This window comes from Saccopteryx leptura, chromosome 3, assembly GCF_036850995.1.
Source record: "Saccopteryx leptura isolate mSacLep1 chromosome 3, mSacLep1_pri_phased_curated, whole genome shotgun sequence".
NCBI lineage: Eukaryota > Metazoa > Chordata > Mammalia > Chiroptera > Emballonuridae > Saccopteryx > Saccopteryx leptura.
This window is the reverse complement of record NC_089505.1, coordinates 170089897-170161985: the sequence shown is the minus strand read 5'-3', so window position 1 is coordinate 170161985 and position 72089 is coordinate 170089897. Positions and strand designations below refer to the sequence as shown.

The 72089-nt window shown below is 37.7% G+C and overlaps 1 protein-coding gene across 6 annotated transcripts; it reads left to right on the top strand.

The window, feature by feature from the left end:
- Positions 1 to 17781: 17781 nt before the first annotated feature.
- Positions 17782 to 59891, top strand: ZNF326 (zinc finger protein 326). Of its 6 annotated transcripts, none has more exons than XM_066376825.1 (12): positions 17783 to 17949; positions 20166 to 20210; positions 28463 to 28498; positions 28594 to 28705; positions 31075 to 31216; positions 33551 to 33749; positions 41894 to 42005; positions 47422 to 47569; positions 48707 to 48803; positions 51851 to 51981; positions 53280 to 53375; positions 58980 to 59891. In XM_066376825.1, the coding sequence occupies exons 1-12, from the start codon at positions 17934 to 17936 to the stop codon at positions 59367 to 59369; spliced, it is 1524 nt and encodes a 507-aa protein (XP_066232922.1). In that variant the 5' UTR covers positions 17783 to 17933; the 3' UTR covers positions 59370 to 59891. The 6 variants fall into 6 exon arrangements, with proteins under 6 accessions (XP_066232921.1, XP_066232922.1, XP_066232920.1 ...); XM_066376823.1 differs by having other exon boundaries at positions 30811 to 31216; XM_066376824.1 differs by lacking the exon at positions 20166 to 20210 and having other exon boundaries at positions 17782 to 17949; positions 30811 to 31216.
- The last annotated feature ends 12198 nt before the right edge of the window (positions 59892 to 72089 follow it).

The following is a 72089-nucleotide window of genomic DNA, read 5'->3' as shown; positions in this document are numbered from 1 at the left end:
AAGGCTTTTGATAAAATACAACACAATTTTATGTTTAAGACTCTCAACAAAATGGGTATAGAAGGAAAATATCTCAACATGATAAAGGCCATATATGATAAGCCATCAGCTAACATCATATTAAATGGCACTAAACTGAAGGCTTTCCCCCTTAAATCAGGAACAAGACAGGGTTGTCCACTCTCTCCACTCTTATTTAATGTGGTACTAGAGGTTCTAGCCAGAGCAATCAGACAAGACAAAGAAATAAAAGGTATCCACATCGGAAAAGAAGAAGTAAAGGTATCACTTTTTACAGATGATATAATCCTATACATCGAAAACCCCAAAGAATCCACAAAAAGACTACTAAAAACAATAAGCCAATACAGTGAGGTCGCAGGATACAAAATTAACATACAGAAGTCAATAGCCTTTCTATATGCCAACAATGAAACAACTGAGAACGAACTCAAAAGAATAATCCCCTTCACGATTGCAACAAAAAAAATAAAATACTTAGGAATAAACATAACAAAGAATGTAAAGGACTTATATAATGAAAACTATAAACCATTGTTAAGGGAAATCGAAAAGGATATAATGAGATGGAGGAATATTCCTTGTTCTTGGTTAGGAAGAATAAATATAATCAAGATGGCCATATTACCCAAAGCAATATACAAATTTAATGCAATTCCCATCAAAATTCCAATGACATTTTTTAAAGAAATAGAGCAAAAAATCATCAGATTTATATGGAAGTATAAAAAAACCCTGAATAGCCAAAGCAATCCTAAAGAAAAAGAATGAAGCTGGGGGCATTACAATACCTGACTTCAAACTCTATTATAGGGCCACGACAATCAAAACAGCATGGTATTGGCAGAAAAATAGACACTCTGACCAATGGAACAGAATAGAAAACCCAGAAATAAAACCACATATATATAGTCAAATAATTTTTGATAAAGGGGCCAACAACACACAATGGAGAAAAGAAAGCCTCTTCAATAAATGGTGCTGGGAAAACTGGAAAGCCACATGCAAAAGAATGAAACTTGACTACAGTTTGTCCCCCTGTACTAAAATTAACTCAAAATGGATCAAAGATCTAAACATAAGACCTGAAACAATAAAGTACATAGAAGAAGACATAGGTACTCAACTCATGGACCTGGGTTTTAAAGAGCATTTTATGAATTTGACTCCAATGGCAAGAGAAGTGAAGGTAAAAATTAATGAATGGGACTACATCAGACTAAGAAGTTTTTGCTCAGCAAGAGAAACTGATAACAAAATAAACAGAAAGCCAACCAAATGGGAAATGATATTTTCAAACAACAGCTCAGATAAGGGCCTAATATCGAAAATATACAAAGAACTCATAAAACTCAACAACAAACAAACAAACAATCCAATAAAAAAATGGGAAGAGGACATGAACAGACACTTCTCCCAGGAAGAAATACAAATGGCCAACAGATATATGGAAAGATGCTCATCTTCTTTAGTTATTAGAGAAATGCAAATCAAAACTGCAATGAGATACCACCTCACACCTGTTAGATTAGCTATTATTAGCAAGACAGGTAATAGCAAATGTTGGAGAGGCTGTGGAGAAAAAGGAACCCTCATCCACTGTTGGTGGGAATGTAAAGTAGTACAACCATTATGGAAGAAAGTATGGTGGTTCCTCAAAAAACTGAAAATAGAACTACCTTATGACCCAGCAATCCCTCTACTGGGTATATACCCCCAAAACTCAGAAACATTGATACGTAAAGACACATGCAGCCCCATGTTCATTGCAGCATTGTTCACAGTGGCCAGGACATGGAAACAACCAAAAAGCCCATCAATAGAAGACTGGATAAAGAAGATGTGGCACATATACACTATGGGATACTACTCAGCCATAAGAAATAATAACATCAGATCATTTACAGCAAAATGGTAGGATCTTGATAACATTATACGAAGTGAAATAAGTAAATCAGAAAAAAACAGGAACTGCATTCTTCTATACATAGGTGGGACATAAAAGTGAGATTAAGAGACATTGATAAGAGTGTGGTAGTTATGGGGGGAGGGGGAGAGGGAGAAGAAAAGGGGAGGGGGAGGGGCACAAAGAAAACTAGATAGAAGGTGACAGAGGACAATCTGACTTTGGGTGATGGGTATGCAACAAATTGAAAGACAAGATAACCTGGACTTGTTATCTTTGAATATATGTATTCTGATTTATTGATGTCGCCCCATTAAAAAAATAAAATTAAAAAAAAAAAAGTGAAAGGGTAAGATTAATAGTTGAATTGGGCAGAAAAAGCCCCAGGTTAAAATACACAAAATAAACTGATGATTAGGAAGTTAATAAAAACCAAATTCTGAACAATAAGGTCACAGACCACACAGGAAACAAACTATAACAAGGGATGAATATCAGCAGTTAACAGAGTATAAGAAAATGCAATCCATTTGACCTGATGCTAGAAACAGCCTCATCGGAGAGACCCAGAGGTTATATATAACATTGGGTGTAGTGGAAAATGTCATCCTCACATATTAACATTGGACAATGTTTATATGTATTATTATAAAGTACAAGTGATATATTGGCTTGTTTCCATATTTTCTATTTTAATAAACTTAATTTTTAGAATAGTTTTCAGGTTTACAGTTGCCCTATTATTATTTTTAAAAAAAATAAAAGTAAAGGCCCTGGCCGATTGGCTCAGTGGTAGAGTGTCGGCCTGGCATGCGGGGGTCAGGGGTTCGATTCCCGGCCAGGGCACACAGGAGAAGCGCCCATTTGCTTCTCCACCCCTCCCCCTCTCCTTCCTCTCTCTCTCTTCCCCTCCCACAGCCAAGGCTCCACTGGAGAAAAGTTGGCCAGGGCGCTGAGGATGGCTCTGTGGCCTCTGCCTCAGGCACTAGAATGGCTCTGGTTGCAGCAGAGCGATGCCCCAGATGGGTAGAGCATTGCCCCTGGTGGGCATGCTGGGTGGATCCCGGTTGGGCGCATGCGGGAGTCTGTCTGACTGCCTCCCCATTTCCAGCTTCGGAAAAATACAAAAAAAAAAAAAAAAAGTAACATTTTTATTTGTTGATTTTAGGGGGGCCAGAGAGAGACAAACATCAGTTTGTTGTTCCACTTATTTATGCATTTACTAGCTGTACCCGGCCAAGCGTTGCTGTGGCTCAGTCTGGTTAAATGGAAAAGAAAGAAAAGAGAAAGCGCATGTTTCTAATATGTTTAATTTCACAATGCTTGTGGGTATACAATAGTTTGTGCCCTGACTGAGAATTGAATCCACAACCTTGGCATACCAGGATGACACTAACTGATTGAACTACTGTGTGGCCGGTATCCACGGCCACCATCACAGCCGCCTGGCCCATGCAGGTTCCAATTGGATTTGGGCAGGTGGTAATGAAACAATGAAGCCAAAAACTGGTGGGCTATTAGCTTTAATTCTAGCTTGCACCCAGCGGGCAAGTACAACATACACTGGGCTCCAAAACCCACTCATTCAGCGCTCACAAAGCTACTGACTTACCTGAGTTTTCCTAGAATCAAAGATTTCTAGCTCACCAGTCTTATCCACCTCTGTTCCCCATCTCCTTTCTTCTCCCTGCACAAACTCTGCACAAACTGGCTTTCCCTTCAGCACTCCGCCATCTTGGCTGTTTCTCCTGGCCTCCTCCATGTGGCTTTTCTCTGCTCTCCTCTCTAATATTAATCTCAGGAACAAAGAGCGCAAACTCCTGGTCTGCCCCACTTTATAGCTCAGAAACCAAAACCTTTAATCCAATATACAAAATAGGGAAGTCTCTAATACAAAGTCACTTATTTGAGGTATGATGGGATCGCACCACCCCACATCAAAGAGGGTGGGAAAGGTTTAGTTCTAAAACCATTCCCCAGGTTACAGGGATCCTGCCTGCCCACAGCCTGCCTCCAACACACATTAATATAATCAAGCCCATCCCAAGCAATCACCTGGGCAACGGGCTTCCATTTGGGCAGCATCATTTTTAACAAAGTGAGCATAATATATTTTATCTGCCCAACAATCCACCCCTATGCTCACTTTACTACCCATAATCTACACCACCGGCATCCCTGTGCAAAGAAATTAGGCACATTACACAAATTACAACAACATGGCAAATCATACAATTTCAACAATTACAAAGGTACATTTCATCAGTCTCTGAGCACTTTGCCAAAAGCGCAAAATGTCCTTGGCCTTCTTTCTAGCCAAGGGAAAAGCTTCCCGGGACAGGGGAGTGCTTCCAGCAAAGCTGCCCCCCACCCCCATCACTGTATTTCATATTGTTCACAACCCGTAAGTCCATCCAACAAAGGAGCCAGTGCCCATAGTCCAGGAATCAGTCCACGCACATGGGGCCTCAGCCTCCTCCCTCCTCCCTGCCGTCCTGGCAGGTCTTACACTGTCCCAAAGAGGAGCACGTGGCAATGGCAGTTAGCATTTCCACCTCTGCTCCGGAGAGCATGATGGCATCCACCCCTATATCCCAAAATCGCAGACCTACCAGGAGCATAGTAGGAACTCCTTCCAGCTGGGCTCTCATCTTCTGCAGACTGCAGATTGCAACTCCAGCCTGATTCTCCTCATCCTCCAAAGAGGAACTGAAAACACCAGCTCCCACTGCCGGGCTCAAGTCCCGGGCTGCTGCCGCCTTCTGCTTCACAGAACTTGCAGCCCCAGCTCTGGCCTCAGCCTCGGCCTCCCTCCGCTGTTGGTTCTCCACAACGTCCAGGGCAATCTGCAACTCACAAACCTCTGATTCCTCCTCCAGCAGTTGCTGTATTTCCAAGCGAATCTCACGAACCTGGTTGGCCTCCTTCTCCGGTGCTTGCTCCAGCTCCAGGGTCGGCATCTCTTTTTATCACGTTTGCTCCAGCTCCTTCCACTGCTCGGTTTGCAAGTCCCTAGCAGCCTCTTCCACAGAGCTCTCAGTTTCCTCACACATGGCTGTAAGTCAGCCAGCCTACAGTCCCCAAAAGGACAGCCATGGGGAACCATAACAGCAGCCAGTCCTCTACTCCACCGTTCAAAGGTGGTGGTGGCTCCTTGTCAATCTGTATCGAATCCTGCCACAGACTACGCCAAATGTAAGGCCAGTATCCAATATACAAAATAGGGAAGTCTCTAATACAAAGTCACTTATTTGAGGCATGATGGGATTGTACCATTCTACATCAAAAAGGGTGGGAAAGGCTTAGTCCTAAAATGAAGCCCCAGGCTACAAGGATCCTGCCTGCCGACAGCCCGCTCCCAACACACATTAATATAATCAAGCCCACCCCAAGCAATCACCTGGGCGACGGGCTTCCATGTGGGCAGTGTCATCTTTAACAAAGTGAGTATAATATATTTTATCTGCCCAACAGCTACCCAGCCCAAGCCAGAGTTCCCCTATTATTAACATTTTGCATGAGTATTTTTCATTTGTTATGATTAATCAATGAGTATTGATACATTATAATTAACTTAATTCCGTACTTTCTGAAGATTTTAGTTTTTACCTAATGTTTTCTAATCCAAGATCTTATCCAGAATGCCACATTACATTTAATCATTCTACTTAAGCTCTTCTTGACTGCAACAGTTTCTCAGACTTTCCTTGTTTTTGATGACCTTGACAATTTTGAGGAGTACCAGTAAGGTATTCTGTAGAATGTCCCTTGTTTGGGATTTGTCTAATGTTTTTCTAATGATTAGACTGTGGTTGTGGGTTTTCTAGGGAAGACCATAAAGGTAAAATGCCATTTTTGTTACATCAAGTCAAGGCTTCATACTGTCACCATGACTTACATGTTGACCTTGATAACCGAACTGAAGTAGTATTTGCCAGGTTTCTCCAATGTAAAGTTTCTACTCCCAACCCTCATCTTTGCACACCCTGATGTTTGGAAGGGAGTATACAGGCTTCTAACTTCTAAAGATAGCCTATAGCTAAGTAAGAAAGCATTTATTTGTGGTTGCAGTATAGAATGTAAATAATAACAATTTTGCTGGTGGTAAAATGTTGCTGACAAAAATAAAAAGGAGAGGAAAAGTGGAGGAATGGGAAAGAAGGCCAATACCTTCATTTTATACTGCATTAAAAGATAGAAATTTGATTCTTCAGTAAAAAAATATAAAAGTTTAACCCCAATAGAGGAAATAGACCATCATTATTGCTGTTCAACTGGGAAGAGAAGGGTAGTATGAAATGATGTGCTAATTTTCATCCAGTGGAATCAATTGATATTGACCCAGGATGAGAGGTACAGAGTGAGGTTGAAGTCAATACCAGATAACTTCACCCAGATGAAACCAGAGTTATCCTCTGCAGAAGGAGCAGAGCTGAGTGAGGAGAAGGGGAAAGTTTGATGCTTTCTACCGGATGTTCTTTTCTACTACTTGATTTATTACCAGGTGCACAAATCATTTGCTGTAAAACCAGAGGATGTGTAGGGTAGTTCCAGGACCCATATTGGACCATCCATTTTATATAGCAACTGCCTTCGATGACCCGGGCAAACCAGCCAACTGCCTAAAACGCATTAGCGCAAACCACAATACTATGTGGTGTTCTGTTGAGACAGGAACCTCACTTCTGAAAAAGGAATACTTTTCTTAGGTTTTTGATTTGTAGGAAACACGTTTAAGAAAATGAACTCTTTGTTCCCTTAGAATAAAGATTAGGAAGATTTCAGTTGCAAAAGAGAAATTATCTGAAAGATGCATCCACTGTCTCTGGCTGAAAAGTATTCTCAGTGGGTGAAAATCCTCTGTGTGCTTTCCTGTGTTTAGCATTTATACAACATGTTTTAGTTTAAAAGGCTTTTACTGGCATTAGCTAATTACCTCCCAAGGGCTGCAGGGTAGTTAGAGGGAGTGTTGGAACCAAGCCAGCTTTTAAAACAGTGAGATGAACACGTGTCTGGATCAGCCCTGACTTAGAATGTAGCTGTTACCTCATTTCCCTACACACGAATTGATCAGTTAATGCATGGTTATTCTCTCTAAAGTTTTTTTCCTTAGATTCCAAATCTTCTCAAGATGCATAAGTTACTGAGACAGTAGAGAACTTATTCTAATAGAATATTTTTTAAGTGTCTTGAAAATAGTTATATACTGGCAAAAGTTTTAGGTTCATCATTAAATCAGAATTCCCAAAGTGAGACCTGAGTATTGGTACTTCCTGAAGGGAAGGGGGGGAGGGTTAGGATGAAGATGGTGAACAGGGTCAAATGTATGGTGACTAGACTTTGGGTGGTAAGCACACAATGTAATATACAGATGATACATTGTAAAATTGTTTACTTGACACCATATAATGTTACTAACCAATGTGACCCCAATAAATTAAATTTAAAAAGTGCCCTAGATGATTCTAGAATAGATCCAGGCTTGAGAACCTTTGACTTAAATGACCAGTAAAGGGCCCTTCCCCTTGCCTCAACAAAAACAATATCTTTAAAGAGAATGAAATTCAGTATTTGGCTAAAAAGAACATTTTATAAACACTGATTGTTAATAAATATTATATCTTGTTTTATATCAAATAAATATATTTACATTGTAAAAGTACTCAACAAATTTTGGGAATATAGAAGAATATGTATGCATATGTGTATATAAGATGTCATCACAAATAGAATCATTGTTCATGTTTTGGAATGTTTCTTTCCATTTTATTTTTATGCTTTTCTTTTTAAAAAATATTTTCAATTAGAGTTGACAAACAATATTATATTAATTTCAGGTATATAAAATAATGATTAATCATTTATATAGTTAATATATAATTAAAGTTAAAAAGTTAATACTCTAATACATCCACTATCCATCTGACACCATACATAGTTATTACAATATTATTGACTGTATTCTCTATGCCAGGGGTCAGGAACCTATGGCTCGTGAGCCAGATGTGGCTCTTTTGATGGCTGCATCTGGCTTGCAGACAAATCTTTAATAAAAAAAATAATAACGTTAAAAATATAAAACATTCTCATGTATTACAATCCATTCATTTCCTACCGCTCATCTTCATGGTTGCAGGTGGCTGGAGCCAATCACAGCTGTCTTCCGGGACAACACCAAATTTTTGTTGGATAATGTGTAACGAACATACATGGGTCATTGTATGGCTATCATGGAATTACATTTTAAAATATGTGGCGTTCATGGCTCTCTCAGCCAAAAAGTTTCCCAACCCCTGCTCTATGCTATACTGTGACTTATTTTTTTTTAATTTATTGATTTTAGAGGAAGGGGGAAGGGAAGAGAGAGAGAAAGATCATTTTGTTGTCCCACTTACTTATGTATTCATTGGTTGATTCTTGTATGTGCCCTGACAAGGGGGTGGGGGGCAGGGATTAAACATGCAACCTTGGTGTTTGGGAAGGACACTCTTTAACTAACTGAGCAACCTGGCTAGGGAACTCTTGTCTATTTTTTTTTTTTTAACAGTCAGAGAGAGGGATAGATAGGGACAGACAGACAGGAACGGAGAGAGATGAGAAGCATCAATCATTAGTTTTTTGTTGCAACATCTTAGTTCATTGATTGCTTCCTCATATGTGCCTTCACCATGGGGCTGCAGCAGACCAGCAGACTGAGTAACTCCTTGCTTGAGCCAGCGACCTGGGTCCAAGCTGGTGAGCTTTGTTCAAAACAGATGAGCCCACGCTCAAGCTGATGACCTCGGGGTCTCAAACTGGAGTCCTCCACATCCTAGTCTGACGCTTTACCCACTGCGCCACCGCCCAGTCAGGCTGTGACTCATTTTCTAAATGGCAATTTCCACATCTTAATTCTTCCCTCCCCCCCCCCTTTTTTTACCTCTCCCTTTAACCTCTCTCTCATCTGGCAACCATCTGGCAACTCATCTGTATCTATGAGTTTGTTTCTATGTTGGTTGTTTTTGTTTCTTTTGTTCCACCTATACGTGAAATCATATGGTATTTTTCTTTGTCTCATTTATTTCACCTAGCTTAATTCCTTCTAGGTCCATCCACTTATTGCAAATGGTAAGATTTCATTTCTTTTATGGCTAAGGAATATCCTATTATATATATGCACTACTTCTTTATCTATTCTTCTATTGATGGGCACATTGGTTGTTCCCATACCTTGTCTATTGTAAATAATACTGCAGTGAACATATGGATATATATGGCTTTTCAATTTAGTGTTTTGGGTTTCTTGGGATAAATACCTAGAAGTGGAATTACTGAGCCCTTTTTTGTCCAGTGGTGTAGCCTTTGTTTTAAAGTCTGTTTTGTCTGATATAAGTATTGATACCCCAACTTTTTTTTTTTTTTTTTACAGGGACAGAGATAGTCAGAGAGAGGGATAGAAAGACAGGAACGGAGAGATATGAGAAGCATCAATTACCAGTTTTTTGTTGAGACACCTTAGTTGTTCATTGATTGCTTTCTCAGGTGTCTACGGCCATACCACCCTGAACGCGCCCGATCTCGTCTCGTCTGATTGCTTTCTCATATGTGCCTTGACCGCGGGCCTTCAGCAGACCAAGTGACCCCTTGCTCAAGCCAGTGACCTTGGGTCCAAGCTGGTGAGCCTTGCTCAAACCAGATGAGCCCGCGCTCAAGCTGGCAACCTCGGGGTCTCGAACCTGGGTCTTTCCGCATCCCAGTCTGATGCTCTATCCACTGCGCCACCGCCTGGTCAAGCGATACCCCAACTTTTATTTTTTGTTTTGATTTGCATAAAATATCTTTTTTTATCCCTTTACTTTCAGTCTGTGTGTGTCTTTTGATCTGAAGTGCGTCTCTTGTAGACAGCTTATGTAAGGTTCTTGTTTTCTTATCCATTCAACCATGCTATGTATTTTGATTGGAATATTTAACCTATTTACATTTAAAGTAATTATTGATGCAATTATTGCCTTTATTTATTTATTTATTTTTTACAGAGACAGAGAGAGTCAGAGAGAGGGATAGACAGGGACAGACAGACAGGAACGGAGAGATGAGAAGCATCAATTATTAGTTTTTTGTTGTGCATTGCGACACCTTAGTTGTTCATTGATTGCTTTCTCATATGTTCCTTGACTGTGGGCCTTTAGCAGACTGAGTAACCCCTCTTTCGAGCCAGCGACCTTGGGTCCAAGCTTGTGAGCTTTTGCTCAAACCAGATGAACCCGCGCTCAAGCTGGCAACCTCCAGGTCTCGAACCTGGGTCCTCGGCATCCCAATCCGGCGCTCTATCCATTGTGCCACCACCTGGTCAGGCTATTGCCATTTTATTATTCATTTTTTTTTAATAATTGAACTTTTAATTAATTTATTTTTTTTACAGAGACAGAGAGAGAGTCAGAGTGAGGGATAGACAAGGACAGACAGACAGGAATGGAGAGATGAGAAGCATCAATCATTAGTTTTTCGTTGCACATTGCGACACCTTAGTTGTTCATTGATTGCTTTCTCATATGTGCCTTGACTGTGGGCCTTCAGCAGACCAAATAACCCCTTGCTTGAGCCAGTGACCTTGGGTCCAAGCTGGCGAGCTTTTTGCTCAAGCCAGATGAGCCCGTGCTCAAACTGGCAACCTCGGGGTCTCGAACCTGGGTCTTCCGCATCCCAGTCTGATGCTCTCCACTGCGCCACCACCTGGTCAGGCTTATTATTCATATTTTTAACCCTCCACCCCTTCTTCTTAAAGAGGTCCCTTTACTTTCTTGTAATACTACCTTGGTGTTGATGACCTCCTTTAGCTTTTTCTTTTCTGAGATATGCTTTATTTACTAATTTATTTTATTTTATTTTAAAGAGAGAGCATGTGAGAGAGGGACAGTCAGGGGCAGAGATGAGAGCCATCAACTCATAGTTGTGGCACATCAGTTGTTCTCTGATTGCTTTCTCTATATGCCTTGACTGGGGATTCCAGCTTAGCCAGTGACCCCTTGCTCAAGCCAGAAACTTTGGCCTCAAGCAAGTGACCTTTGGGTTCAAGCCAGTGACTATGGGGTCATGTCTATTAAGCCATGCTCAAGCCAGCAACCCCATGCTCAAGCCAGGAACTCCACGCACAAGTTGGATGAACTGACACTCAAGCCAGTGACCTTGGGGTTTCAAACCTGGGATCTCAGTGTCCCAGGTCAATGCTCTATCCACTGTACTACTGCCTGGTCAGGCTGAGATATACTTTAAAAAAAATTTATTGAAATGGCTGTTATCAGTATCCACATACAATTTTGTATCTTGCTTTTTAAATTTAATATGCAATTTTTTCATGCTTTAAAAGTCATCGCTAAAAATGTAGTCTAGTAAAATGAAGCAAACAGGAAAATTTATGCTCATAATAGAACCAAAATAGAAATTTGGGTACTCGCAGAGCACAGGCCCACAGGAGTATCCTCTACTCAGTGTCCATTTAAAACAATATGCAGACCTGCAGGAGCTCACTTTCTGTAGCTAAATATTATCTATATTTGGTGTATGGTGCCCTCTACAGGCTATCCTGGGACTATTCTTTCTTTTCTCTTCGTAAATTGAGTGTTATGTGGTGGGTAAGGACTCTAAAGAAGGGGATTAGAATAATTGTATGTGTGCACGTTTGAATTTTGTACATCTGTGTTTTTATTTATATGTGTTGCCTTATGTATATTGAAGCTATCTGAATACAGGAGATAACTCTGAGTCTGTTTCCTTTTTATCCATTCAACGAACACTTTACAGAGTCTCCCGTGCATAAGGTATGCAGCTAGGGGGCTGGAGACAAAAATGAATTCTCCACCAAGAGACACAGCTGAGTGGGATGACCTACTAAACAAGTCTTGTATATTCCAGCAGAAGAACTTGATTCACTGTAGATCCTTGTCCTCCTCTATCTAGGAAAATCATCCTCTTCAGTGAGTGTGCAGCTCAGGGAAAGACATATGTGACAGAGCCAGGAAGAAAAAGGACACCTTCCCAGCAGAGCAGATCCACCAAATTGATTCTGGCAATTGGGCTTGACATCTGTCTGTGGGCTTGACAGATGTCACAGACAGCTTGCTCTCAATTTACTTAGTAAATTAAAATACATGATGGACTATAACACATTGGTAAAATGAGTTGCCATAACTCAGAGGTTTAACTGAACCCTTTTAAGGGAATAAGTCTAACTTTCTAGAAATGTGTAGTTCTTTATATAATGTGTACCCAAGGAAGGAAGGTAGCTGTTACTTTTTTTTTTTTAACAGAGACAGAGTCAGAGAGAGGGATAGACAGGGACAGACAGACAGGAACGGAGAAATGAGAAGCATCAATCATTAGTTTTTTGTTGCACATTGCGACACCTTACTTGTTCATTGATTGCTTTCTCATATGTGCCTTGACCGCGGGCCTTCAGCAGACCAAGTAACCCCTTGCTGGAACCAGCGACCTTGGGTCCAAGCTAGTGAGCTTTTGCTCAAACCAGATGGGCCCGTGCTCAAGCTGGTGACCTCAAAGTCTCGAACCTGGGTCCTCAGCATCCCAGTCCGACGCTCTATGCACTGCGCCACCGCCTGGTCAGGCGCTGTTACTTTTTTTTTTTTAAGATTTTATTTATTGATTTTAGAGAGAGGAGAGAGAAAAAGGATGGGGAGAAGGAGGGCAGGAAGCATCAACTTGCTTCTAATATGTGCCTTGACTGGGCAAGCCCAGGGTTTCAAACCAGCGACCTCAGCATTTCAGGTTGACACTTTATTCACTGCACCACCACAGGTCGGGCAGTAACTGTTACATTTTGAAAGCACATTTACATTGGAATTTTACCTTGCTTTTTTGGAAAGGAAATGCATATGACACTAATTGAGTTTTTCTAATTTTACGAAGACCTAAAGCACAGGGCAAAATGGGAATCTCTAAAGCATTCATGACCACTTCTTTTGGTATATCGTGTCTTTGACTACATTATGTACAATATCCTTTAACCCGAGAACCTGATAATAATATTATTGGGTTTACAAGGTTGGTTCCGTACACCAAAATCCTAAGCATGACTATATGTATATATCATGCATAAGGAACCAGCAATCACTGATTGTGGGGTCTTGTATGAGTAGCTTAACTTTGTCTTTAATGTACATGATTTGGAAAAACCTGTAACCTACCCTTTTATGTATTTATTTATTGGAGAGAGAGACAGACAGGAAGGGAGAGAAATTAGAAGCATCAACTTGTAGTTGTGGTACTTTAGTTGTTCATTGATTGCTTCGCATATGTGCCTTGACAAGGGGGTCTAGCTGAGCCAGTGACCCTTAGATCGAGTCAGTGACCTTGGGCTCAAGCCAGAGACGATGGGGTCATGTCTATGATCCTATAGTCAAACTGGCAACCTTAGGGTTTTGAACCTGGGTCCTCAGTGCCCCAGGCTGATGCTTTATCCACTGTACCACCACATGGTCAGGCAAACCTACCCTTTTATAAGAATTAGAAACAAGTCGGGTAAAATGCCTATCAGAATTTCTGGCACACAATAGCAGCTCAGCAGAGTACAGTAGGCACTTAGGATTGATAGAAGCTTGGGCTCTGGAATCTGGCTGCGTGGGTTTGAATCTTGGCTCTACTTTTTCTTTTGCTATGTGACCTTAAGCAAGTAACTTTACCTCTCTAGATCTCAGTTTTCTTATCATTCAAGTGGGGATGATAGCAGTTTCTACATCATAGGTTTATTGGGCATGAAAAAAAATGAGTTAATACACATAAAGAGCTCTTGAACATTTATTAATATATAGGACTTAATGAAGGTTAGTTATTATTTTAATTGCTATTCCTTTTAGTTTTTAGAGGCAACTACATCTTTTTGAAGTTGTATATTAAAATCAGAGTGAGACATCTTCCCATATGTATAAAACGCACCCATCAGCACTGTCACACCAGATGTTTCCAGCAGCTTTCCATTGTTGTGGCTCCATAACCTGTTCTTCTTTGAAAGAAGATGGGAGACCTCAGTAGGAGTTCCTTTATGTTCACTTTGCCTGCTTTGCTATAAATTAGTATTTCTACATTCTTGACTTCCTTCTCTAAGTATTTATGAATTCCCTAAAGAATGTGGAGAAGAAAAATTATTAGGAGCAAGTCAAGAAAGCATCGTGAAATTCGAACTCCTCTTTGTAACCTCACTGTCACGTATATACAAAATAATTGCAGGATGCTGTGGTTTTCTGCAGATGAAGCTCTGGTTACCCAATTTGAGTCTCATTAAATCTTTTCTTTATTGACGATGTGGCTAATGCTTTTCCCCCTTAATACATAGTGACCGTGCTACCTATCAGTCAGATAAAAGGGTAAATAAAAAGAAGGATCTCTACATGCAAGGAGTACATCAAGGAGCTAGACAAAGATAACTAACCCGCTCGCTAACTATAACAAGAATCCAACTGTGATAACCACTATTAGGGTAGCACAGAGGGAAGAGGAGTCTGACATAGAGCTTAGGGAGAGGGAGGCAACACCGACCATAAGCCCTGAAGAATGGCAGAGGAGGAGAGGAAACAATAGAAGCAGAGAGAACAAGATAGTAAAGATACAGAAATGTGAAAATACACAGCTTACGCAGAGAACAGCAGATGATCCTGTGTAGATGGAGCAGAAGGTATGTAGGCTGAGGGTTAGAAGCTGAGGAATAAGGGTCTTTGGGTCCTCAGGGAGTCTGCTTATTTTAAATTGTCTCAGGTTCTGAGAAACGGGATGTGAGACTTCTCTGACAATTTTCTCAGGGCCGGGTCCTGGGTGTAAGCCCTCATTTCCTCCTCTTCCCTTCAGTCTTCTCTTGGTTTCAGGCCACACATCCTTGTTACCTCTGCACTTTAGAAGCCTTATTCTCCTTTTTCTCCCAAAGGACTTTGCTTGTCTGGCATTTACTAACTTGTCACCTATTACAAAGTATATGGAAGATGAAGTGGCATAAGAATTTGTACAAAGCATTGGCCGCTTATGGTAAAAACTGAGCCTAATAATGAGGCAACAGGCTGGCTAGACTGGGTGACATAGATGGAGAGTAGGAAAAAGATAATAATGAAGTAAAAAAACCATATGTTTCACATAGTTGGTGCTCTATCAGTATTTGTTCAATAAGTGAACTAGGTGACTCAGGCATTGCGAGATATCTCTGAGGGATGGCTGCTTGCTTCTGTAACAAACATTTTCTATATGGAAAACAGGAAGAAAAAGAAAGTGACCTGCATACGCTAGCTCTGGTGCATTGGCGCCAAGCCCAGGTTTCTTCTGTAGTTAGCAATTCTTTGGTAGGTTTTTCTTTCAGGGAAGAAAGGGGTATGTGTGTGTCTGTGTGTATGTGTATGTCACACACACGATACACAAATATAAAGTAATCTGATGTTTATTCTCTTCCAGTCAGCCAACACTAAAAGATTTCAGGTTATACATTCATTCCTTTGCCAGAAGATAAATTTTGAGGGGAGTGGGGATAACAAGAAAAAAAAATGTCAGAAAGAGTTCTGTTTGACTTGGTAAATATGTGTACTTGGCACATAGGATAAAAAGAAGACTTGGTTCTAATCTCAAAGAGCTTTTAGTGTGGAGAGAAATGAAGCCAAGCAGAGTATTTAATGCAGGGAAGACAGTGTTATAACAGCAGTTACCCTGGGAACTCAGAGGAGGGGCTTTAAACAGAGCCCAGGGCCTTGCTACTCCAAGTACTTCTTCAAGAAACTTGTGCAAAATGCAGACTCTCTGGCTCCAACCCAGATTGGCTGAGTATGAATCTGAGTTTTTACAAGATCCCTAGCTGAATATTTGAAAAATACTGGCCTAGGGGGCGGGAATGGGATCTAGAAATATTTCTTAGAGGAAGTACCCATATTTCCCCATGTATAAGATGCACCTTAATTTTGGGACCCGAAATCTGAAAAAAAAAAAGTATTACATAAAGTTATTGAACTCTTTTTATTTATCAGAAAATTCATACAACTCCTCATCACTGTCAAAACTCCCATCCATTAGCTTGTCCTCATCTGTGTCTGATGACAAATCACTGTCTTCAACAATGAGCACAAAAACAAACACGAAAAAGCAGGAAATGCAAGTAAAAGAATTTACAACCACTATATAAGACACACCCAGTGTTTAGACCCCAAATTTTTTGGAAAAGGGTACATCTTATACATGGGGAAATACGTTAAATCCTGAGTCATGTTTTGAAGATGAGTGCAGTTATCCAGGTAGTGCTCCAAGAAAGGGAGCAACATAAGCAAAAGTTCAGTGGCTTAAAAAAGCATAGAGGTGTTTTGAGATTGCAAGTAGTTTAAATTGCTGATCAAAACGGAGAGTATGGGAGAGAGAATAAGAGGAAGAAATGTAGAAAGATGACAGGTAAGGCAGTGCCAGATCCTGCTGGGCGTACTCTAGAGTCTAGGTTAAGGAGCTTTGCCTCTACCTAATCCATGATAGAGATACGTGATGACATGCTCAGATTTGTGTTTAGATCACTGAGAATGTCAAGGTCAAAGGACAGAGAAAGAAATTAGGCAGCTGGGCAAATAGTTCTGGAGGGAAATGAGAGTCTATCTCAGGTAGTGGCAGTGGGATGGAGAGGAGTGGGCAAGTTTAAGAAAGTTTATGAGGTAATAATCAGATGAAAGACTTCAGTGTGGATCAGGCATGGGAGGGTGTGGGAGGGCTGAGTCTTGCCTGGATGAAGTGTAGGCTTCAGGCAGGGATTAGTAGGTGGTTGCTCCTGACGCCACTAACAGAGATGAAAGCGTAAAGGAAGATGAACAGGTTTGAGGAGGGAAATTATGAGTTCAGTTTTCAACATGTTCAGTTTAGGTAAATAAAAAATGGGAATAGGACAGGAAAAAATAAAGAAAACAAGAAAAGGGTGGAGTACTCAGCGAATCATCAGGTTGCAGAAGGAAAGTGAAAAAGCAACAATGGCCTGCCCATATTTGGGGCTATAATGCATATAGTTATGTGAGTTTTCCCTCCAGTTTTATTTTCAGAGGTTGCCTTCTTGGAATGGAATGTAGTCCCAACAACTGGTTGGAAACTGAATAACGAATGGTTTGATTCATGGTTTCCTATTCTGTGATCAATTCATTGTTGACATCATTTGCTCTATATATAAAAAAATTAAGTTGGAGTTCAAGCTGCTCATGCTCAGAATGACCAAAAATCTGTTTTTCCATAGTGCTCTATGGGTGAGTAACTTGGCCCACTGCCCATAACATTGTTTCCAAAGTGGCAGTATAGTACAATGCTAATAATTGTGTGTTTGCATGTGCTTGTCCTTGAAGTTCTGGACTACTGCCACAAATTGTTTTTGTCTGTGAACATTTATACTTTCATTTTGCACCTCAAAATTCAAAACTCGATAATAGCCCATCTCGAATCGTTTCCATAATTGTTTATTTAGCAACCTGTTCTCCGCTGCCTACAGAGCTCTCTGAACGTCTCAGACTTTTGTGTCTGCCCGGCTGAAACTCCAAGTACTGTACTTGAACGTTTTCCGATCAGCCAATAAAAAGCTAAAGGTCGGCACGTGGTTTATTAGTTTGGGCAGAAAGAAGGTAGATCCTTTAGCTCTTGCCAGGATCAAACATGGCGTCCCGCAGCCTTACCTTCCAGAATATCTAGCTCGTTTTCCCGCGACCCCAATCAGGCTTCCGCGCACCTTTTACCCACCTTCCCCCTTGCGGCGCCTAGAGGGTCAGCACCTGTGAGCTTGATAGCGGACCTGCTTCCCGTCCCCACTCGGTCCCGCCCACTAATCCGAGTCAACCAATCGTAGGCAGGGATACAGCGACTGGCAGCGCCAGCCGGCCCCACCCCCAACCTCTCTGTGGCCTGTGCCTCTGGGCCGGTAGCGTCGCTCTTGGTCGCGCGGACGGTAGTTTGGAAACGCGGTTCACGGACGCTTGCTGCCGGCCACAGCTCAGCCCAGCACCGCCGAGGCCGTTGGCCCGGAGCCTCCGCCATGGACTTCGAGGACGGTAAGCGCCGCCCTGGGCTTGTGGCCGCGTTGGGAGGGAGGTAGGGTGGCCTGTGCTGGGGGTCTGTTTATCGTCTCAAAATGGCCGTGTGGGCTTTGTTCTGCGGGCCTGGAGGCCGCCGCCCGCCGCTGCCACGGGCCCGGAGCCGGCCTCTGTGGGGCCCCGCGCACCCGGTCTCTCGTCCCCGGTGCCAGCTGTGCCCGGAGACCTGGGAGTTCCGCGCCGGCCTGGGCGGGGAAGGACGCGCCCGGAGCGCAGCGGCCTCCAGACTCGGGCCCTGGGCTCGCCCGGCGTGGCGCGTGCACTCTGCCGACGCCTCCAACTTCCTGGTCTGGGGCCAACGGGCGATGGGGCCTCCGCGGCCTCGGCTCGCGTTCGCCCGCAGGGCGGTGGCTCAGATCGTCCATTTAGTAAATCCTCAGCTCCAGGTTCAATTTTCAGAGGCTTGTTCCCAGGGGTAGTTGTCGTTGTCTTACTTTAAGATGAGTTTAAAGGGCGTCTCCAAGTGATCAGAATAGGTAGATAACTATACAGAACTGAGAGCAAGACATTTATTTCTCTGGTTAGCAAACTGGGATATTTACCCACCACAATGACCTGGTCGTTCCTCCCTAATTTGAAATAGCTCTGAATCGAGGCGTTTTCTCTGGTTGTGTATGGAAGAGACTAAAGTTCGAGTTCCGGCGCAGCATCACATGCCCTTCAAATTCAGACCTGGCCATCGCCCCCTGGGTTGGATTTACTGATTAAATAAACTGTATGTTAGCAATACCTTCAAGTCGTCTCTCAACACCAGTTTTTTAAACCATTTTCACACATTCACAAAGTAAAATAATGCCCAACTTTTATTTTATAGGAATTGGTGTCAAGATCAAATGAGTGTGTAATAGCAGCATTTAGGGAGATGAGAAAGGGGCTTGAGTGATTAAACTGTATTTAGTCCTGAATCATCAGGTATTTCTAAATGGAACCCAGTTCACTAACAACTAATTGTAAGTCTTGAACCCCCCCCCCCAAAAAAAAGAAACCCCCAACAGTATCTTTAACATTGAATGTGGTGTGATCTCAGCATGTGAGTCTTAAATGATCTTTTGATCTTTGATTCAATGCCACAGAATTCTGCCAGATTTAAGTATAAAAAAGTGGACTGGTATAACCCTTTTGTGGATACTTTTAACTTACTTTGTAATGGAAAGGTCAGCTATTAACAGCATATGTTGTTGTTTCTGTTTTAGTTGGACTTTGACTCATTTCAGTATACATACTTTTAAATTATGTATGAGTAATTGAAGTGACAGAGTTGGGAATTAAATTTAAAAACATGTTACTGTGTTTTCATGTTAGAGTTGATGAATACCAACACCCAAGGTACAGCAGAAGCTACTAAAGTGGGGGTTTGGGGGACAATGAGAGTGGCCCCTCCCCGCATAAAGGAATCTATTTTCTGCAGAGAATTGAAAAACAATAATAAAACTAAATGTATTTGCTTTTTATTATCACTGTGTATCTACAGTTCTAGACAGTGTCCGTGATATAAGATAAGATAGTCCCTCTCTCATGCCCCCTCCTCCATCTAATCACTGTATTTGAGAGATAGTATTTGACTAACAATATAATTGAATCTAATCCTGGGTAGTCTGGCTGGATTCTGTTGTATCCAAATACTATTGTATTAAATTACTTCCTTTCGGTATTGCTAACAGGTTTTGACAGGGAAATTGCCAATGTCACAGTCCTGGATAGAGATAGCAAACATACATATGCATATTTGCATATATATATTTCTCAGATAAAATTCTGAAATCTTTACAGAGCAAATTAAGTAATATCAAAAAAATTACATTATTACATAGAATCAATTCTCAGATGTCCTTGTATTTGCATTATTTAATACATAATTTAATCTATCTGCCTTCCCTTTTATTACTCTGTATTAGTCAGTACGGGATCCTCTTATTTGGCAGTTTTTATATATTATGTATTATAAACTAATTATATTACCATAATTTGGATGATAAACCTGCCGTTTGGGGAGATAGTGAAGAGAAGGATAGATGTTTTTCCATATGAAACATTTGTAATTATTTACAACCCATTTTTGTAGATAATTGAGTTAATGACACTTAAAAATGTGTTTCACTTAAATAAATAGGTATATAATTTCAGACTTCTGCAAATATTGCACTAATTCCTTTCTGTTAATCATGTCTTCATAGATTACGCACACTCTGCTTGCAGGAATACTTATCAGGGTTTTAATGGTGAGTATCCTCTTTCATTTGCAATAAAATATGTTAGGGAATACATTTCAGCTTTTCTCTTCATAACACATAAAGTACTAGTGTAAAAAGTCAGTTCTACTGTGTTTCAGTCAGTGTTTTTTGTCTCTTGATGTATCACTTCTTAGGATTAATGTCGTCATACTATATTTAGTATTTGAATTAGAGAATTTGGCATCAGAAATAGTTGGGGCTATTCATATTTGCTTGAATTTTTGTTTTATTTGAATTATGATTCCTTTAGTTTATTCCAAAAGGTTCTGACTGCATTCTGAGTGATGAATTACAAGAAACTGGCTGAAATATTTTTGTTTAATTAGAAGCTTTGGTATTGAGTAATGTAGATTAAACAGATTATTGGCTTGGTTCTATATTGCTTCTGTTTTGTTATTTTGACCTTGATTTCAAGGTTATTTGGTTTAATGTGTTCAAATGTGTTAGTATTTAAAGAGCTGTCTAGAGGAGCACATGAAGAACCTGATTGTTTATTAACATATGCATGATGGAGTTGTGATTACAGAGTTAGATAACATCATGTGAGATATGCAGAATACAATTGGAGTCATTTTGATAGTTATTCAAGTTAAGACTTTTCAAGACAGGATGATAACACAAAAAACAAACACGGGACAAATTAAAGCGATTTTAAAAAGCATTGCGTAGAGGACCCCAGGGAGTAGAATTTACATTCTGATTTTCATGGAAATACAAAATTCAGTTGTTGTACAGAATGTAATATATTCACAAAATCAAACTAAAGCAAATGTGTTACTAAATAAAGAAGACTATACTACTTTATGGGAATAATCACCATCCAGTTAATTTCTATTTACCATCTCTAAGAAGTTAGAGAAACTTTGGGCTTGGTGTGTGCTAAAAAGGCTCACTATATAGAAGTATTCAATATACAGGGTGGGTAAAAGTTGATTTACAGTTGTGAGTATGTGAAAGTTTATTCTTACATTATTATTGTATTATTTTCCATATGAACAACTCTAAACCTACTTTTGCCTAGTTCTGTATATTGAATGCTGAAGAGCATATTTTCGAGTAGGAGAGTGACATAATAAAATTACCAAAGAAAGTTTAATTTGGCCTGACCTGTGGTGGCGTGATGGATAAAGCGTCGACCTGGAAATGCTGAGGTCACCAGTTCGAAACCCTGGGCTTGCCTGGTCAAGGCACATATGGGAGTTGATGCTTCCAGCTCCTCCCCCGTCTCTCTCTCCTCTCTCTCTCTCTCTCTCTCTCCTTCTCTCTCTCCTCTCTAAAATGAATAAAAAAAAAAAAATTAAAAAAAAAAGAAAGTTTAATTTGCACCCACATATAGGTTAGATTGAAAATTGAAAATTATCTAGGAAGCCATTTTATAAATTTAGGAATAAGAATTTAAAAAAATTAATTTTTCCATTGATGAGAGAGAGAGAGAGAGAGAGAGAGAGAGAGAGAAAGCATCAACTGGCTGTTTCACTTAGTTCCATTTAGTTGTGCACTCATTGATTACTTCTAGTAAGTGCCCACCAGGGATCGAATCCAGGACCTTGGTGTCCTGGGATGATGCTTTATACACTGAGCCACCCAGTCAGGACTGAGCTATAAGGATTTTAAGTTCCTGAACTTGGGAGATAAAAATAGTAATTTAAAAAAAATTAAGATATTTCTAGAGAAAATTAGCAGAGTTTGCAAGCTGACTAGTAGTGAGTAGAAAATTGGGAGATATAAATAAAAATGAATCTAGGATTTTTAACTGGAATGAGTAGGACTAGTGCTTTTACTGAAGAGTGATTTAGAAGGATAGAAAGCCATGACCTCCAGTAGGATTTACTAGAGAGTTGGATTTCGTGTCTAAATATAGGGCTTCAGAATGTAGGGCCAGAAACTTAACTTTCTTAATGTATAGTGTTGCAAAAAGCTCTGTCACTATTGTTAGTACTTTTATTTTTTCTTTTACCTTTAGCTCCAACAGTGGTTGTCATGAGGAGGTGATTGTTAGACTTCTCTGGGGAAATATTTCAAAGTATATCTGTTCAGGTCATGCTCTAGTCCTCTTGAATCTTAATTATAGGGCAAGTGGTCCCTGGCTGTATATGTTATTTATGGAAAAGTACTGAGTGATTTTGGAATGCACCTCTGGTTAAAGACCACTGCTTGAGGTCTGGGTTATCTACATTTTTTCCCCTACATTTTTAAAATCAGAAACCTAATTTCAGGGATATAATTTGACTTCATTCAACAGTTATTTTTGGAGTGACTGTTGTGTATCAGATATTGTTCTAGGAGTTGGCAGTATAGCACTGAGAAAAAAGGGACAAATATTCTTGCTCTTCTAGAGTGTACAGTCTAATGGGATGAAATGAACAATAAACATAGTAATGAAATAACATGTAAAATGGTAATTCCTAGGAGAAAAATAATCCAGGGAAGGGTGCTGTGTGTTGTGTGTGTGTGTGTAAGAGAGAGAGAATGAATTTTAGAGTAGCTGGTGAAGGTGAGTAGCTTTAGAGAAGGTGACATTTGAGGATAGATTTAAGGGAGGTGAGGGTGCAAGTCATAAGGCTATCTAGAAGAATGCTATAGGCCAGGGGTCCCCAAACTTTTTACACAGGGGGCCAGTTCACTGTCCCTCAGATCGTTGGAGGGCCGGACTATAAAAAAAACTATGAACAAATCCCTATGCACACTGCACATATCTTATTTTAAAGTAAAAAAACAAAATGGGAACAAATACAATATTTAAAATAAAGAACAAGTAAATTTAAATCAACAAACTGACCAGTATTTCAATGGGAACTATGCTCCTCTCACTGACCACCAATGAAAGAGGTGCCCCTTCCGGAAGTGCGGCGGGGCCGGATAAATGGCCTTAGGGGGCCGCACGCAGGCCATAGTTTGGGGACCCCTGCTATAGGCTTTAGGTAATAAAAGGTATGTAATTAGCAAGTGAAGCTAACAATGCACTTCCACCATTAGCACTGTTTTTTTTTGTTTGTTTGTTTGTTTTTTTTAAGGTGAGAGGAAAGAAGATAATGAGGCAGACTCCTGCATGCACCCTGACTGGGATCCACTGGGTAACCCTGTCTGGGGCTGATGCTCAAGTACCAAGCTAATTTTAGTGCCTTAGGCTGATGCTTTTGGACCAACTGAACTATCCTCAGCACTAGGGGCCATGCCGGAACCAATTGAGCTGCTGGCTGTGGGAGGGGAAGCCGTAGATGGGGTAGGGAGATGGTTGCTTCTCCTGTGTTCCCTGACTGGAACTGAACTTGGGTTGTCCATACACCACCAGGCCGACACTCGATCCACTGAGTATTTAAAAAACAAAACAAAACAGGGCCAGCACTGTATTTTCCAGTGGCTGAAATGAACTGGATGACATTGGAGAACATGTCAAGATACAAATTTCCTCCCCACCATTTCTTGGGAGAAAGTTGTATTTTACGTGTTTCCATGTTTCTTTCTTCATAATATGTCTTCTTATATCAGCAGACAAAAAAACGGAGGGCATTCAACATAGAGGGAAAGCAGGAACAAAGGTAGGGCTGAGAGAATTGTGTTTCAGAGAGATGTAAGAAGACTGACTTGACTAGAGCAGAACATTTTTGCCTAGCAGGCTTAACACAAATTTAGAGTGGTGAGCTGTAGCCGAAAGGCATTGAAAATGAAAGGTAATGTGCTCATATCTAAGAAGCAGTGGAAAGGGAAGACATGAAAGAGTTGTGCGAGTGAACACTCCAGATACAGGGAAAGAGCATTCCAGGCAGAGGGAGCAGTGGGTGCAAAAGTGGGTGTGTGTGATATTTAAGGAACAGCAAGGGGCCTAAGTATAGCTGGAGTAACTGGAGTGAAGGGGGGGGGGGTAGTAGATGAAGTTAAAAGGTGATGGGGCTGATCATATAAGACAGGACTTTCTGGCACTGTTAACATTTTGGACTAGATAATTTTTGTTGAGGACTGATGTCTTGTGCCTTGTAGAATATATTTAGCAACATCCTTGGGCTCTGCACTAGATGTGAGTAGCACACAGCCTTCAGTTGTGACAACCAGAAATGTTTTCAGATAACTTGCCAAATGTCCCCTAGGGCAGTGGTCCCCAACCTTTTTTGGGCCACGGACCAGTTTAATGTCAGAAAATATTTTCATGGATTGGCCTTTAGGGTGGGATGGATAAATGTATCACATGACTAAGACAAGCATCAAGAGTGAGTCTTAGATGGATGTAACAGGGAATCTGGTCATTTTTAAAAAATAAAACATCGTTCAGACTTAAATATAAATAAAACTGAAATAATGTAAGTTATTTATTTCTCTGCGGACCAGTACCAGTCCGCGGCCCGGGGGTTTGGGACCACTGCCCTAACGGGACAAAATTGCTTCTGGTTAAGAACCACTGGTAGAGCCTTGTAAATTAAGGCTTTGGCTTTACTTGGAATAAGATGGGAAAGCCTTAGAAAGTACTGAACCTTGAACATATTTTAACTGAAATTTTAACAGAATTATTTCAGCTATTTTCTTTAGAATAAACAAAAGGAGCAAAAGTGGAAGCAGGAAAACTAGTTAGGAGGCTGTTGGAATCATGTAGGTTGAGAGATGCTGGTGGCCTGCACCAGATTACTAGTATGGAGGTGGTGAAAAGGGGTACCACTCAAGACTTAGTATCACACAACTTTAATATTTTGATCATAATAAGTCAGTTGATTTTTCCTACTACACAGCTTCTCCTTGTGATTTAATTTTATGTTTTTGCATTTTTTGAGCTTATTATAAGATAGAATGATTAAAGTGATAAAATAGATTTGATTTAAACTACTAGATCACTTATTTTTGAGTCACTTTCTAATTTAATAGTAAAGATGTTATCTTATTAGTTTTGTTATTTTTAAGTTCATTTGAATAACCTAAATGTTATTTATATATAGTATAAACAATCTATATCCCTTTAATCACAAAGATTATGTACAATATGAAGATAGTGCCTCTTTTTTTTTTAAGATAGTGTCTTTTTTCCTTTTTAATTAACTGAATAGTCACAGTACTATAAAAAATAAGCCAAGTCATTGCTATGTGGAAGTAGCTCTGTTAAGTTTTGGGTACCACACAGTACCTGGCACAAAGTGTTCCATGATTATTAGTAAGTTATGACTCATTATGAAATAAAAACGCATGGAATTGAAAAACTAAAGGCAGCCTCTGTTAACTCAAAATAGAAACTAGCAAAAATAACAAAGTAAAAGTTTTTTTGCTTTGTGTACCTGACTGGAATCTAAGATTATTTTTGATGTGAGGCCTTAGAAGCCTTTTGTTTTGAAAACTTAATTTTTATCTGAAAATTGTCTTCTATCTGAGATCAATGAGCATATATTATATTGTATAGTCACAAGCTCAAAAAAAATTGACTATTAGTCTAGAACTGTGTTGTCTAATATGGTGGTCAGTAGCCATATGTGATTATTGAGCACATTCAGTGTGAATAGTGTGAATTGTAGTGTGCCGGATATGTAAATCACACACAATTTGAAGTCTTAATATAAAAAACAATGTAAAATAGGTTATTAAATCATTCTTTTATATTGATAAGCATTTTGTACTCTATTACATTGAATTTCATTGGTATGTCTTACACTCTTAAAGGATCTTTTTACCATGTATGATCCTATAAGATCAAGCATTATTTGGAAAATAATTGGTTTGCAGTTATTCAGATTTCCCAAATAAGATTGACAGATTTTATTGTATAGTATAAAAAATTGTTAATACTGCTACCAATTTTATTAGAAAAACTTTTTTTTTTTTTTTTTTTTGTATTTTTCTGAAGTGAGAAGGGGGGCGGCAGACAGACTCCCTTCTGCACCCAACCGGGATCGACCCAGCATGCCCACCAAGGAGTGATGCTCTGCCCATCTGAGGTGTAGCTACACTGCAACTGGAGTCATTTTAGTGCCTGAGGCAGAGGCCATGGAGCCATCCTCAGCACCTGGGCCAACTTTGCTCCCATGGAGCTTTGGCTGCAGGAGGGGAAGAGAGAGATAGAGAAAGGAGAGGGGGAGGGGTGGAGAAGCAGATGGGCGCTTCTCCTGTGTGCCCTGGCCAGGAATCAAACCTGGGACTTCCACACTTGGGGCTGATGCTCTACCACTGAGCCAACCTGCCAGGGCTTATTAGAAATTTTTTTTAAGTATTGAGAAGCTGTCAAGCTCAAGATAGTAAATAAAAGTTTTAAAAAATTTTAACTTTCCTTGACTTTTATCATTGGCAACAAATACTTTTACTTATTTTTCCTGAAGTGAGTGTTTTATTTTGTTTATTTTTGAGAAAATGTCTGCCGGCTGACCTAATCTGAAAGCCATAGTTTTTGGATGTCAGTCTGTCTTTCTGGTAAAAATAATATTTCTTAAATAACCTTCCTTGTAAAAGTGGCTAATTTATTTCACAAACCAAACACAGAGTGGTTTTTCCTGGAGAGAACTGTGGAGAGAATAGGTAGCAAAATTGCTTTATGTGTTATGTGCACTTCCCATTTTACTACACAGTATTAGGAAGTAAGTATACTCAAAGGTCATGATTTAATAAAATTAACCATTCTACTGCTTCATCGGGGGCATTCTTAAGTGAAGGTGGCTTTTTTATTTTATTATTTTTACTGCAAGTTTGCAATGTTGAAGAATACGACTGTTAGTACAGTCTGGTCCCATTGCCTTGATTTGTGCTACAATGCTAGTAGTTTTACTCTTCAGTGCTTTTGTATCTTCAGTGCAATGTCACCACTGCAGAAGGCAAATAATGTCTTAGTATTATTTAAGAAAATAGTGTCACCTTGTGGACCCTCTGAAAGGGCTTTGGCAACTTCCAATGGTTAGCATACTGTTCCTTGAGAACTGCTGCTCAAGGGTGTTTACAAAATTAGAAGTCAGACCCTGACCACACAGTTAGTGTACATTTTAGTTGAGGCTACAAATGGGAATATAAGGCAGAGTATAATAAGCACCAGATAAGAGCTACAGACTTTCATAGATATTCAGAAGAAAAATGATAATGACCTGAGACAATAGCGATAGGATTGCTATTTGAAATGAACTTAAAAAGATTTGAAGATTTCAGTAAACAGATATTTGGAGTAGAGGGGAATGTTTCTTTCATGTAGAAGCAACAGCATGAAGCCAGAGGGACAGATATTTATGGGACTTTGGGAAAATCATTTAATCTCTTTTGACTTCAGTTTCTAATCTATAATACAAGGATATTGAATTTGGCCATTTCCAGGTTTAAAGTTGCAAAATTACAAGTAATATTTTTAAAGTTCTGCTGTTGGTATTGTTGTTAGGAACAAAAATATTTAAATAATTGTAATTAAAATGTATTTAATGTTTTAAAAATATAAATTAAGGTATTTGCTCTGTATACTATTGCATTTATTAGGGCATAAAATTTGGGGATGGTGGTAATGAAGGATTTTAAAGGACCTAAGGAAACACATTCTAAATGGTTTTCACATTTTCTAAAAATTTTTATAATCATAGTAAATTCATTTTATTACCTCATTTATTTTTTATGTCAGAGGTTGAATTAGACTTGCAGTGTAATAAAATGTACTTAGTACTCTTACTGTACTGGACATTTTATTAGTGTGTACATTGCTAGAATTCACATTAATTGACTTATTCAAAGTACGTATTTGAGATTTAAATATTTGTTGAGTCATTATTTACAGGCACAGAACCACAGATTGGCCCCACTCTGATTTTTTTCTTTTTAAAAATAACAATTTCAGTTACTATCTTAAGTAATTGAAACTTAGTTAATTGAAAATGTGGTTGCTTCTGGGATTTTAGATATTTTGAGAGTGTATTGATGCAGAAAACTATACTTATAACAAAAATTCTTCCCTTTTGACATTAATGCTGTTTTTTCTTGAGAATAGTAATTTTTTATTATTAATAACATATTCTGTAGTGTCTAATACCATGCTTTATAGTAGCACCCTAGTCAAATAAATATGGTTAAGTTGAAAATAATTCCAGTGTAAAACTTTTTGGTTGCCATTGTCTTTCTTTGAAATACTATGTTTCAATGGCAAATCTGATTTTTCAGTAAATTATCATCTGTATTTTTTTTTTCAGTGTCTACTGTGACTTTGGCTTAAATGTTACTGATGATTAATATGAATATCTTGTGTTTTATGCAGAGATTCCTGGAAAGAATGGTATATTTTAACAACCTTTTGTTCCTTACTCTTTTAGGAATGGATCGTGATTATGGCCCTGGATCTTATGGAGGTCTGGCATTCAAGAGTATTTATCTAAAAATTCTTCTTTTGAGTGCCGGTAAAGGTGAGCGTTACTTAATTTTTTTCTTTTTAAACTCTTTATAGGGATGGATCGTGACTATGGCCATGGATCCTATGGGGGTCAAAGATCCATGGACTCCTACCTAAACCAGTCATATGGCATGGACAATCACAGTGGTGGTGGTGGGGGTAGCAGGTAAATTGCTTAATCACTTGGCCAAATAATTAGAAGACTATAAGATTCTAGATATTTTAATTTAAGAATTCCTTAGGCATGTTATGTACTTGAACTTCACTATTTGGTATTGAATAATCACCTTAAATGTTTAAAGGTGTTAATTAGTGGTTATTATATAAATTATTTCGGAATCCCTGGCAGACATTATCTTAGGAACCTCAGATAACTATTATCATTTCAGTATAGTAGCCTTAAGATTTTCTGTCTTTACCAGTGAATATTTCTTTTACTTTTTTCACTTTTAACTCCTTATCGATCAGAATGTCCTGAACAAATGATATAAAAATGTATTGGAAATATATATGAAGCTTTTTCTTACTGATTTTTAAAGTCTTTCCTAATGTGGAAGGCTGTGGAAAGCAGCAAAGCAGTCTTTGACTAGAATGGGTTTAACTGAACTAGCCTAGCCATATTTAATTTCTAAGAAACATTTAAGATAGTAATTTTTTTAATTTTAATTTTAAAACAAGTTAGAAGAGCATATTATAATAATAAAAATGTTCTTTATATCATGTCTTGGTAATTTATAGGCAGGTACTGATGACACCCAAAACACTTTTTATCTAGGCTAGGAGCATTGTATTAAAGCCACAAATACTATGTCTCTTGCTTATTTCAATGCACTAGAGTTTAGAATGTATTTTTATTTTTCTGTTGATACTGTGGAAAGCTTAAATCTAGTTGAATAGGCTTCAATGTTGACCATTTTTCAGACAAAAGGGGTCTACTTTTTGAGACACAAAGATTTCCATTAAATAGCAGTAAAACTAGTTAGAAAACATTTGAAAATATCATCCTTCTTCATAAATTGAAGGATCTGGATTCCTTAAGGATGGACTGGATGATGCTTGCTTTTTTCTTTCTGCCTCAAGTGTGCCACTGTGGTTTTTAGTAGAGAAAAATCAAGAAAATGAACAGCTCTGACAATTTAGCATATATGATAGATGTTTTGAAAAATGTAGTTGAAAAGAGGAATAATTTTTATATGGTCACTAGGGTTCGGAAATAAATAGTACCTTCTATTTAGTGATCTGTAAATAATTGAAATAATGTAACACATTTAAATGTTTTAATATATCAGTTATTGCCTTGTTACATTGTAAATGTAAAGTATATAAATTATGTAGATGTTATTTATCTCGTGTGTAATTGTGGGCCTTTATAAAACTATGTTGTTAAGGTATCAAGTATACTTTGGATTTATGAGAAGTAAGATTTGTTTCTTCTGTTGACTATTAAAACCTTAAGGAGACTGTGTGCTCCCTTTTTTTAGAGTAGTTTTATGTGATAATATCCTGAATTTTTAAAAATAATTTAAGACATTATAAAATGTATTCTTTTTATTATCTGCCTTGGAAATTCATATGCAGAGGGTATATGTTGATGGTCCTGTACTTTTATGTTTTATTTTATGTGCTTATCCTTCTAGATTTGTTAGATTTACTAGTCTTTAAGTGAAAAATGACAGGATTGATTATTGACCTTAGGCAAATATTGGCAGATTGTCAAATTTTATAATTGGAGATATTTCTCTGAATGTTGACTACCACAAACAATGAAGCAGTTTTGTGATATAGATTATTGAGGGAGTGAAAGGATCTCTCTGTGTCACAAATAGCCTATATCTGTGTAGTCTTCAATTTGTGTCCCTATTGAAAGCCAAAATATTGTAATATTTTGTTTTTCCAATATTGGGGATGGATTCAAAGAAAGTTTGAATAGTTTATGAATTTTAGCAAATGACTTTTTCTAAGACTAGGGCTGGGCTTAAATAATTACAGACAAATCTTTTTAATAAAATAGTAAAACTGCTGAAAAGCAGATTTTAAAGCTAAGCTTTATTTAACTCAATTCATATTTAAAAACTGACTCAGGTAGCTTTCTATCTGGTCTCATGTTGAATTGCCCAGCCCTAATCAAGTGTGAACAAAAGTAGAACTGTGCAAACCAATATGATATAAATGAATTTTAGTTGATAAATGTCATCTGATAATTTGCTTTTTGAATTGTCTAACATTAGTAAGCTTACTTTTGTTTTTTCCCTCACTGTGCAACTTTTCCAGGTTTGGACCTTATGAGTCTTACGACTCCAGGTCTTCTCTGGGTGGGCGAGATCTGTACAGATCTGGCTATGGTTTTAATGAACCCGAACAAAGCCGCTTCGGAGGTAGTTATGGTGGTCGATTTGAGAGCTCCTACCGGAATAGCCTTGACTCTTTCGGAGGTAGAAACCAGGGCGGGTCTAGCTGGGAAGCACCTTACTCCCGTTCAAAATTGAGGCCTGGGTTTATGGAGGACAGAGGAAGAGAGAATTACTCTTCCTACAGCAGTTTTTCTTCACCCCATATGAAGCCTGCACCTGTAGGCTCTCGGGGGAGAGGAACGCCTGCTTATCCTGAAAGTACGTTTGGAAGCAGAAACTATGATGCTTTTGGAGGACCATCAACAGGCAGAGGCCGAGGCCGAGGAGTAAGTACAACAGAATCTTTTCAGATTCTTTTCACTAGTCACTCTTTTAAACCCTTTCAAGACCATGGTTTTCAACTAGAATAAGCACTGTTCATCCCAGTGTATTTTGAAGCAAAAGCTGAGTCATAAGCATAATTTTTAGGTTGCCTATAAATCTTTTTCCAGCACCTCAGAAAATACGTAAGTGGCAGTGTGAGATGGTTGTTCATAAAGTTTTGCCAAATCTCCCTTTATTAAAAAGGTGAAGATGTTAGGTTTGGTCTAAAAGGGGTTAAAAGGAGTTGCATTTTTCCTTGTAAACACTAGCAGTTTTGCTGGTGGAACAGTTCTTGGATTATTATAAAAGGTAACTGAAAACTTTTGGAGTCTTTGAGTAGGTTAAAGGTGCAATGTATGATAAAATGTTTATACTTTGCTACTAAACTCTAGCACGTAGAATTTCTTCAAAGCTCCATATCATATTAAACACGAGACTAAAAATTGGTGATAGTTTAGGGTAGCTTAGCTGTGTTTATATGGTGAAGAAGTTGATAAGTATAGGTTGTAGAATGATTTGTGGTCAGTATAATTTTGCTAACTCACTCTCTTATAATATGTCCTATTGCTGGGTGTTCTCTTTTCTCTGTCACTAGTTTTACTATAGAGAAATAATTTCCTACCTGTATACATGTTTATGGCTCCTTCCTAGGAAGTAATATTTTGTAAATTATTGCTTAAATGAGCAGATACATTAGTCTTCAAGGGTTTAATTTCAGGATATACAGGGTTAAGATTATAGTTATGTTCTTAGGTTACTTAACTAATGTGAAATTTTACCTAGTTAAGTGAATGTAGGTTATGGGGTTATGTAGTTTGATCATCTAAAGAACACTGTATTTTTGCTGTAATGTAAGGAATGTGTTTTTTTTTGTTTTTTGGATTTTTTTGGATAGTCAGTTGCTCTTAATATTCTCTTTGCAGAGTAATGTACTTCTGATAAAAAGAATATAGGGTACACGTTTTTTACCGTTCTTTAGCTTTTGGTATATCAATGTAGCATGTCATAGCTGTTTAGAAACTTTGCATTTATAAGTTAACTTATGTGATATGCATTGCACCTTTAATGGATAATTAATGAAGATTTTTCTGATGTGATTGTATGCATTACCTGGAAACACTAATTTATTCAAGTCTACTAAGTTAGATAGGTAGTCTAAGCATAATAAACAAATGGAAGCAACTGATTATGTTGTTGTTTCACTATACTTTATGTTGTAGGTTAATTGAAAATAGTTGGGGTAAAATTTGAAAACACTTAACAGTTTCTATACTGTATATTATTTATTTTATAGGCAAATGATTTTAGACTTCAAGTATCAATTTTGTTTTCATAATAGAAAAACAAGTATTCCTGTACTTTGTATTTACCAGTCTAGTCTGAATGGACTTTTCTTTCTTCCCTCCTGTCATTGAGGTAGACGAACCAATAGGATTTTCTTTTTTGATCTTCACTTGTACAATTCCCATTGGATCCTTCTCTTCAGATTACTCCTCAAAAATCTTTATCTTCTAATAGTAAAGTTAGCATAACAAATTTCTATGGATACGTGACCTCTTGATGTAGTGGATTTTGTTAATAAGAGAAGAGGAAAGGACACAGAGTCATTTTGTTGTATGACTCTTCGTCTGTAAACTTTTGCTTCTCAGGCTTCTGGGTCAGAATATGTTTCTCTAGGTAAGAATGTGAATGGAACGTCAGATGCAGTTCTTTATCTGAAGTGTGTCTTGGAAGTTGATGCATGGTTATGCTTTAACTCTCCTATTTCATACTAATGTTCCATCTCGCCTTCTCATTCATTCCCTTTTTCAACAGGGAGAAATCCTAAATGATTTCTGGATCTTTTTTACTTCAAACTTCAAATATGGTTTTCTTTGCATTCCTTAGTTTTAAGCCAGGCTTTGTAAAATAAAATTTCTTTTAAGGTCTTTCATGGGAAAATATCAACTAAGAACTCTGAAGAGGAGTTGTCAGAGAGTTGTACAAGTGGTAGTATTCTTTGACAGGCACATGTTGATTATGATCTCGAGTAATTTTGAATTGTAAAAATAAAAAATAGGTAGGAAATATCCATATTTGTTCTACTGGAAATAAAAATACTAATACACTGGATTTGAGTTCATGTAATAATTTGCAGGTTTTCAGTGTGTTTATTCAGAGTGGACATGTAAAATTTAGTTACATTCTGGGGAATTTTCAGGTAAAAATTATTAGGTAGCTGACATACAAATTTTGTATGAATTCATTCTTTATCTTTGGATATTATGCTAATATTTCTTGATTTCACAAATTTGCAGCATATGAGTGATTTTGGAAGCATTCATAGACCTGGAATTGTTGTTGACTATCAAAACAAATCTGCTAATGTGACAGTTGCTGCTACAAGAGGAATAAAGAGAAAAATGATGCAACCATTTAATAAGCCCGGTGGAGCCTTTATCAAGAAACCCAAGCTAGCAAAACCCGTGGAAAAAATGAGCCTCAGCAAATCACCTAGTAAGTAAGAAAACATAATTGCTATGGTTCAGGATATTTTCTATCTTTTAAAAAAATTTAGTGCTTTTAGGTAATTTTTTCATGTTTCTACAGACAAACTACATATTAATTATAATTCTAGAAATTAGTTTTGTGAATCCCCTAGTACAGTTATTAATCATGAATGTTAAAATACTTTTTAAGTTTTCATGCCCTGTCTAGTTCTTTTCTTTAAATCCTGGTTTAGGGTGGAGTCAGATAATTAAATTTTTTAAATGACCTCACATATGATTTTGAGTCAGACTCTTTTGTTACAAAAAATATACAAATAGTCAATGAACAAATGAAAAAGTGCTCACTAATTATTTATCTGGGAAATGTAAATCAAAACCATGTTGAGATACCACTTCATACCCAATTGGATGGCTAGAATAAAAAAGACATAATAATAAGCCTTCATGTGGATGTAGGGAAATCAGAACCCTCATATGCAGTTGGTGGGAATGTAAAATGGTACGGCAACATTGGAAAACAGATAGTTTCTCCAATGATTAAACAGTTACCATATGATCCAACAATTCCACTCCTACGTATATACCCAAGAGAAATGAAGACATGTCCACATAAAATTTTTTTTTTTTTGTATTTTTCTGAAGTGAGAAGCAGGGAGGCAGAGACAGACTCCTGCATATGCCCGACTGGGATCCACCTGGCATGCCCATGAGGGGGCGATGCTCTGCCCGTCTGAGGCTTTGCTCCTTTGCAACCAGAGCCATTCTAGCGCCTGAGGCTGAGGCCATGGAGCCATCCTCAGCGCTTGGGCCAACTTTGCTCGAATGGAACCTTGGCTGCAGGAGTGGAAGAGAGAGATAGAAAGTAGAGGGGGAAGAGTCGAGAAGCAGATGAGTGTTTCTCCTGTGTGCCCTGACTGGGAATTGAACCTGGGACTTCCACACACACTAGGCTGATGCTCTACCACTGAGCCAATTGGCCAGGGCCTCTGCATAAAGTCTTATTTACAGACATTTATAGCAGTATTATTTCCAGTAATCAAAAAGAGAGACAACCCAAATACCTATCAGTGGATGAACCAAGAAACAAATGGGGTATGTTTATACAGTGGAGTATTTCTTAGTCATAAAATGGGCTGAAGTATTGGCACATGCTACAAGTAAGATGAACATTGGGAAGATTATGCTAAGTATAGAAAGCCAGTCACAAAAGCCCACATACTGTATGATTCTTTTCATATGAATATCTAGAATATGGAAAGTTATAGAAGCAGAAGTAGGTAAGTGGTGGTTTTGGGCTGTGGGTTTTATAGGTAGTAATATTTAAGGCAGGGGTCGGGAACCTATGGCTTGTGAGCCAGATGTGGCTCTTTTGATGGCTGCATCTGGCTCGCAGACAAATCTTTAATAAAAAAATAATGTTAAAAATATAAAACATTCTCATGTATTACAATTCATTCATTTCCTACAGCTCATGTTCATGTTTGCAGGTGGCTGAAGCCAATCACAGCTGTCCTCCGGGACAACAAATTTTTATGGGATAATGCATAATGTACACGGGTGGTTATATGGCTCTCACGGAATTACATTTTAAAATATGTGGCGTTAGCCTGACCTGTGGTGGTGCAGTGGATAAAGCGTCGACCTGGAAATGCTGAGGTCGCCGGTTCAAAACCCTGGGCTTACCTGGTCAAGGCACATATGGGAGTTGATGCTTCCAGCTCCTCCCCCCTGTGTCTCTCTCCTCTCTCTCTCTCTCTCTCTCTCTCTCTCTCTCCCTCTCCCTCTCCCTCTCCCTCTTTCCTCTCTAAAATGAATAAAAAATAAAAATAAAAAAAATTAAATATGTGGCGTTTATGACTCTCTCAGCCAAAAAGGTTCCCGACCCCTGATCTAAGGGAAAAGGTACCAGGTTTCTTTATGAGGTATTGAAAATATTCTAAAATTGATTATGGTGATACTTGCACATACCAGCAGATATACTAAAAGCCTTTAGATTTTTTGATTTAAAGGGGTGAATTGTTTGATATGTGAAACATATCTCAATCAGGCTTTTGTTTAAAAAAACAGCCAAATTACTGTTACTATTCTTTGTTACTGTATTTTATTTTTTAACTTTGTATTTTATCTAAGTGAAATCAAGTGCATTTAACCAAATAAGACATTCAAAGATCTACATAAATAAAAGCTAAGGAAATATTTTCAGCATTCTTTATGAAAACATAATAGCAAAATGATATGCAACAAATATTTTACTTGTATTTGTGCAACGAATTATTATTATTTATTTATTTTTTTTTGTAGTTTAAATCACTTTATTTTAGATCATAGGAGGGGAGAAAGAGGAAGGAGAAAAAGCAGGTCATTGAGACATGCAGAGAAACCTGGGGCTGGGAATCTGTTGTGATGCTAAGAACCTCTGAATTATTATTTTTTAAAAAAATGTTTACTTACTGATTTTAGAAAGGAAAGGAGAGTGACAGAAGCATCCATCTGTTTCTGTATGTGCCCTGAGCCGGCAACCTTTGCTTATTTGTATGATGTTCTGATCAACCCAACTATCCAGCCAAGGCTACAATGAATTATATTTTGATGTTTTATATTAACTTTATTTTTGCCTTGATGACTAAGAAGTGTTTTGTCTTTCCAAGGTTGATGATATTGCAGGGAAATTATTCTCTTCTTTAGAATTAAAATTTGATTGTCTAATCTAGTTAGGACTGCAGAAGGTTTAGGTAATTATAATGAAAGAATGTTCTAAACTTCTATTCAGTTTTATCAAATTTTTACATTCACTTTTTCTTTTCTATTTTTTGTGACAGAGACAGAGAGAGGGACAGATAGGGGCTGACAGACAGGAAGGGTGAGAGATGAGAAGCATCAATCCTTTGTAGCGGCTCCTTAGTTGTTCATTGATTGTTTTCTCATATGTGCCTTGACCAGGGAGCTACAGTAGAGCGAGTGACCCCTTGCTCAAGCCAGCGACCTTGGACTTCAAGCCAGCGACATTTGGGCACATCCACTTTTAAAAATAAGATCTATTGACCCTGGCTGGTTGGCTTAGCAGTACTGTTTTGGCCTGGCTTGTGGAAGTCCCGGGTTTGATTCCTAGTCAGGGCACACAGGAGAAGCACCCATCTGCTTCTCCACCCTTCCTCCTCTCTTTCCTCTCTGTCTCTCTCTTCCCCTCCTGCAGCCAAGGCTCAGTTGGAGCAAAGTGGCCCGGGTGCTCAGGATGGCTCCATGGCCTCTGCCTCAGACGCTAGAATGGCTCCAGTGGCAATGGGCAACAGAGCATTGCCCCAGATGGGCTGAGCATCGCCCTCTGGTGGGCATGCCAGCTTGATCCTGGTCGAGCACATGCAGGACTGCCTCCCCGCTTCTAACTTCAGAAAAATACAAACAAAAAAAAAAGATCTATTGAACATTATAATGAATTTATTAAGAGTGTATTCCAGGGGTCCCCAAACTACAGCCCGTGGGCCGCATGCGGCCCCCTGAGGCCATTTATCTGGCCACCGCCACACTTCTGGAAGGGGCACCTTTTTCATTGTTGGGTCAGAGAGGAGCACAGTTCCCATTGAAATACTGGTCATTTTGATGATTTAAATTTACTTGTTCTTTATTTTAAATATTGTATTTGTTCCCGTTTTGTTTTTTTGCTTTAAAATAAGATATGTGCAGTGTGCTTGTATTGACTGGGTTGCCACAGGCACAGTTTTCCCTCCTTGGCTTGGATCTCCGTGCCACAACCTGGTTCGGCCGTTTGTGCCGCCACAGGCACAGTTTTTCCTCCTTGGCTTGGATCTCCGTGCCACAACCTGGTTCGGCCGTTTGTGCCGCGGCCTGGATCTATTCACCCCCTTTGCCCGCCTTAGTTTCTATATTCTCAGTTCCCAGTGAAAGCAGCCCTGTTTAGGTTAGTGAGGAAGGCAGAGCATTTCTTATTCCCTATTTCCTTCGGGGTTTGATTATATATTTAGCCAATTTTTTCGCTCGACCATACCTTTGGGTGTATTGCGAAACATCTGGAGGCTCCAAGGATAGGTTTTTCTGTTTCTGGTTGAAGATCTTGTTGAATTTTGGGGGAGATTTATCGGTATAGCTTCCTACCGTGCCATTACTCTGACGTCACCTCTCGATATGTGCAGTGTGCATAGGGATTTGTTCATAGTTTTTTTTTATAGTCTAGCCCTCCAACGGTCTGAGGGACAGTGAACTGGCCCCCTGTGTAAAAAAGATTGGGGACCCCTGGTGTATTCCTTTGGCCTGACTGGGCGGTGGCACAGTGGATAGAGCGTCAGACTGGGATGCAGAGGACCCAGGTTCGAGACCCCGAGGCTGCCAGCTTGAGCATGGGCTTATCTGGTTTGAGCCAAAAGCTCACAAGCTTGGACCCAAGGTCCCTGGCTCGAACAAGGGGTTACTTGGTCTGCTGCAGCCCTGCGGTCAAGGCACATATGAGAAGGCAATCAATGAACAACTAAGGTGTCACAACAAAAAATTAATGATTGATGCTTCTCATCTCTCTCCATTCCTGTCTGTCTGTCCCTATCTATTCCTCTCTCTGACTCTCTGTCACTGTAAAAAAAAAAAAGAAAAAATGTATTCCTTTGATATTGCATGTGCTAAAACGTGGTGCTAGCTTTCAAATGATTATTAATAAAAAGAGAGAGGAGAAGGGAAAGAATAAGGAGGCCAAAATAAGTTCTAGTTCAAAATGGCATTTTTATTATGTATTTTTGGATATTTTGACAATATGTTTTGTTCTTTGAATTTCATCTTCACTTAAATTGCTTAAGGGTTAATACAGGTATTCATTTTGATAAAAGTGGGATTGTAGTTCTTTTTCATAATACTAAGCTAGTACTTAAGTGTGTATTGCACACTAGGCTATGCATTAGAAGGATATAATGTGAATTATTTAAGTTGCACATCAGCTTACTCAGGTATAGATATGAGCATCAAACCCACCAAAGCAGAGAAAACAGTCACAGAGCAGATAAATAACTTGCTGCCCAGTTCATACTACTAGTAAATGACAAAGTCCAGGTTTTTATTCCAGGACAAATCTTGCTGTAGAAACCTTCACTTCAACATCCATGTGATTATAACAGAAAATTGCTTTGTATTTTCTTGTCTTCTTTTAAAACATCTTTTTTCTAATTATAACATTATAGACATCTTAGTGTATCATTTTTGAAAAAAATATTTGAAATTACAGATATTTGATTCCTCAAAATGTGTGAACTAATGTGTGAAGCTAGAATATGAAATTCAGGAAGATTTGAATACTGTTCTAAATTTACTTTCCTGCTATGTTTTGCAAATTGGTATCTATATTGTTTAATAAAAAATAATATTTTAGAATTCTGGAAACCTGATATTCAGTGGAATGTGTGTTGTAGAGATACCTTTTATACTGTGTTAATAGAGAATAGTTTTGTTTACCAAGTTGTATACTCTAGATAGTTCTAGAATAGGCAATTCAGTTGATCCCCTTGGGGCAGATTCCAGAGATGACATACAGGTATAGTTAAGTAAATATTGCAGTTTGATACAGAAATACAGAAACTGATTTGCTGTTAAAGCAGATAAATGTAATTCAGCTTTTTTTTCTTCCTTTTTAAACAATAATTTAGGACAATGTGAGTGTAGCTAGGAATGAAGCCAAAATTCTGTAGTCGTTTCAGCCTTTCACTGTCAGGTGTGAAGTGGGCATTTTGAAAGGTATTTGCTGAATATTCAGGAATAAGAGGTCTTGCAGGATAGTCTGTACGATTTATTGAAAAGCCGTAGGAAAGAAGCCTTATTTTGTCATTTGGTTGAAAGTACAACCATATATCATAGCTTTAGCATATGAAAAGGAAATGCAATTACTTCTAGTTTGAGGTCATATACCTGTAGATTTTCCGTACAGTGAGGGTTTTAGGGAAATTGATGATATTGAAAATGGTTAATTAATAAGTATATATTTAAGCTCTTATAAAATGATGAAAATCTAGATATTGAATTTTAAGGTATTGATTTTATATAATTTTGCAGTGCTGCTTAAATATTTGTATACTGTCAAGTTTATAAATCCCCAGATATTCATGATTTTGCATTAGGTATTTTTATAGGCATAATCCAAAATGAAAACAGTGCATAAAAGAAAGTTTAAGGACAGATAAGTTTTTTTTAAGTCTAACCTTATATGTATTATAAGGAAGAACCTGCTCGCAATGAGATATTTCACACCATATGAAGTAGATGGACATAATAAAAAAAGAAAAGAAGGCCCTGGCCAGTTGGCCCAGTGGTAGAGCATCAGACCAGCGTGTGGGTTTCCCAGGTTTGATACCTGATCAGGGCACACAGGAGAAGCGACCATCTGCTTCTCTGCCCCACCCTCTTCTCTTTCTTTCCCCCTCCCATTCTCCTTCTCGGTCTCCCTTCCTTCACGCCTCTCTCTTTCCCTCCTACAGCTATGGTTCAGTTGGTTTGAGCACATTGGCCCCAGGTGCTGAGAATGACTCTGTGGAGCTACTGCCTCAGGTGCTAAAAATAGCTTGGTTCCAAGCATGTCCCCAGATGAGCAAAGCATTAGCCCCAGATGGGGGTTGCCAGGTTGATCCCAGTTGGTGTGCAAGCAGGAGTCTGTCTCTCTTTCACCTCCTCTCACTTGGAAAAGAATAAAGATAAAAAAGTTTTGGGGAGGATGTGGAAAAATTGTAAACTTCACACATTACGGTTGGGAATGTAAAATGGTGCAGCTTCTGTGGGAAACAGTGTGATTGTTCCCCAAGTCATTAAACATACATAGACTGACCATATATATGACCCAGCAATTCCATTCCTGGGTGTATGCCTCATAGAATTGAAAAAGAGTATTCAAACAAAATCTTGTACACAAATGTTCGGAGCAGCCAAAAGGTGGAAACAACCCAATTGTTTATCAACAAATGATGGATAAAACAACATGTGATATATTCACACAATGGGATGTTATTTCAGCCATTAAAAAGGCAACAGGAATTAATACATGGTACAACATGTAAGTGAACCTTAAAAACATTATACTAAATAAAAGAAGCCAAACAAAAAATGCCACATGTTGTATAATTTCATTTCTATGGGATATCCTGAACGGGAATCTGTAGAGACAGAAAGCAGATTAGTAGTTAGCAAGGGATTGGGGAAAGTGTAAGTGGGGAGTGACCACTTAATAGGTATGGGGTTTCCATTCAGAAATAGGAATTTTTGAAACTAGTGATGATGGCTGCACAGCATGTGGTCCACTTAATGCCACTGAATTGTTCACTTGGAAATGATTAAAATAGTAAATTTTATACCAAGTATTTTATTACTTTATTATATTTGCATTAAAATGTTTTTTAAAAAGAGGAAAACCTACGTTTATTTTAGAGTTTATACATTTTAAGAAATTTTGGGAAAGCTATCATAATACATATGAGTTTTTGTATCCAAGGCTCTCCAGTTTTCATTTAGTTCTCATTTAGTTTCCATTTTAATATAGGGTCAGGTTACTGTTACTTCAGTGTTTCATAAACTTGTTATTCAAGATGATTTTAGGTCAGTGATTTTCAACTTTCTTCATGTCATGGCACACATAAACTAATTGCTAAAATTCTGCAGCATACCAAAAATTCTTTGCTAGTCTGACGAAAAAAAGTAGGTGTAATTTTGATTCATTCACACTGGACAGCTATTGTTGTGTTGGCTATTGTAATATTTTTTTCTTTGACAATCTAAGGGAAGAGAGTTCAGTTCGCCTGACTTAAATAGGTATTGCATATTTTAAAACTTGTGACACACTGGTGTGCCTGCTGTGGCACACTGGTTGAAAAATTGTTTTTTTAGGTGACATGGATATTATTGCTTTAAACAACAGTAAGAAAAAAATGATTAGATTTAAAGAAAAATATAGACAATCACATAGATGAAAAGTAAATATGGCAAAATTCATGATGATTGTATTTAAATTAAATTTCAGAAATACTGGGTAATCTTGAACTCTGATTTTTTTGGTGAGCTCAATTTAGACCACTATCATCAAGTAAATTTTGTATGTCTGTACTTTATGAACTGCGGACTGGGAAGGGAAAATGGAAAAATGATCTGTAGTCTTGACATTTTTGTCTGATACCCTAGCAAAAAGTGATCCGAAAAATGAAGAAGAAGAAAAGCGGCGAATTGAGGCTCGACGAGAGAAGCAAAGACGCAGAAGAGAAAAAAACAGTGAGAAATATGGAGATGGATACAGGTTTGTACTTAGTAGTCAGAAAATTGGGCTTGTTAAAAAACCATTTTCTGGAGAGGACAAATCAACTCGAATGTGAAAAGACTTCTGAACATTCAATGAAAAGTTTAATTGAAAATATATCGGAATACTTTTTATTTTTTCTTTATATTTACTTGCAATTACCATTTAGAAAATACAAGAGAAAGAAGTCCCCTTCAATAATGGTAATTCAAAAATAAGTGTCTGAAATACAGTATTGATAAAAAGAAATATATGTCATAAAATGAAGAAGACCATGGTCTTTGAGATTTGACTATATGGGGACATAATGATTTTTTTCAGTAGAAAATTAAATGTTACAAATATATCAGTTCTTTCCAATCCTGATACTGAAGAAAATTCTGAAAGAGTAGATGAGTAGATACTGGCTTTTCTAGATACCAAAATATTAGAAAGCTGCAATAGTTAAAAATATGTGGTAATAGAAAAAGGTTTTGAGTGTAACTGAATTCTTAACGTGTAAGCAGATGCATTATAAGTGAGAATGTAATGTGTAATAAAGAAGATAATGCAAATGAACGGGGTGTTGCTTGAGCAACTGAACAAGAACCAGAAAAATAGTTTAGATTCTCTTACACCAGTGAGGATGAGTCTAGATTAATTTAAAAACCTGAAAGAGCCTGACCTGTGCTGGCACAGTGGATCAAGCGTTGACCTGGAACGCTGAGGTCGCCGGTTCAAAACCCTGGGTTTGCCTGGTGAAGGCACATATGGGAGTTGATGCTTCCTATTCCTCCCCCTTCTCTCTCTCTCTCTCTCTCTCTCTCTCTCTCTCTCTCTCTCTTCTCTAAAATGAATTAAAAAAAAAAACCTGAAAGAAAATGGAATATAAAAGGAAAATAAAATGGAATATTTTAATTTCTTGCAGAGGCAAGAAAATTTTATTTTCTGTGTTTAAAAGTTCTACATAAATTACAAAAGGAAATGATGACCAGATTTGTTAAAATAAATATTTAAAACAAAATGAAAGCAAAAAGACTAGGGAAGTATAATAAATATGAAGAATGCTTAATGTTTCAGTTAGATAAATATCACCAAACCAGACTTTTTTAAAAAGTAAGGAAACATGATTAATACATAATTCAGTAAAGGAAGAACAGCTAGTTAACAATTTTAGGGAAAATGTTGCAAGTCACTGTAAGTTAAATGAACTGAAAAAAAAATTTTTTTTTTAATGGCACATGGGGTTGAGGTCAGACAGGGACAGACAGGGAAGTAGAGATGAGAAGCATCAACTCATAGTTGTGGCTCCTTAGCTGTTCATTGATTGATTTTTCATATGTGCCTTGACTGGGAGGCTCCAGCTGAGCCAGTAACCGTGGGCTCAAGCCAGCAACCGTGGGCTCAAGCCAGCAACCCTTTGGTCATGTCAGTGATCCCATGCTCAGGCCAGTGACCCTGTGCTCAAGCTGGTGAGCCCACACTCAAGCTGGAGACCTTGGGGTTACAAACCTGAGTTCTCAATTCCAGGCCATTTCTCTATCCACTGTGTCAGTCAAAGGATATATAATTTTCTGGGGACTATATAGTGTAGTTATAACCACCAGAAGCAATTTAGCAGTTTAAAATAATGTCTTGGAATTTTTAATACTTTTTGATTTTTCTAAGAAAATAACCTAATACTTTTTGATCTTTCTAAGAAAATAACCTAAAAATATAGAAGAGTTTTATCTATAAATATGCCCATTGCAACATTATTTATAATAATATATTCAAACATGCAGTGCATACCAGCAGTAGAGTGTGAACAAGTATATAAGATTAGACACATCCTTTCATGGCTTTTAGGCTATTGGTTATAAAGCCTGAAACAACATGCAGAAAGTGCTGGCAAAATAGAAAAATACAGGAAAAACCGGTTTATAGTGGTTCATATGGGAAATTATACAAAAATTAATAAGACAAGAGTAAACTCATTTATTCACAACCATAAACCTACTTTTGCCCTACCCTGTATATATGTAAGTTGTAAAGTTATGTGTAGACAAAAGAGAGACTACTAGGAAAAATGAAAAAAAATTGATATTTTTCCTCTGAAATCTGCCTAGGTACTATGTATGGTAGGAAAATAAATAGTATAAAGTTTGTAAAGTAAATTCAGTGTTTTTCCCATTCAAACAAAGTACTACAGTTTTGCTTTCTAAAAAGGAACTTGTTTGTGTAGTATGAAGGGAATAAAAATGTTTTACCTAAGTGTTTTCTGGATGCATAAAACTTTTTCTTATTTCCAAAGATAACACTGTAAGAGAAGAATTTACAAACCTTTTTAAGGAGGTATTTTTTAAATGTTTAAGTTTTCTCATACATTTAAAAAATGTAACAGGATACTCTGTTATTACTTGATTTTAATTTATACATTGGTTTTGTCCATGTAGTAGGTAGTAAAAAAAGATTCAGTTACATCTGATTCCCAGATTATTTTGTTTGATTAGAGTATCTTTCATATTAGTCTGTGCTAGGTATTAGTTGTGTAATCTTTGTGTGCAGCTTTTTTTTTTCTTTTTTCTTTTTTTTTTTTTGTATTTTTCTGAAGCTGGAAACGGGGAGAGACAGTCAGACAGACTCCCGCATGCGCCCAACCGGGATCCACCCGGCACGCCCACCAGGGGCGATGCTCTGCCCCTCCGCGGCGTCGCTCTGCCGCGACCAGAGCCACTCTAGCGCCTGGGGCAGAGGCCAAGGAGCCATCCCCAGCTCCCGGGCCATCTTTGCTCCAGTGGAGCCTTGGCTGCGGGAGGGGAAGAGAGGGACAGAGAGGAAGGAGGGGGTGGGGGTGGAGAAGCAAATGGGCGCTTCTCCTATGTGCCCTGGCTGGGAATCGAACCCGGGTCCCCCGCACACCAGGCCGACACTCTACCGCTGAGCCAACCGGCCAGGGCCTGTGTGCAGCTTTAATAACTTTTAACTATGCTCTTTTTGGTATGTTTGACTTCTAATTTTTTGGGACCTGAGAAACAATAGTATTAAGCTTATTAAGAAGCTAACTTATAAAAAGAAGTTTTAAGGGGCAGCTATCTTGTGGTTCTTGGGCGTATCTCCCACAGATATAATTTCTTCTTTTTTTTACAGAGGTAAAGTCAGACAGAGGGATAGACAGGGACAGGCAGACAAGGAATGGAGAGATGAGAAGCATCAATGATTAGTTTTTTGTTGCGCATTGTGACACCTTAGTTGTTCATTGATTGCTTTCTCATAAGTGCCTTGACCGTGGGCCTTCAGCAGACCGAGTAACCCCTTGCTCAAGCCAGCGACCTTGAGTCCAAGCTGGTGAGCTTTACTCAAACCAGATGAGCCCGCGCTCAAGCTGGTGACCTCGGGGTCTCGAACCTGGGTCCTCAGCATCCCAGTCCTACGCTCTATTCACTGCGCCACCGCCTGGTCAGTCATTTCTTCTTGGGTAAAGGGTAATGGGCTTACTTTGCAGTGAATGCTTTGTATCAAATGTGTAAGAGTCCGAAGATTTTATAATGTAGGATTAATTTTTTTACTTATTTACATTGAATACCCATTTACAATTGTGGGTTTGGATATGGTAGATCCATGTTAATATATATTGTGATTTGGAGAAAATAAATGAGCTTTCATTTAGCTGTTTTCTCCATAATTCTAAATATAAATCCAGTGACATAACTGAGAGTATCAGTTCAATTAAAGTGTCATTTTAGAATAAGAATTTTTAAAAAGAGTCAAATTATTTTATCGACAATTTTACTTTGACTTAGAATTAAGAGGTTGACAGTAAATAACTATTTTTGTGATATAGATATGGATAGCTGAATATATATATATATGGATATTTGAATGTTTTCGGTAATAAAGAAGATAGAACGGTAAGGAAACCAGAGGGAAAGGAATGGGTTTTTCTTATTTTATTTTATTTTATTTTATTCATTTTAGAGAAGAGAGACAGAGAGATAGAGAAAGAAGGGGGGGAGGAGCAGGAAACTTCAACTTCCATATGTGCCTTGATCAGGCAAGACCAGGGTTTTGAACTGGTGACCTCAGCATTCCAGGCCGATGCTTGATCCACTGCGCCACCACAGGTCAGGCAGGAATGGGTTTTGAGAGGTGTAGACAAACAGCATTTGGTAAAGAGTGACAAAAGAGAAATACAAAGTAGTGGTATAGCAGATGACTTCTACAGTGGAGTGCAGGGAAATGGATCAGTGGGCTTGAACTGATTTGGGATTGGTAGGGATGAAGTAGAAAATGTTAGGCAGCCCTGATAAAGGTCATGGTTTAAGGTAAAAAAGCAAAGAAACAAATGTTTTTTTCATGTTCAGGAAATGGAAAGCTATGTAGATTGAAAATTACTGTAGTGAGGTGGAAGGTGTAATTTCATTAAAACACTAAATGAAGACATACTATATGCCAGATACTGTTAAAGGTATTAGTGGGTAAAGCAAAAAGAGAGATAGGAGATATTAAAGTAAGAGTTTTTCTAAATGGTCGCTGAGAGAATTTTGACCTTTGTTTTTGAGCTTTAAGGAACCAGTGAAGCCTTTTGAGCAGTAATGTGCTGTTGTCTCCTTTAGGAAGTAATTAAATAATTACTGTGTGCCCCGGACTGTTCTTAAGGTTTTACATATATATTTAAAATCCTCATCTCACTAAGATAAAACTAAGGACCAGAGAAAGTTAAGTAAATTGTTCAAGGTCACACAAAGGGGATAGGATATAAACCTAGCAGTTGGCTCTGGATCCCATACTCTTAACCAGGAAAATAAATCTAATAGTAATGTAAGGAATTAATTGAAAAGTGGAGACTGGAGGCAGAGAAACCAGTTAGGAAATCATTGTCATAATTCAAGGAACAGGAAATAAGAACATGTAAGATTGGAACAGTTAAATGGGAGAAAAAGAGGGAATTCATTCTGGAGTGGCTGCTGAGCTCCTAAATGTGTGCATTTGTCCAGACCAGTCATCCTAAAGTGATCTTTAGGGAGCAAGACTTTTGATTACCCAAGAGCTCCACGGGAGTGAATTATGATTGTCTGATATTGTACCTGGCTGTGTTGATGTTACTTTAGTGGTTTAGAAACAGGAGGATGGAACAGAATGTAAAACAAGTAGTGGAACTTTGGAAATTGACACTTCTTGAGGTTGGCTTTGGCTTTCTAATGTTGAGGCTTGAAGTAGAGAGTTTAGGATTAGATTAAATAGATAACACTAATTCCATCTTTTATACCCAGAAGCTCCAGGGTGGGCCAGAAATGCAAAGTTGTATAATGACAGTGTTGTCCAAATAGGTGCTTAAAGAAATAGTTTTTTTTTTCTGACTTGTAAAATAGAAGAAAGGAAATTATTTATGCTAGTATAATTAGTTTCATTGTTATCTTCCTGTGAACTTTTAAAGAAAAACTTTTTTCCCTTACAGAATGGCATTCACGTGTTCATTTTGTAAATTTCGAACATTTGAGGAAAAAGATATTGAACTGCATCTGGAAAGTTCTTCACACCAGGAAACTTTGGATCATATTCAGAAACAAACTAAATTTGATAAAGTAGTTATGGAGTTTTTGCATGTAAGTAGCTGTATTTGAAGTGAAAAGCACTTTTTCTGACATTTCAATTTCTTATTTTTTTATACTTCTCTATCTCCCATTTTATGTTTCTAATGTTTTACTTTACCTTTTTACTTAAAGAGTTATTTTGAAATTATCCCAGAATTAGATATGAATTTCTCTTCTATAATAGAATTTAGGCTTGTTACTTGAGAGAAAATTTTATGTTTTTCACAGTAATTTCTAGTAGAGGGTCAGGAAAATAATTCCTCTAACAACTGTTTATTGATGCAGAATAAGCTATTATCCCTTGAGGGTCTGTGTATGTGGCATTGTGCGGAGTGTTTTGATATTTTATTTGAGCCTCGAGACAATTCCTTTTTATCATGAAAGACCATGCTCAGAACAGGTTAGAGACCAATAAGTAGCAGAGTCTGAATTCATAGCCAGAAATCCAGGTGTCTGTTTATTGTCCTTTATTATAAGTGTGTGGTTGTCAGTTTGACAGTTTTTTGAGTATTTCTGAAATGTGCTGTGCAGGCACTAAGACATGGACATTTCTCTCAGTAAACAGACTGTAATTGGAAATAGAACACACTCATACACAGATGTCACACAGTTAAGTGCAAGGGTCAAGAATGATAGTATAGGCAGAGGGGTTTGGAGTGAGGGGGGATAGTTGGGGTCAGGGATGCTAAAGGAAGGTACTAGAGCTGGACTGCTAATTGTGCATACAGTTAATTTGGGCAGAAGAGGTGGGATTGTAAGAAGGTTAGAAATACAATGATCATTCACTCCTCTCTATCCTTGCAGAATTGTGTCCCTTAATTACAATTTTATGTAGTTCGTTCCTTAACTGGTTCCTGTCATTTAGGACTTAAGTACTGGTACTCACCTCTTAACTAATCCAGCTCTTTCTGATTTCTCTTACTCTGTGTGCCAAAAATACATTTTGAAAAGTTTTTTTTTTTTTAGTTTTCTAAGTACTTTATGACAGTCTTCTCAACTAAATTGTAAGCTTCTTGAGAACAGGTATTTATTAGTTCTTCTATAACACATACCACATACTATTATCTTTCATAGGCTGAACATGGTGCTGAGCATATATGCTAAGTGCTCACTGATAACTTTTTGAATTCTTCCTATTTTGCTTTCTAGGAATGTATGGTGAATAAATTCAAGAAAACATCTCTTCGTAAGCAACAGACAAATAGTCAAACAGAAGTCAAAATAATTGAAAAAGATGTTATGGAAGGTAAGTATTTAACAAATTGTGTTAGAAATGTATATATATTTTACACCAGAACCTATTTCAATGTCAGTGATCCACATTAGAGTGATTCAGTATGTACCATATTCCCCCATGTATAAGACGCACCTTAAATTTTGAGACCTGATATTTGAAAAAATATGTATTACGTAAAATTATTGAACTCAAATTTTATTTATCATAAAATTCATACAACTCCTCATCACTGTCAAAGTTCCCATCCATTAACTTGTCCTCATCTGCATCTGATGACAAATCACTGTCTTCAACAATGAGCATAAAAACAAGTGCAAAAAAGTGGGAAATGCAAGTAAAAAAAAAATCTACAACCACTGTATAAGATGCATTAGGTTTTAGACCCCAAATTTTCGGAAAAGGGTGCATCTTATACAGAAGGAAATATAGTAGTTATATGTGGTAGCCCTGAGTGGTTTTTTGGAAGTGAACTTTGACTTCCTGTTGTGATGCTTACAAATTTATCACTTCCTACCCTTACGGCTTTGACTTAAATTGTAAAGGAAAGATCATCTTTGCCTCTGGATGGAAGTACTTCTATCATATGTTCTCTGTTTTTCTTGTCCCTTCTTATTCCCTTAAAGAGGTTTGCTCACAGTTCTCATTTCCTTAGAGACTTGCTCTTCTGTTTTTCAGTCTTTTTTAATTCCCTCCCTGAAGCCTACGCTCTTATCTTAGAAACAAAAAACACAAAGGAAAATAAAAACAGACATTAGCTCACCTAAAACCTGCCTTTCTCTTTAAACAACCATGCTTTACGCATAGTCTACACCAGGGGTCTCAAACTCAACTCAGCATGTGGGCCGCAGAGCAAGATCACAGCCCTTCGGCAGGCCGCACTAGGTCTACAAAAGGCAACTGTTACGCAACACTTTTCTCACTGCAGTTGAAAACAAAAAAAAATCAGCACAACAAGCACAATCGTACATGCAGTTTACTCAGTGTCACAAAACGACCAGAAACTGTAGTTCGCATCACAACTGCTGTCAACTAAGCTAATATCTAGCTAGGATGCTAGAGAAATGAAAAATACAAGTAGGCCCCTAGGCTTACTTAATTTTATCCAAAATATTTTGAACTTTGTGGATTAGTCTGCGGGCCGCACAAAATTGTTCGGCGGGCCGTGAGTTTGAGACCCCTGGTCTACACTGATCTCTATTCACTTCCAGGTTATTACTTGACCCACAGTAGGCAACTTCCTCTTACTGTTTAGTTTACTAAAACTGCTCTGACTGAAGTTACCAACACCAACTTCAGTAGATCCTTTTGAATCATTATCTTTGTTCTGCCACATTTTTCAGTGATAACTTGATTCTTCGTTAATCCATTTCCTCCTTTATTTTCTCTGGTATCTCACTACCCTGATGTCCTCTGTAATCCCTTGTCAGTTTTTACTGGCTGTGCTTTTCTTTTAGAAGTTGGTATTTCCTGTTATTCTGTCCCATTTTCATCTGTCTTTATATTTATTCCTGATGAATTCATGCACTTACAGAACTTAAATTAAAATTTTTATTAAGTACTTATACATCTGTAGCACAGATCTCTCTTAGGAACTCTTATCTTATATATCCAACTACTTATTCATATCTTTCTTCAGCAGTTCCACAAAATCAGAGTATCCAAAAACTTTAGTTTCTCTTTGAGTGACCCTCCAGCCCATGAAGAAAACAAACATTCTACAAAAATAACTCCTTCATTTATGTTGGAAAGTGACCCACCAGCAAAGCCAGAAGTATAAAGTTAATCCTAAGTACTTACTTTTCCTGACTAAATCTGTAGCATTGTATCCTTTAGGTTCCATCTTTTAAACATCTACTAAGTTTGTTTATCTCTTTATAATGCATTTGTTCAAATCTTTATATGTTCTTTTGACAATTACAGTATCTCACTAGTTTTCTTCCAGTCTTTCTTACCTCTAATTTTTCTTCTTTTTTTTTTTTTTTTACAGAGACAGTCAGAGAGAGGGATAGATAGGGACAGACAGACAGGAATGGAGAGAGATGAGAAGCATCAATCATTAGTTTTTTGTTGCGACACCTTAGTTGTTCATTGATTGCTTTCTCATATGTGCCTTGACCGTGGGACTAAAGCAGACCAAGTCACCCCTTGCTTGAGCCAGCAACCTTGGGTCCAAGCTGGTGAGCTTTGATCAAACCAGATGAGCCCGCGCTCAAGCTGGCAACCTCGGGGTCTTGAACCGGGGTCCTCCACATCCCAGTCCGATGCTCTATCCACTGCGCCACCACCTGGTCAGGCCTTACCTCTAATTCTTTATTACATCATTACTTCAAGAATTTTCAGTGGCCCCCCCATTCTACAAGATAAAATTCCAATTCCTAGGTGTGGCTCAAAAAGGTCTAGGCCAGTGTTTTTCAGCTGCCAGTCCACGGATTAGTGCAGACAGCTCTTTCACGAACTGGCACAAAATTTTTGGTGGACTGGCACTGATGGTTAAAAACTACTCTTCTAGGCCTTTCTCTTTTCCTCTGTTCTCATCTTTAGTTTCTTCTTTATACTCTGTTCCCAGCCATACTGAATTACTTGCAATTTCCAGAAAGAGCCATTTTTTCACCTATCCCTTGAATATATTTATACCTTCACCTGTGATAAACCTCGGTTACCATTTTCAAGATCCAACATACTATATTTTTTTTCCTTATGAATCCAGTCTTGACATCTTTTCCCTTATTCCTACCCACCCATATACATAATCATGGAAATATTATTTTACTACGAAATCACATTTATTTTCTTTTATATTTTGTTTTAAGGATGGACTTACTGGCTTCAGTACATAATTAGAAAATATTAATGTAATTTTACTTTATGACTTTAATCCATGTAATTTTAATTTATAGATGCAGATTTATGAGCTATAGTAGAAATCTCAACATAAACCTACATAACTCCAATCCTCTTTTGGACAGAAGGAGCATGAGTAGGGAAACAATAGTAAAGTTTGATTTGTTTTATAAGAATATATGACTCATTTCTTAATAACTGGATTTCTTTCGTAGGTGTTACTGCAGATGATCACATGATGAAAGTAGAGACTGTTCACTGCAGTGCTTGTAGTGTATATATCCCTGCTTTATATAGTTCAGTACAGCAACACTTAAAATCTTCTGATCATATCAAAGGGAAGCAGGTAAATGTGGATCTATCCTAATGAAGTCCCTAAATTATTTATTAACTTCTTATTGTCCTGTGTAGGCCATTTTTTCCCATCTGCCTACTTGTTAATCTTGTGTCAATAACCGTAAAGCATCTAGAGAGGCAGTGTGTACAGAGCTTAAGATCCTTGGTTCTGGAGCAAGACTTTCTGGGCTTGAATTGTGGTTCAATACCTAAAATGTAATTAACTTTTGTTTAAGTGTCTATCTATAAAGTGGAGATGGATAATTATTCTACTCTTACGTGACTTTAAAGATTAGTTTAATTAAAATATAAAAGGCATTTAAGATAGTGCCTGGCACATTGTAGTCATTTAGGAAATTATAGCTGCTGTTGAATTATTTTCATTAACATTTTTATAAAGTTGGTACAAAATGATTGTGTGTGTTTGTGTGTGTGTGTGTGTTTTAGAACTAAAAATAAAGGAAATCTCTGACTACAGTATTTTTCTGTGGTTAGAAAAAATAAATTTATAAAGGATTATTGGTTACTATCCTTATACTTTTTAGTAGAATTTACTCAAAAATGCTGAAAGATTTTACTATTTTCTTTTTGTTAGCATATTTCTGCTTTTATATTAGTTGCTTTTAGTTAGTCAAATTTATTTTTTAAATAAATGTTTATATTGGGCAAAATTTGTTTGAAAAGCAAATTAAAAAATTCAGGTATTAAAGACAAGTTTTAAATAGAACATACTTGGGTCTTAAATTTTTTATAATGAAGTGTGAACTTCATTAAGCTGTGACTTTTTCAGTTACTTTGAGCACATATAATATTTTATACATATTTGTCTTTTTGACATTTTTTGACACTTTTTAAAAAAAAATAGATGTTGCATATTATTACTTTTCCTCCCTGTATAAAACAGTCTTGTGATAGTTACAGCCCAGAGGTAGACTAATTAATTACTCTAGCTGTATGAAAAATTATTCCTTCTTTTTTGGTAGCTTGAAAATTAATAGTTGGAGTAGTTGTCACTGAGGAGGTGGAGGTAGAATGGAAAGGGCAGAAAGCAATTGTGTAGGTGACCTAGACTTACGGTATTTGGTGAACGGGTGTGTGTGTGTTGTTGAAGCTGATTTACTCATTGAATCTTTATTGTTTTAATTCGTAGATTATTTGCATTGTGGTCACAGTAGCTGTTTTTGCTTTATAGCTTAATTTGACAGAAAGTAAATCATTTAAGGATTTGAGCATACAGTGTCGTTTTAATTATGGAAATATTTTTAATGACTTGGTTTTCAAGTATTTAATGAGTCCTATTTCTCATAGGCTTATAAGGAACAAATAAAAAGAGAGAGTGTCTTGACTGCTACAAGCATTTTAAATAACCCAATTGTGAAGGTGCGATATGAACGTTTTATTAAGGTAAGATGTTAGGACATAAACTCTTTAGATTATATTGTAATATTGTAATAATTAAATTGTGACATGGTAACTGATGTTTAAATATAGTACATTAGGAAGAATTTTGGCATATAAATAAAACATCTGTGTTTCCTAATAGTTTGGATTTATGATGGGGGAAAGCAGTAAGCCATTTCTCCTTCAATCCCTTTCTAGCTCTGGGTTATTAGAGAGATACACAGGAGTCTGATAGAAGGTAGGTCAATGTCAGCTTTATTCTTGATTTTTAGAAAAAGGATTGCTTGAAAAATATGTTTTAGATGTGTAGTTATACAAACCTTCTAATATTTTACTCCGAAATTAGGTAGGCTTGTGTTCCCCCAACCTGTGTTACTGGTTCAGGTGGACAGCAGCAGCTTTCTCCTCGTTTACCACATGACTAGAACAGACTAGGATGTGTCCTTTTTATTTCTAGGAAGACCCAGAAGAAGGGACCCGGAAGGGATTGAGTTGTGCATATCCAGTTTCTTTTTCCAAGTTTACTAATTGGATAAATTGTTCCTCTTCCTTGGATAAACTTGGAAGGGAGGCAGGACATCAGATACGTTACTTCAATAAAAACTTCCTCATGGAATCAGGAAGTCAGGAGAAAGGTTTGCCCCTAATATTAGGAAGTTCAGCTGTGAACTATTAGGGTATATTATACCTGGCCCCGTGCTTCTCACAGTTTTTGCCTTGCAGTACTGAAAAATCATAAAATCGTTCTTTACATTTTATAGATACCTATAGTATAAACAAGAACTTACTGTTGTTCAGGAAATAATAGAAATAAATTTTAGATTTTAGTTTTTGAGTTCTTATAAAATAATACCTTATTTTAAAAATCATCCTACCCTGAGAAGAGTTGTGTTGAAGATTTACAAAAGTCTCTTATTTACATTAGTAAGGAAATCTTTATTTTGTAAATTTGAGAAGTTTTGTTTATTTTGGTTTTTGTGGTGATTAACCATACACTCTTGAAGAAGCCTGATATGGAATATCAACCAGTGGTTGTTGATACCAGTTCATTGCCAACAGGAATCCCCAATTTTGGGTTCAGTGAAGAAGGAAACTTTATTTAGTGTAAAACAGCTTGGCCCTGGCTGGTTGGCTCAGTGAATAGAATGTCAGCCTGACATATGGACATCCTGGGTTTGATTCCCTGTCAGGGCACAAAGAGAAGCAACCATCTCTCCCTTTTCACTTCTTCCTTTTCCCCTTCCTTTCCTCCCCCTCCTCTTCCTCTTCCCCTGAGCCAGTAGCTTGATTGGTATGAGCCTCAGCCCCAGGCACTGAGAATAACTCGGGTTTGTCTGAGCATAAGCCTCAGGTGCTAAAAATAGCTCAGTTGATTCAAGCATTGGCCCCAGAGGGGTTGTCGGGTGGATTCTGGTTAGGGCTCATGTGGGAGTCTGTCTCACTATCTCCTCTCCTCATTTAAAAAAATACAAACAAAAAACAAAACAGCTCAATTGTGATACAGCAGACTGTGAGATGGTCCTGGGGCCAGGTGGCCGTGGGACCAGGCCCCTCTGCCTAGACAGCTCTGCTGAGCTCCTTGCTAGCCTGCTTTGCAGCTCTACTCTGTGCTCTGGTGAGACATCTTCGATGTTTCATTTCAGCCAGGGAGATGCAGTTTCAGTGGAAAAGGAAAGTGCATTCTCAAAGCCACAAGGCCCCTGGTCCTTGATTGATCTGTCCTCATGCAGATAACTCCAAATCCTCGCAGTTTGGTCCAAAGGCACTGACCTGATTGGTCAAAATAGAAATCTTCTGATTGGCTAGAGCTGTATAGCGCCAATTGGATAGGGAAAGCCTTAGTCATACTGGTTGAAAATAGATTCCAGGAACTTGTTTATAAGGGCTGGCACAGATTACAGAAACACAGTGCAAGGCAGGCAGTTCAGTTCTCAAAGAACAGTTTGTGTGAGGTGGTCCTGTGTAGAAATGGCTGTTAAGCCCATTTAAAAAAAAAATTGAACCCAGTTAGCCACCAGGATCCCTTCTTAGTAGAGGTCTTCTTTCTCAACATTTACTATACTTAATGACTACTAAATTAGCCTTCAAGTGACTTCCAAGTTTAATCTCAGTTCTTTTGGTTTGTCCCTCAGAGGCTTATTTTCTGATTTGTTAACCATATTTGTCACTGTTTATTCTTGACACTACTTTTAAAAGTGACTGCATCACTGAGATTCAGTTTTTTGGGAGATATGGCATCAAAAAGATAGGAGCTAAATTAAGAAAAGTTAGATTTTTATCCTTGCTATATCACAAACATTTGAGAAGTTGCTGGTTTCTATTGATGTAGGAAAATAATTTTGAATGAGAGAAGAATACAATTAGAATTTGTATGTAGAATTTCAAGCTGTCTGTAGAGTCACCTCATGGAAAAGAGACATCACTGATAGGAGTAAGTGTCTTGCTCAAGGACCTATTTTGGAGAGAGTACGTGAACAGAGGACTCCTCAAGAACCTTATTACTGAGTGTGATCCATGGACCAGCAAGCAGTATTGGCATTACCTGGGAGCAGAAATGGCAGTTTCATTTGTTTTTTTTAATCTCAAAATATTTATTTATTTATTTATTATTAATTTTAATGTGCAGGGTACATAGGTTCAGAGAAAACATCTCCAGGTTATTTTGACATTTGATTATGTTGCATGTAGTTTCATTTTCTTAGTTCATGTCCAGGCCTATTGAATAAGAATCTTCATTTTAGTAAGATTCCATTTGATTCATTTGTATTAAAATTTAAGAACTAATTGACATTGCTCAATGATTTCCCTTTTCAGAATTTCTGTGTACTCTGTTCCCTGTTGTCATTCCCCAGAATGCCCTCTGTTTGTGGTCAGCTCTGGGCATGGCTTAAAACACTTTCACTTTCAAGTACTCTCATGCTGACAAAATAACCCTTTTTAATCTTTGATCCATGAAGATAATCAGTTCATTAGATTCTCTCACTTCTCCAACTGTATATCATCTTGTTCCCTGGCCTGGACCCTCATTGTCAGCCCTAAAAACAATGCAGTCCTATCATTCTAAAATTCCTTACCTATCTTTTCTTCTGCCATTAACCAGGTCCCAGCACTATGCCCTCTAGGGTTAGCTTTATTAACTGTCCCTCTTGCTAAAAATATCATGGAATTGTGCCAGTACTGTGTTTGCCACATTTTCACTGCACTTCACAGTGATTTTACTTACTACCTACTGTACTTCACAGTGATTTTCCTTACTACTTATCAGTGTAATTTTGTTTCATACAGTGACTGTTTCAAACCTTTTCCACTCTTCACATATCATCCTTACTCCCCTCAATTCCCCGAATGCTTGCTGCTTTCTTTCTTCTCTTGGGGAGATTGAGACCATTAGGTGTGAACTGTACTTCTCTCCTTTCTGCGTTAGATTAGATTTATGTAACTTTCCCTTACCTTTATTGTTATCGGTGAAGGAAAATACCCTTTTTTGCCCTTTATCTGTGTCCTTGTTTCATCAGTTATCTCTTGACTTACTTGCATCTGACTTTTTCCCTCTTTGTTTTACTGTCTTTCCCAAACAGATGTGCTTATGAGTTCCCTAAACTAAAAATGACTTCACTCTTCCTAGTTTGTGGTCATACTTGAAAATATAGTTTACCCTGCATTGTGCTTTTTATTTTCCCTATTATTCACTCTTTAACCTGGTAGTTCTTAAGTGGAGGTAAGTAATTAGTAGCACATAAAATTAAGTTAAAATCAAAGATTGGCTGAGGCCCCTTTAAGACCTAAATTAGGGTTTTTCAACCATTTCTTAAAAATATCTCTGAAATACTTCTTAAATATGCAGGTTACCAGACTTCTTCCCTGGAAATTTTGATTCAGGAGTTCTGAAATTGATTTAGGAATTTGTGTTTTTAGCAAGAGATAATAACACTATGTGACTAAATTAAAATCTGAGTGTGGGACTTGGGCCTTTGTCTTTTGATGAGAACATTACAGGAAATTGTGACAGTTAATTCTTGGGCAGTTCTTGTTTAACTTTCACTTATCCTTTTGAAATTGCTCTAAGATTACCAGTGACCCAATTTTCATACAAAAATTAAAATACCTTATACTTTATTATTTTAAACTTATGAAATAAAGGGCTAGTGTAATAAATCCCTCAAGTATTCATGCAGCTTTAATGGTTATCATCTCTACTGACCTTTCTCAGTACTGTTCTGTTATTTGTTTGCTTTACTTGACACTGTTGATCTATCACTTATTCTTGACACTTTGTTTTGCTAGATAATATTTTGCTGTCCTGGGTTTCCTCCTACACCGAGTGTTCCTTTTCTAACTTCTGTCCCCATGTATAGGCATTTCATAGGGTTTTATTTTTGGCGCTTCTTTTCTACTTTCTCCACCACCCACCCCTGAATTGTCCTGTTTAAGACTTTGGCTTCATCATTCACTTTGTGCAAGCAATTCACAAATCTAAATGTCTTACTTTGAACTCTCTTCTGAGTTGTAAATTCATAGCTGTCTTATTAGTCACTTAGACATCTGAAATTCTAATTAATATGTAGCATATACCTACTTCTTCCCATCCCCCATCTGTTTTATCTACTCTGTTAATGGCATCACCACATCTTTTATAGTTGACTTTCTTGGGCTATTGGAGTAGCCTCACTAGTATTCTCTTGCTATCTGCTTATTCCTACCTGGTTTATCTTAAAATGTACCACCAGTCTTATGCTTTCCTCCTTAATAACCTTCATTACCTCTTTGTTTCCTGATACATAAATACGGACTTCTGATATGGTCCAATTTTTGAGACTTAATCTGGATACATAATTCAAGTATTTAAATAAAAATACTAAAATAAATGGTATCTGAATATTTGATGAATTAAAATTTTGTTTACATTTTAAAAGAAAGATACATAATTTTGAGTTTTTTAAAGATATTCTGCAACTGTAGTATATTGATTACTATTATAATCAAGCAGAACATAAATTGTTGATTTATCTATTTTTACGAAAACCCATATATTTGCCTTTGTTATACCCGTGCGCGCCCACACACACACAATTTTAGAAATGTAGTTAAGAAAATATGGCCTTTAAACCTTCCAGTTTATGGAGTATAAAGTAATGACTTCAACGATGTAAATGCTTATGTTGAAATGATTAGGTATGCAATAGATATTTAGTGGATTTGTTGTAAAAAAGCTTTAAAAAATAATACAGTCATCCCTCACCATATCGCGGTTCATTTTTCATGGTCTCACTGTGTGACGGATTTTTCGCTATATTGCGGGATTTTGCAGAATATAGGTATTTTTATATATTTATTATTTTTGCAGTAAATAAGCATAGGAAGTGTTTATAAGAGTGTGGGAAAGGTTTATGAGTGTGGGGAGGGTTTATAAAGCCTTAAAATATATATAATAAAATAAATATTAGGTTGCTACTTTGTGGATTTTCATCTATGGCGGGGGGTTCTAGAACCCAACCCCAGCAGTAGAAGAGGGACCACTGTATTTATTTTGATGATACAGCATATAAAAATTTCACTGACACAAAAATGAATGTGCGGATTTTAAAAGCTATTTCTCATGTTTTTTAGGGTGACAATCCTTTTGAAATTCAAGGTCATTCTCAAGATCAGCAAATAGAAGGAGATGAAGAGGAGGAAGAAAAGATCGATGAACCTATTGAAGAGGAAGAAGAAGAAGAGGAAGAAGAAGAGGAAGCGGGGGAAGCGGAGGAAGCGGAGGAAGAGGAAGCGGAGGAAGCAGGGGCAGCGGAGGAAGAGGAAGCGGAGGAAGCGGAGGAAGTGGAGGAAGCGGAGGAAGCGGAGGAAGCGGAGGAAGCGGAGGCAGGGGGAGGAGGAGAAGGAGCAGAGGCAGTGGCGGAGGTAGAGGAAGTAGGGGACGGAGAGGAAGTGAAAGAAGGAGTGAAAGAAGAAGCAAAGGAAGAGCAAGTTAGCCCTGTTGACCAACCTGGAGAAAATTAAATATAAGGTATTAGATTTAAAACAAGCTTTAAATTTCTGTCCTAATGTGGAAAAGGGTAAGAATTTTAATAGTTTAAAATATGAGAGTTAATACCCATGTTGCATGCATTCCACACATTAAAATTTGTTTTATATAATTTCTAAAATTTTGGCATTTGTTTTAATAAAATGAAGGTATTAGTTTAGTTTTTATAGCTACCAAACTTAGATTCATTAAATTGTTTGTATAATTTTTAAGCTTAATTTTTATTACTTCATTGTGTTAGGATAACAAATGTGTGTTGTTAGTATATCTATTCTAATCATTTGAACTTAAATGCTGCTCTTGGGAGTATATATTCAAGTGTGCATTAATGTTTTTGAATACTTACCCTGGAAGAGATAAATTGGGCAAGTATTTTGTGCTCTGTGTATTTTTTTACCGCATTGGACATTGAATAGTAATTTGCGTTAAGATATGCTGCAAGGCTTTTTGTGACCATGTTTCCCTTTGTAGCAATAAAATGTTTTTTACAAAAACTATCTGGATTAGCAATTTTAAATGAAACAGTTCAGCAGTGAAATGAGTATTTAAAATCAGAATTTGCCTTAATGCACGAGTTCAAATCACAAGTATTTTAAGATGATTGAGAAGACTTGAATTAGAGAAAAAGTTTACCTTGATCATATTTTAAAATGTATTACTAAATATTTTTTAACGTATTTCAAATAAAGGTCAGTCCATAACTGACCTATTTATACTTGTTTTAATTCATGTCGTTTCTTGGTGCCTGTGTCAAATCTTGAAATCTTTTTGAAAATACATTTGAATACAAATAAGTTTTCATAGTTGTGTTAGTTATTTTGTCATGTCAGTTTTTGTTAGAAGAAACAAAAAGCAAATACCACTTTTTTAAAAAGAATTATTTCTTTCTTGAGTATATATCTCTTCTCTTTTTATTTTTTGTAGTCCATATGTTTATATTCTGTAAAAGACAAGATAAGATTGACCATTTATGTCACTGAGAAGCAGTGCTCTCTCTCTGAATTTTTACTCTGGCCACCTTTGAGAGGGGCATTCTTTCAGTGAAATTAGCTTCTCAACATGGATCAATATATTGGTATATTAAGTAATTTTAGAGGCATTAAGTGTATTACTGTATTAATAGTTGTATATTTGCATGCAGTAATGTTTTTAAAGAGATTTTTTTCCCCCAGGCCAATATGGGTTTATTGTTTTGGGCTAGATTTGCTTATCTTTCAGCTGGGAAAATACAATAGGCATTTATATCCACTTACAGGGATTTGTAGCCAAATAAGTTTAGTTGAAGACTGGAGAAATTTGGAGCCTGTCTAGGAGTTTGTATTTACTTTAAAAAGTTTCAGAAAGGAAGTCTTTTTGCTCAGGAGTTTGCATTTTAAGGATATTAGGACTTGATTCACTTTCTTGTTTCTCTTATTTAAAAAAATACTTGTGGAAGGGCTAAGGTAAAAGGCAAATAGTAGACCTCTCTGAGTTGGAATTCAGAAGTTCTTTGGCACTAAGTAGGATGTTGTTTTTTTTTTAAAGAAACTTTTTAAAAGAATGCTGTATAGAAAGAATCCTGAATAACAACTTCTAAGTAAATGTTTTAGAATGAAGGATAGGAAAGAACATCTAAGTAGTGATTTTTGTAGGAAACATGTAAAAACCTTTATGCAGACTAGCTTATTTGCATAGTATTAATAAATGCATTTTGTTAAACATGCTTCATTCAGAAATTCAAGTTTACTTGTATCTTACTGGATAATGTGTAGATAGACAGTTTGCAGGCAGATTAATTTTTGTGATCCTTTGTGTTTAATTTTTAATAACTTGTGATACGGATTTATGTAATGTGTTTAATAATTTTAAGCTTCTGTTATCCAAGTATTATTTTTTTCCTTTGTTAAAAATCTAATTAATTTTAATAACCAAAGAAATTTATTTAGCCTACACAATTGTCTAAGCCAGATGTCTATGGACTGTCCTATATTCTTTCCTTTTTATCCCTTTCTACCTCCAATCTATCAGCAAGTTTGTGTTTCCTGCTTCCAGTATTTATCTTCTTACCCTTCCATGTCAGCTGTTACCAACCTAGTTCAAATCACCATTATCTCTTTCCCGGACTATTGAAATCGCTTAACTCATCTCACTTCTACTGTGATACTGCTGGACTCAGTTTTGTACACAGAAGTATATAATCTTTCTGTTACTTAATTTTTATTTTTTTTCTGAGAAAGAGAAAGAGGTGAGAGGAGAGAGATGAGAAGCATCAACTCATAGTTGCAGCGCTTTTAGTTCATTGATTGTTTTCTCTTTTTTTTTTATTAAGTGTGAAGCAGGGAGAGAGAGAGACAGACTCGCACATGCGCCTGATTCCTTTCTCATATGTGCTTGACCAGGGGGCTCCAGCCAAGCCAGTGACCTTGGGTCCAAGCCAGGAACATTGGTGTCTTGTCTATGATCCCACGCTCAAGCCAGAGATACCGTGCTCAAGCTGGCGAACTCAGGTTTTTGAACCTGGGCCCTCAGCATGCCAGGTCGATACTCTATCCACTGTCACCACCTAGTCAGGCAGAAGTATATAATCTTTTAAAAATGTAATTTAGATGATGCTAGCCTCCTGCTTTATTTTGTACCTGTACAATCTAAACTCCTTATCACGGCAGTCAAGTCTGGCATAGCTTTCCAATTGTATATTACACTGATACTGTTCTCAGCAGCCTTAAAGATCTGTTACTTATTTTAAAGGAAGCTCTTCCCTACCCTACATCTTTGCACTTACTCTAACTGATATAATACATGTCAGTTTTCCTTGATGTACTCTTCATCCTTTAGGTCATCATAAATATTAGTAAAAGCTTTTTTAATAAGTATCCGAGGTAGTTCTGATGATAGTGGCCAGTGATTGCATTTTGAGAACATTTATATGGCTCTTAAAACAAATTTCTAGTACCTTCAACTCTCCCATATCTAAGCAGGAGCTTCTGCCCTTTAGTGATTAGACATAGGAGAATTCTTCATAATATTTTACAAAGGCATTGGAATGACCAGTAACAGCTCTCTGGGAGTCTGAAAACTGGGTTTTATTCTTGTTTTTGTTCTGTTCCCCATTTGATTATTTAATTCTTAAAATTGCAGTTTGAAGTCAGGATAATAGGAATAGAACTTTAACCACATAACACGCTCTGTCTTGTGTCATAACCCTTCTTGAAGTACTTCATTAGCTTTCCATGCCAGTCACTATAACGTTCTGATCCTTTTGGTGTGGCATTGTGGCTCTGTATTTTGTTCCTTGCCTGCTTCTAAGCCCTTATTTCTCAGTTGTATTTATTAATTGCCTGTTCCATAAACATTTGAATTTAGATCTTGCTTCAGGAGACAGTGGTTACTAGAGATGCCAAGGTTTGATGATGACCTGAATATATCATAACATCCAGATATTTTATAATGCCATAGTATTTTATAATACCATAAAATATACTTATATTTTATAATATATCTACTATGATTTATAATACCTAAAAAACCTTAAATCTTGTTTTATTTTATATATATTTTTAAGGTTTTAAAAAAAATTTTTTTTTTAATTAATTTTTAGAGAGGAGAGAGAGAGAGATAGAGAGAAGGGGGAGGGAGGAGCAAGAAGCATCAACTCCCATATGTGCCTTGACCAGGCAAGCTCAGGGTTTTGAACCAGCAACCTCAGTTAAATCTTGTTTTAATAATGAGGTGAAATAACTGAAAATATTTATAGAACATAGATATTTATAAACATATAAAAAAACTACAAAGGCAAATGTTGGGAGTGCATGATAAAACATATTTGGGAATTCTGTTTTTATTGACAAGTTTATTGTGTTGGTGGATAGTATGAGGTTGTCTAATCATCAGACTTATATTATTTAATATTTGCTTTGCCTACCAGATTTTCATTTTGAATACAAACTTTTATGTATATGTGGAATTTACCATTTTAGCCATTTTTGAGTGTACATGCAGGGGGCATTAGTAATAAAACTTTTGATTACGCTGTTGACATCCATCGTTCTGCTGATGGACAGGAAGTAGAGTAGTCATGCTGGCAGAACTGTTTTAGTTCATGTGATGGTTATAGTTTATATTAGAAATAGCAATTTGACTCCAATTGAGAGCTGTGGTCCCACTCCAATAAGCTGGCTATTTGATATGTGCACAAAATCGGGCCTACGAGGCTGGAGGGCAGATTTTTGGCAGGGGTGAATTAAGTCAGCGCTGCCACTGTTTGAGACCTCTTTGGAAACAGTCATACTAGCCTCTTTCCGATTTCATTTCCCCTTCTGATTTTTATGTTTTTGTGTGACTTTTTTTTAAAATTGTATATTAGTGATAGGGGAGAGGTGGGTGATGGTGACAGGAGATGGCCACCTTGGTGTCTGGCAGTGTGGGAGGGAACTGCAGCAGTTTGTTATTAGATGAATATAAAGTAGGATTTGTGGAGAGTTATAGATCAAAGTGGCATAGTGGATTCAGATCATTATTCTAAAGTTGTATTAAAATTACAGCAGATGTACAATGATAACAATTAACAACAATAAAGGTAAATTCATAACCACAGTAGAGAGACAGCAAGGGTGCTGTGAAGCATTTCCTTAAGATATAAAACAAGGAACCAGATCTTAGTCAAAGAGAACCATACATCCAAATACATGAAAATAAACATTTACTTGCATTTTTAGAGGCAGCTACGAGACTGGGTGACTGCAGTATGATTAGCCACATTTAAAGGATAGGGTAGTTATGTCAATCCTTGGCTCTGAATTGGTCCATAGTATTTCTTCAAGCTAAAGCTGTAGCACATCTTGTTTGCCAAACAAAGCGAGACTTTTGATACAGTATGTTCCCAAAGCATGCATAGGCTGTCCAAGTGTGGGATTGCCTTAGGTGCTTTGTGGGTTCCACAAGGAACTTTGTTTTGTTCCTAATATTCCTAATACTTAGAGAACTGGCAGAGAAAAACCTGATGGTTTGCACATTTCCCATTTTTCTTACTGACTGCTTTTCCCTCCTTCCTCACACAATTAAAATGTTTCATTCCTTGTTACTAAAATCTGCTAGGGGATTTCACTCAAACTGAGAAAATAAACTTTAGGTAACAGTATCGGAAAATCGAGTAGTTGGTGTCTATCATCTGCAAGCTTCCCACTGCCTACTTTTGCATGGATTTTTTATTTTTAAAAGAGTTGTAGAAAACAGTAAGACTATGTGACAGATCTCTAATGTGCCGCCTCAGAGCCTACAGCACAAACGCCCTTTATAGGAAAAGTTTGCTGACCGCTAGGTTCTCATTTCCCAATACAGACAGACAACCCAGAAGCAACAAACTTTAAGGAAAAGAGCCATGTGAAAGATAGGCAGTGAACTTAAAAAGCAGGAGTAATTCTTGGAGAGACAAGGCAGGGGGGGAAAAAGGAGAACTTTCAGAGTAAGACTAATTAGTATTATATGCAATAGTAATTAATAATTATAGTTTTAGTGTAATCCTCATATAGTATAAATCATATAATCTTCAAAGAGATTTTAGAAGTGTCTGTGTTTGTATCATGGAAATAAAAAATAGTTGCTAAAATAAAAATGTTTTAGGCCAAGTAGTTGAATAAAACATGGCCAAAAACAAAATTGCGGAGGTAGAATTTAGAGCTGAGGGATACTTCCAGAATCTTATAAGAATATAAGGCAAATAGAAAGTATGAGAAAGTTTAAGAGACATAGAAGATCCAGGTAAATCCATCCATTTAAAGTTAAATTTCATCAGGTTAAGAGGCATATGTACCTGACCAGGCGGCGGCGCAGTGGATAGAGCATCGGACTGGGATGCGGAGAACCCAGGTTCGAGACCCTGAGGTCGCCAGCTTGAGCGCGGGCTCATCTGGTTTGAGCAGGAAAATAAAGCAAAAAAACCTCACCAGCTTGGACCCAAGGTCTCTGGCTTGAGCAAGGGGTCACTCGGTCTGCTTAAGGCCCACAATCAAGGCACATATGAGAAAGCAATCAATGAACAACTAAGGCATCGCAACAAAAAACTAATGATGCTTCTTATCTCTCTCTGTTTCTGTCAGTCTGTCCCTATCTATCCCTCTCTCTGACTCTCTGTCTCTAAAAAAAAAAAGGCTGTAGTACCGAGAAGAAATAATAAAAAAGGAGGCATACATTTAAGATAAATCCTGATGAAATTTCTGTAATTCCTGGATAAAGAGAAAAATCTCAATTTACTTACAAGGGGAAAAGAGTGACGTTGGTCTTAGACTTGTCATCAGTACATACTGTTATTTAAAAAGTTATGAGAAAATTGTTCTGAATTTAGAGTTCTGAGTCAAACTATAATTTTAAGAGTAAGAGTGCAATAAAGGCATTTTAGTAATTTTGAAACATGGAGGACTCAACTCAAAACTATACATGACATCAAATTATGTAATGAAAAATTATAGAAAAGAAATGGACACATTAGGTTCAAATACCTAAGTATTTGAACATAGCTCTTTCAGAAATTATCAGATGAAGAGTTCAATATTGAAGACACAGGTTTTGAATCAGTTCACAAACTTTGATAATTTTTTTTAAAATAGGAAATGATCATGATGCAGGCCACAAAGAAATCATACAGACTCCATCCTGTTTCCGTGATCCAGTAAATGAAATTAACAAGGCCCTGGCCGGTGGCTCAGTGGTAGAGCATCGTCCTGGCGTGCGGGGGACCCGGGTTCAATTCCCGGCCAGGGCACATAGGAGAAGCGCCCATTTGCTTCTCCACCCCCACCCCCTCCTTCCTCTCTGTCTCTCTCTTCCCCTCCCGCAGCCAAGGCTCCATTGGAGCAAAGATGGGCTGGGCTCTGGGAATGGCTCCTTGGCCTCTGCCCCAGGCGCTAGAGTGGCTCTGGTCGCGGCAGAGCGATGCCCCGGAGGGGCAGAGCATCACCCCCTGGTGGGCAGAGCAACCGGTCGGGCGCATGCGGGAGTCTGTCTGACTGTCTCTCCCCGTTTCCAGCTTCAGAAAAATACAAAAAAAAAATAAAAAAAAATTAACAAGTGGATAGCAATAAATCCATAAAAATCTAATCAGCTATATAAAAGAAAATACTGTTCTTTCAATGCTTGTATTTAAAAAAATAAAAATTTATGAAATTTTGAGAATTCTATTTAAGCTGTTCCAGGTCATACACAAATTTGAAACACCTCAATTTGGTCTCTGAGGCTAGCATACTCCCCTTATTCTAAAATATTGTTCATCAAAGATAACTACATACCAATCTCACTTAGGAGCAAATGTAAATCATTGAATAAAAATTAGTAAATTCCAAAAGAATGTGTCATGACAGAGTAGGGTTTATTAAAAGAATACAACATAATCTTTTTTTTTTTTTTTTACAGAGTCAGAGAGAGGGATAGATAGGGATAGACAGAACTGAGAGAGAGATGAGAAGCATCTATTAGTTTTTCATTGCGACACCTTAGTTGTTCATTGATTTCTTTCCCATATGTGCCTTGACCGTGGTCCTTCAGCAGACCGAGTAACCCCTTGCTCAAGCCATCGACCTTGGGTCCAAGCTGGTGAGCTTTGCTCAAACCAGATGAGCCCACGCTCAAACTGGCGACCTCGGGGTCTCAAACCTGGGTCCTCCACGTTCCAGTCCGACAGTCTATCCACTGCGCCACCGCCTGGTCAGGCAGAACATAATCTATTAATGTAACTCAATACATTTTGGAATCTATTACTGTAACTTTAAATGAGAAAAAAATCACATGATAATCTTGGCAGTTGCTGGAAAAACATTTTCTAAAACACACCACTTATTTCAGATTGAAATTTTGTCAGGTTAGGAATGCAAACTTAACTTGGCTGAAGACGTCTACCAAAAACTTCTTCAATGAATGTCCACATTCAAGTCCGAGTCAAGCCTGCTGGCTACACAACAGTCACTTAACCAAAAGAAACAATATTAAGGAGAAACAGCCATTATTTCAGGCAGTGGGATTGTGGAAACAGTACATCCAAGAAAAGAAAAACAATTAGCAATAATAAAAGGTAGTTTGTTAACAAACATACAAGTGCAGTTTTCTATGAACTAATAGCCAACTGAAAATGTAATTTAAAAATTCCCATTTACAATAAAAATTAGACCTATATATGATCTATTAATGATTGGGGAAAGAGCAGATTTGTATGAAGAAAACTACTATGAAGGCTATAAACACGTGAAGGAAGGTAAAACTCTGTGTTCCCGTTTGTAAAAACTCAAGTTTTGTCCAGACATCAAGTACCTTCAATGAATTTATAAATCAATTCCAATGGGATTCTGTTACTTAGAATTAGTGTTGGGTGTAAGACCAAGTTAAAAATAACTGGTTTACTGAAGAATCTCATATATAAATTCAGGTGGGCAATGTAGGGCTGGTGCTGTCCTTCCAGGTGTCAGAGACACGCTCCTGTCTTCAGAACCTCTAATCTCGAGTGATCCTGTCCATTCCATCCAGTGGACAGGAAGAAGATAACAAAGTCACACACCTTCATTTAAAGAACAGGTCCCAGAAATTGCACCTACATTTCTATGTTAATCTATCTCATTGCTTAAAACAGTCCATGAGCACACCTGCCAAGAAGGTGTGCTGGCGGTTGTGTTTATTCTATATAGCCATGTTTCCAGCTACAATGCAGGGGTTCTATTAAAGGAAAGGGGAGCCTGACCTGTGGTGGCGCAGTGGATAAAGCGTCGACCTGGAAATGCTGAGGTCGCTGGTTCGAAACCCTGGTCTTGCCTGGTCAAGGCATATATGGGAGTTGATGCTTCCTCCCCCCTTCTATCTCCCTCTCCCTGTCCTCTCTGTCTCTCTCTTCTCTAAAAATGAAAAAATAAAATAAAAAAAAAAAAAGGAAGGGAAAATGGGTATTCGGGTACCATTAGTAGTGTATGCTGTGTAAGCTGATACACAAATTCATATGCAGAGACCAAGAAAAATTAAAAAGGACAATGAGGAAAATTGGCAGTGTTTCGTAATAGAAACTACAGTAATGTATCAAAGAAATAGATCAATGAAACATTAAAGCAAGGGTAGTCAACCTTTTTATACCTTCTGCCCACTTTTGTATCTCTTAGTAAAATTTTCCAACCACCTATCGGTTCCACAGTAATGGTGATTTATAAAGTAGGGAAGTTACTTTATAAAATTTAGAAAGCAGAATTACAGCAAGCTAAAGCATATAATAATTATTTACCAAGTACTTGATGTCACATTTTTGCTAAGTTTGGCAGAATAAATTTTTATAAAACAACTTACTATAGTTAAATCTTTTTATCTGTACTTGGGTGCCTCTGCTACCACCCACTGTGAAAGCTGGAATGCCCACTAGTGGGCGGTAGGGACCAGGTTGACTACCACTGCATTAAAGGAATAGACTGGTAATATGTTAGTATATGATAAGAGATAGTTTTGAATCATAGATAGAAGTAGCCTGTGAATGATTTGGAGAGAGAATACCCACAATGGGGGTGGATGCCTATGTCACACTAGACAAAAATAAATTTCAGACGGATGAAAGAGAAAAGACCAAATTACATAAGTGCTAAAATACAGGTAAATCATAATTTTGGGGTGGAGGTTTCTCAAAACCCAGACGTCAGACAAGGAAAAATATTGAAAAGTTTGGAACATAAAGGGTGAACAATACCGCGAACCAAGGTGAAAGAAGAGTAATAGAAGGGGAGGAAATATTTGCAGTTTCTATAAAGATTAAATCAATAGAGTTCAATGTATTAATTATTACATTGGGAAATATTCAGGGATTTATAGGAGCCTTTATTTTTTTCAACTTAGAGGAGAAGAGATAGTGAGATACCCACCCACATGTGCCCCAACCAGGATCCACCCAGATGCTTGAATCAGCTGAACCAGTGGTCCCCAACTTTTTTGGGGCCACGGACCGGTTTAATGTCAGAAGATATTTTCACGGACCGGCCTTTAGGGTGGGACGGATAAATGCACAAAATAAAATTATGCAACCGGCATAAAAACTGGTATTTTTAAATATAATTGTCAAACTTATGAGACAAGCGTCAAGAGTGAGTCTTAGACGGATGTAACAGAGAATCTGGTCATTTTTTAAAAATAAAACATCATTCAGACTTAAATATAAATAAAACGGAAATAATGTAAGTTATTTATTCTTTCTCTGCAGACCGGTACCAAATGGCCCACAGACCAGTATGGGTCCGCGGCCCGGGGGTTGGGGACCACTGAGCTGAGCCATTCTCAGTGCCCAGGGCCAATGCTCAAACCAACTGAGCCACTAGCTGTGAGAAGAGAGAGAGAAGGGGGAGGGGAAGAGAACCTGATGGTCGCTTCTCCTGTGTGCTCTGACTGGGGATCGAACCCAGGATTTCCACATGCCAGGTTGACGCTCTATCCACTGAGACAACCAGCCAGTACCTATAGTAGCCACTTTTGATGAGGAAAATAGGCCCTCTACCAGATGGTTAATGGCTGAATAAATTGGTTTATTTTTAGGGGTGGGGGGATGGCATTTATAAGTGACCAGCAAAATTTTAAATTTACATATTACTTGATCCCACCTATAAATAGCTACTCATTTGCTTGAAACCACAAATGCCTGAAATACACATGAAGGCAAAGATAACTTATTTCATCTATTCTAAAATATATTGAGACTAATGTTTTTTACTATTACCAGATGGTGTTAGATGCCACCTGACTGACAGTGCTGGGAAGAAGTCATCAATTGTCAGGTGTATTCCATCCCAGAGGTAGTAAAATGTGGGGTTGGGGGCAGGAGAAGTGTGTCTAAAAATTGCTGAAATGCATCTATAAGAATGGTCTTTGCAGCATTATTTGTAAAAATGAGAAATTCAAAACAGCCTAAATATTCAGTTATAAGGGAAATAAATATGTACAGTCATAACAATTGAATACTCTAGCCATTAGGAAGAATTAAAGAGATGTGTATGCTTTGACCTAGAAATATCTCCAATCTATAATATGAAGAGGGAAAAAAAAACAAGTTACAGTATAAGGTACATATTATATTAAAGTGTTACTTAGGAAAATTGTGTATGTGTATACATGTAAAATTATAAATTCCAAACTATTTGTATAGAAATGCATAAGATAAAACAACACAGGGGTTTGCAAAAGTAGGTTTACAATTATCATAAAAAATAACCCAATTAGCCTGACCAGGCAGTGGTGCAGTGGATAGAGCGTCAGACTGGGATGCCGAGGACCCAGGTTCGAGACCCCGAGGTCACCAGCTGAGCGCGGGCTCATCTGGTTTGAGCAAAAGCTCACCAGCTTGCACCCAAGGTCGCTGGCTCGAGCAAGGGGTTACTCTGTCTGCTGTAGCCCCACGGTCAAGGCACATATGAGAGAGCAATCAATGTAACAACTAAGGTGTTGCAGTGTGCGGTGAAAAACTAATGATTGATGCTTCTCATCTCTCCCTTCCTGTCTGTCCCTGTCTATGTCTCTCTCTGACTCTCTCTCTGTCTCTAAAAAACAAACAAACAAAAAAACCCCAATTAATATATAATACAAGAATAGACCTTTGTGTACTCACATACTGTAAGCCTACTTGTGCCCCATCTCTTATACAAAATAAAAAGTGCAAGGAGACATGACTAGTGTTTACATGTGAGGAAGGAAGTCTCATTGGAAAAGGGGGGATGATTTAAACTTTCTGGTTTTTGTTTTTTTAAACAACACAAGTATAATGTGACATATTTATAATGTAAATATTTAAAAAGAATCTGGAACATATAAAGAATGAAAGAAACCACTGAGAATCCAACAACCCAGACAGTAGCACTGCTAACAATTTCCTCCTAGTCAGTATTTCTTTGCGACTAGTAGGTAGGTGTTGATACTGTTCCCAGAGGCAGGAGAAGCAGAGGAGGGGCTGATTTTGGTGGGTGATAAATCAGTCTGGGGGCATGTTAAGTTGGTATTGCCTGTGGGACAATAAACTGGTGATATCAAGTGAGTAATGGGATATGGGGGCATGGAGCTTGGGGGAAGCTCATGATCATCTTAGAGTATTAATGCTTTCTCTTTCAAGTGGTGAATTTGAATATTCATGTGAATGACAAATAAAAATGCAATTCCTCATTGCAGCATCGTGTAGCACAGCTCTTTAGCCTTGGAATTCAGCAGAGCTTGCTTTCCTGCTGTTCCCTACCCCCTGTCCCAGCTGTACCATTTTCTATTTTTGTCTATCTTGGGAAAAACATTTCAATTAAGAAAAGCCTGTATCCTCATCTGTAAAATGATCATGTTACCTTCCTTGCATGTAGTTACAAAAATTAAATGACAAGTCAACACCTAGCACTGTCTGGAATGCTTAGTTGGCTCTCAAAATTTGTTTTAGTTTTCCTACTGTTATCTATATGTCAGAGCTAATTTATTTATTTTTAATTAGTGATAAAAGAGAAAAGGAAGTATTGGTTCAATAAATTCTTATGTAAAACTCATACAGAAATTTAGGTTTCTTTCCAAATTCATTTTAACCTATTTTTGATCTTTCATAACTTGTTTTGTTGATTACATTACAACTCCTCATTTCTCTGTAAGATTTGCACAGGACTTTGGTCAAAACGAACAAAATCACAACCTGATAATTTGATATAATTGAAGAAAAATAATTCACAAATGTCTCATTTGACAGAACTAATTAT

What these genes read in the sequence shown, in the direction of transcription:
- ZNF326 (XM_066376823.1), top strand. An exon ending in GCAGAGGCCGAGGCCGAGGA is followed by an intron (nt 31,217 to 33,550) that starts GTAAGTACAACA and finishes ACAAATTTGCAG; the next exon opens with CATATGAGTGATTTTGGAAG. An exon ending in GAGCCTCAGCAAATCACCTA is followed by an intron (nt 33,750 to 41,893) that starts GTAAGTAAGAAA and finishes CTGATACCCTAG; the next exon opens with CAAAAAGTGATCCGAAAAAT.